The 72,089-nt window shown below is 42.9% G+C and overlaps 1 protein-coding gene and 1 long non-coding RNA gene across 2 annotated transcripts; one reads left to right on the top strand and one right to left on the bottom strand.

The window, feature by feature from the left end:
* Positions 1–39,598: 39,598 nt before the first annotated feature.
* On the top strand, positions 39,599–41,995 carry LOC142760436 (galactose-3-O-sulfotransferase 2-like). The gene is made up of 2 exons (XM_075863626.1): positions 39,599–39,793; positions 41,156–41,995. The coding sequence occupies exons 1-2, from the start codon at positions 39,614–39,616 to the stop codon at positions 41,993–41,995; spliced, it is 1,020 nt and encodes a 339-aa protein (XP_075719741.1). The 5' UTR covers positions 39,599–39,613.
* A 22,400-nt stretch (positions 41,996–64,395) lies between these two features.
* LOC142760734 (uncharacterized) lies at positions 64,396–71,113 on the bottom strand. Its single transcript, XR_012883382.1, has 3 exons — positions 71,033–71,113; positions 70,002–70,154; positions 64,396–65,753 (listed from the first exon to the last, which is right to left on the bottom strand). It is a non-coding gene; the product is annotated as an uncharacterized LOC142760734 (long non-coding RNA).
* Between the last annotated feature and the right edge of the window lie 976 nt (positions 71,114–72,089).

The following is a 72,089-nucleotide window of genomic DNA, read 5'->3' as shown; positions in this document are numbered from 1 at the left end:
CGGCAACAGGTTAAGCGGGTTCTCGCGGGTATGGTGATGCCATATATGTGGACGTAAACCGCTGTTTGGGCACACTGTAGGGTTCAGAAGGGAGGGAGCGCTATTTGGATATTGGAGCGCAGATTTTGCTTAGTAGTAGTTCTGTTTGAGGTTATTCTGGCATTTCAGTTAGTATTGTGGGGCAATACCTCACATTATACGATAGCTGTGCGGAGTACATCAGGGTATATATAATCTGTGCTGAGTACATCAGGGCATAATAAGAGGGTATAATAACGCAGTAAATAAATAATAATCTGCAGATGTGTGGCTGGTGTCGCACTGATAAATGGTGCCCAATCTGATCCGCTTTTGGAACGCTCTGCACATTTTGCGTCGTCATATTCTGAGAGACAGAATATTATTATTTTTTTGCCAACGGAGGTGTGTGGGGGCTTATTTGTTGCGGGACAATCTGGAGTTTTCATTGGTACCATTTTGGGGTACATGCGATTTTATGATCACTTTTTATTCCATTTTTGGATATCAAGGTGACCAAAAACCAGCAATTCTAAACAATGTTTTTTATTCTTTTTTTTTAGTGTTCACCGTGAGCTATAAATGACATTTTTACTTTAATCTGTGGGTCGATATGATTATGGCGACACCAAATATATATTGTTTTGTTTTGCAGCATTTGCACAATAAAATTATTTTTGCTTCACGTCTGCGCTTGCTGCAACAAACCTTCCCGCGAACCGGTGCTGCCGTTGATTGTCATGGCAAAACCAGAGGCCATACAACGGCCTCCGGGTCTGCCATGCAAAACCGGAGGTCATACAATGGCCTCTGGGTCGGCCATGCACGGGAGCCGATCAGGATCAGGAAAACAGGAAAAAATTAAAAAGTTAAAAAAGTACATATATTTGGTATCACCTCGTTCATAACGACTCAAACTATAAAACTATTATATTATTTTTCGCACACAGTGAACACCGCAAAATAAATAAGTAAAAAACTAATGCTAGAAGCACTATTATTTTGGTCACTACCCCTCCCAAAATAATAAAAAGTGATAAAAAAGAACGAGAAAAAGAACCCCAATATTTGTAAAGCAAACTCTTCTGAGCATGGCAATACCCCATATGTGATCATAAACTGCTGTTAGGACACACAGCAGGGCTTAGAAAGGAAGGAGCACTATTTGACTTTTGGAGCTCAAATTTTGCTGGATTGGTTTTTGTGTGCCATGTTGCATTTGCAAAGTCCCTGAGGGGCCAAAACAGTAGAAACCCCCCAAAAGTGACACATTTGGGAAACTACACCCCTCAAGGAATCTATCTAGGGGTATAGTGAGCATTTAGACCCCACAAGTCTTTTGCAGGATTTATTGGAATTAAGCCGTAAAAATGAAAATCTACATTTTTTTTTCAATAAATTGTAGAATTTATTTTTTAACAAATTATAAAGGAGCAAAAGCACCCCATCAATTGTAAGGCATTTTCACCCGAGTTCGGCAATACTCCACATGTGGTCATAACTGCTGTTTAGATTCATGGCAGGGCTCAGAAAGACAGGAAAGCAATTTGGCATGTAGATTTTGCTGGATTGGTTTTTGGGTGCCATCTCACATGGCACCCAAAACCGGGCCCTGAGGTACCAGATTACAGTGGAAGCCCCCAAGAAGTGACCCCATATTGGAAACAACACCCCTCAAGGCATATATAATTTGCCTGGACATATGAAAGGGCTCAGAAGTGAAGAGCCACATGTGCATTTGAGGCCTATTTTGATGATTTTCACAGCATTGGTCCACAATTGCAGGGCTCTGAGGTCAAATAGTAAAATAAACGCTCAAGTAGTGGCCCCCTATTTTGGAAACTACACCACTTAGAGCATTTTAAGGGGTGTAGTGAGCATTTTGACCTCACAGGTGTTTTTGCATAAGAAATTAATGTGCAGCGGATGGTGCAAAGTGAAAATTGCAATTTTTCACTGATATCCCATTTTAGTGCACAAAATGTTGTTCCAAGTTTGTGTCACTCAAGATAAATATCTCATAAGCTATTAACCCCTTAAGGACATGGGCAATTTTGGCCTTGAGGACAGAACAATTTTTTTATGTTTCCCTCTTTGCACCCCGACGCTCATAACTTTTGTATTTTTTGTACGACGTAGTTGTATGAGACTTTGTTTTTTGCGGGACGCACGAGTTGTACTTTATGTAGGTGCCATTTTTTGGTACAAATACATTATCGTTTAATTTATATACATTTTTATTTTGGCGAAAATGCAGAAAAAAAGCAGTTCCGCTGCAGTTTTAATATTTTTTTTTACACCCTACACCGATCATAATAAATAATGTTATACATTTGTTCTAGAGGTTGTTACGGTCATGGCGATACCAAATATGTCTATATTATTTCATGTTTTGGGACTTACATTTTACAATTTTATTTATTATAAAAAAAATGTGTTTCTATGTATTTTTTTAACTTTTTATTTATTTATTTATTTAGTTATCACTAATATTTTTTACATTCATTTAACTTTTTTTTTAAATCCCATAAAGGTTTTTTTTAACTGTAATGTACAGTACTGGTATAGATCAAAATGCTAGTACATTACCCTGTGTATGGATTGTACACAGGCAGTTGTTAGGGCATACCTCAGTATGCCCTAACAACAGGAAATTTGTTCAGATAGCCCTGGGGTCCTTCAATGGACCCTTGGCTGTCTGGCCATTCAAGTTATGGGCTTTGATTGCGTCACAGTTATTTTCTGTGACGCAATCAAAGTGAAGTCCCCCCTAGTTGAACGCCGCGATCAGCTTTCATCGCGGCATTCAAAGGGTTAACAGCGGACAGAAGATGTTTCTCTTCTCTCCGCTGTTAGAGCGGGGCCGTGGCTGTGTATTACAGCCATTGCCCCGGTCTCAAAGGCGCGCAGAGACAGCTGTCACACAGGACGAGAATGCTCGTCCTAATGCGCGATGTACCCGCCGCTCAGGACGAGCATTCTCGTCCTGTGTCGGCAACAGGTTAAGCGGGTTCTCGCGGGTATGGTGATGCCATATATGTGGACGTAAACCGCTGTTTGGGCACACTGTAGGGTTCAGAAGGGAGGGAGCGCTATTTGGATATTGGAGCGCAGATTTTGCTTAGTAGTAGTTCTGTTTGAGGTTATTCTGGCATTTCAGTTAGTATTGTGGGGCAATACCCCACATTATACGATAGCTGTGCGGAGTACATCAGGGTATATATAATCTGTGCTGAGTACATCAGGGCATAATAAGAGGGTATAATAACGCAGTAAATAAATAATAATCTGCAGATGTGTGGCTGGTGTCGCACTGATAAATGGTGCCCAATCTGATCCGCTTTTGGAACGCTCTGCACATTTTGCGTCGTCATATTCTGAGAGACAGAATATTATTATTTTTTTGCCAACGGAGGTGTGTGGGGGCTTATTTGTTGCGGGACAATCTGGAGTTTTCATTGGTACCATTTTGGGGTACATGCGATTTTATGATCACTTTTTATTCCATTTTTGGATATCAAGGTGACCAAAAACCAGCAATTCTAAACAATGTTTTTTATTCTTTTTTTTTAGTGTTCACCGTGAGCTATAAATGACATTTTTACTTTAATCTGTGGGTCGATATGATTATGGCGACACCAAATATATATTGTTTTGTTTTGCAGCATTTGCACAATAAAATTATTTTTGCTTCACGTCTGCGCTTGCTGCAACAAACCTTCCCGCGAACCGGTGCTGCCGTTGATTGTCATGGCAAAACCAGAGGCCATACAACGGCCTCCGGGTCTGCCATGCAAAACCGGAGGTCATACAATGGCCTCTGGGTCGGCCATGCACGGGAGCCGATCAGGATCAGGAAAACAGGAAAAAATTAAAAAGTTAAAAAAGTACATATATTTGGTATCACCTCGTTCATAACGACTCAAACTATAAAACTATTATATTATTTTTCGCACACAGTGAACACCGCAAAATAAATAAGTAAAAAACTAATGCTAGAAGCACTATTATTTTGGTCACTACCCCTCCCAAAATAATAAAAAGTGATAAAAAAGTTGCATGTACCCCAAATATGTACCAATAAAAACTACAATCCGTTCCGCAAAAAACAGGCCGTTACACAGCTTTTTTTACTCAAAAATAAAAAAGTTATTGCTCTCAGCATATGGTGAAACAAAAAATAAATTATTTTATAGAAAATAAATTTTATTATGCAAACTCTGCAAAACATTAAAAAAAACTATTTACATATGGTATCGCGGTAATCGTATCGACCCGCAGAATAAAGTAAAATGTCATTTATAGCGCACAGTGTTAAATGTAAAAAATAAAGGACAAAAAAACATTGTCAGAATTGCTGTTTTTTGGTTACCTTAGCTTTTAACCCCTTCCTGCAATTTCACGTACAGTTACGTCATGGGAGATGGCCTATTCCCGCATCTCCACGTAACTGTACGTCATGGAGATGAAGCTGGCTCAGGAGCTGAGCCAGCGACATCACCGCCGGGTGACAGCTGTATGTTACAGCTGGCACCCTGAGGTATCGGCCAGGACCGGAGCTAGCCTCCGATCCGACCGATTAACCCCTCACATGCTGCGTTCAATAGAGATCGCAGCATGTGAGGAGTTTATAGCCATCGGCACCCCAGCAACGTGATCGCTGGGTTGCCGGTGGCTGCAAAGGTGATCGGAGGGCTAATGCTTACCTCCCAGTACGCCAGCAATGGAATCCTCCTATGCCCCGTCGTCGGTGGGGCCCAGGAGGCTTCCGGTACCATCGGCAAGATGGCGCCGGCTCAGCTTCCGGCTCAGAAGCTGAGCCGGCGTCATCAGCAGTGGGTGTCCGCTGTATGTTACAGCGGACACCCCGATCTATCGCCAGGAACCGGAGCTAGCTCCCATTCCTGGCATTAACCCCTTCGATGCAGCGATCCATTGTGATCGCTGCATCCTAGAGGTTTGTAGCAAATCGGCAGCCTTGCCACGCGATGGCAAGGCTGGCGACTGCTACCATGGCAACAGGAGCCCTAACAATGGACTCCTGTCTGCCATTACGTAAGCTGATTATGCCCCGCCCAGAGGCGGAGCCTGATCGGCTTGCTGTCAGTGAACAACTGACAGTTCTATTACATTTCACTACATAGGTAGTGCAATGTATTAGAACATCAAACAAACAGTTGGACCTTCAAGTCCCCTAGTGGGACTAAAGAAAAGTGTAAAAAAAAGTGCAAAAAAAGTAAAAATAAAAGTTGTAAAAAATACAATAAAAGTTTCAAATAATAACACAAAACACAATCGCCCTTTTTCCCTTATCAAGTCATTTATTATTGAAAAAAATAATAAAGCCATACATATTTGGTATCGCTGCGACCGTAACGACCTGAATTATGTAAATATAATGTTATTTATTCCGCACAGTGAACGCCGTAAAAAAAATAACTAAAAAATACTGATATAATTGCTATTTTTTGGTCACTTTGTCTTCCAAAAATTGAAATAAAAAGTGATCAAAAAGTCGCATGTACCTAAAAATGGTACCTATAAAAACTATAACTCGCCTCGCTAAAAACAAGCCCTCATACAGCTCCGTCGACGAAAAATTTAAAACCGTTATGGCTCTCACAACTTGGCGACAGAAAAAATCCATTCTCTTTACAAAAGTTATTTTATTGTGCAAAAAGTTGTAAAACATAAAAAGTGCTATAAATTAGGTATCACCGGAATCAGACAGACCCGCAGAATAAAGCTAACATGTAATTTATAACGCATGGTGAACGCTGTATAAAAAGAACTAAAAAAATATGCCAGAATTGCTGTTTTTTGGTCACCTTGCCTCCCAAAAAAAACAAGTGATCAAAAAGTCGCATGTACCCCAAAATGGTACCAATAAAAACTACAGCTCGTCACACAAAAAAAACAGCCCTCATACCGCTACGTCTAAGAAAAAATAAAATTAGTCAAGGCACCAATAAGCCAGGAAATAAAAATATGCAGTTGTGCCGGCCCGAGGGGAACATTTCTTCTGTTTCAAGTGGCGAATTATCAAGGCCCCTAAAATTAGGGATCCAGGAAGGGGAGGGCCCAAACATATCTGCTGGAAGTGAGGGCGCCCGTATTATACCAGGACAACACTTTCCCAGCAAAATTCCCCAAACTTCAAAGGCGCGGAGTGTGGATCGAAAGGGGGATAATAAAGGACGCCATATATCAGTGCGACACCGGCCTGTGCAGAAAGGATTGTGTCACAGCGTAACACACATCTATGGATTATTTTATTGATTTTTTTTACCCCACTATACCACCTGACTATGCCCCTTATATACTCCGCCCGCCTTACATGTGCCCCCACATTATAAACGGAAACACCAGTAAGACTCCAAACAAAACTACTACAAGCAAAATCCACGCTCCAAAAGCCAAATGGCGCTACCTCCCTTCTGAACCCTACAGTGTGCCCAAACAGCAGTTTACTTCCACATATATGGCATCGCCATACCCGGGAGAACCCTTTTAACAGTTTTTGGGGTGTGTGTCTCCAGTGGCACAAGCTGGGCGCCACATATTGGCATATCTATTGAAAAACCATTTTCACTCTGCAACATCACGTACACACCAATTTCTGCCAATAACCTGTGGGGTTAATATGCTCACTACACCCCTAGGTGAATACCTTGAGGGGTGTAGTTTCCAAAATGGGGTCACTTCTGGGGGGGATCCACTGTTTTGGTCCCACAGGGACTTTGCAAATGCGACATAGCGCCCAGAAACCAATCCAGCAAAATCTGTACTCCAAAAGCCAAATGGCGCTCCTTCCCTTCTGTGCCCTACTCTGTGCCTAAACAGCAGTTTATGACCACATATGTGGTATTGCCGTACACAGGAGAAGTTGCTTTACAAGTGTTGGGGTGCTCTTTTACATTTATTTTTTGAGAATATGAAACATTTTCAGCTAAAACTACGTCTTATTGAAGAAAAATGATTTTTTTTATTTTCACTGCCCAATTCTAATAAAATCTATGAAACACCTGTGGTGTCAAAATGCTCACTACACCACTAGATGAATACCTCTAGGGGTGTAGTTTCGTGAATCGAGTCACTTTTGGGGAGTTTCCACTGTACTGGTACCTTAGGAGCTTTGCAAAAGTGACATTGTGTCAAGAAACCAATCCAGCAAAATCTGTGCTCCAAAAGCCAAATGCCACTCCTTCTCTTCTGATCCTTGCCGTATGCCCAAACAGCAGTTTATGACCACAAATGGGGTATTGCCGTACTCCAGAGAAGTTGCTTTACAAATGTTGGGGTTCTTTTATTCCTTTATTTGTTGAGAAAATGAAAAATGTTGAGCTAAAGCTACGTCTTATTGGAAAAAAGGATTTTTTTTATCTTCACTGCCCAATTCTAATAAAATCTATGAAAACCCTGTGGGTTCAAAACACTCACTATACCCCTAGATGTATTCTTCAAGGGGTGTAGTTTCCTAAATGGAGTCACTTTTTTGGTGTTTTCACTGTTTTGGTCCCTTAGGGGCTTTGCAAAATGCGACGTGGTCTCCGCAAACCATTCCTGCTAAATTTGATCTCCAAAAGCCAAATGGCGCTCTTTCCCTTCTAAGCCCCGCCGTGTGTCCAAAAAGCCGTTTATGACCACATGCGGGGTATTGTTTTACTCGGGAGAAATTGCTTTACAAAAGTAGTGGTGCATTTTCTCCTTTTAGTCCTTGTGGAAATTAGAAAAAATTAGCTAAACATACATTTTCTTTGAAAGAATGTAGATTTTCATTTTCACGGCCTACTTCCAATAATTTCTGCAAAAAACCTGCAGGGTCAAAATGCTCACTATACCCCTAGATAATTTCCTCAAGGGGTATAGTTTCCAAAATGGTGTCACTTTTGGGGGATTTCCACTGTTTTGGTGTCGCAAGAGCCTTTCAAACCCGACATGGAGCCTAAAATATTTTCTAATAAAAAGGAGGCCCCAAAATCCTCTAGGTGCTCCTTTGTTTCTGATGCCGGTGCTTCAGTCAATAAGTGCCACAGGGCCACATGTGGGGTATTTCTAAAAAGTGCAGAATCTGGGCAATAGATATTGAGTTGCGTTTCTCTGGTAAAACTTTCTGTGTTACAAAAAAAATAGATGAAAAATAAATTTGAACATTTCACATCTACTTTGCCTTAATTCCTGTGAAACATCTAAAGGGTTGAGAAACTTTCTAAATGCTGTTTTGAATACTTTGAGGGGTGAAGTTTTTAAAATGGGGTGACTTATCGAGGGTTTCTAATATATAAGGCCCTAAAATCCACTTCACAACTGAACTGGCCCCTGTAAAAATAGCCTTTTGAAATTTTCTTGAAAATGTGAGAAATTGCTGCTAAAGTTCTAAGCCTTGTGATGTCATAGAAAAATAAAAGGATGTTCAAAAAACGATGCCAATCTAAAGTAGACATATGGGTGATGTTAATTAGCAACAATTTTGTGTGGTATTACCATCTGTCTTACAAGCTGATACATATAAATTTAGAAAAATGCTAATTTTTGCAATTTTTCGCAAAATTTTGGTGTTTTTCACAATTAAATACTTAATGTATCGAGCAAATTTTGCCAGTAACATAAAGTCCAATGTGCCACGAGAAAACAAACTCAGAATCGCTTGGATAGGTAAAAGCATTCCGGAGTTATTACCACATAAAGTGAAACATGTCAGATTTGAAAAAATTGGCTGTGTCCTGAAGGCCAAAACAGGCTGTGTCTTGAAGGGGTTAAAAAAATAAATAAATAATAAAAAGTGATCAAAAAGTTGTATGTACCAAAAAATGGTACGAATAAAAACTACAGCTCGTCCTGCAAAAAAAGTAGTTTCTACTTTGTAAAAGTAGTAAAATATAAAAAAAGACTGTATAAATTTGATATCACCTTAATCGTATTAAGTCTCAGAAAAAATGTAAGTTGTTGGTTTTAAGTGAAAGCCGTAAAAACGAAATCCAAAAAACAATGGAGGAATCGCAACTTTTCCCAATTTCAGCCTGCAAAGAATTTTAATTTACGTTTCCCAGTACATTAAATGGTACTTTAAATGGTATCAATATAAACTACAACTCCTCCCGCAAAAAATAAGCCCTCGCACCACTCTACTGACAGAAAAAGAAAAAACTTTATGGCTCCTGGAAAGCGGGGAGGGAAAAACAAAAATGAAAAAGCAAAAAATGGATCAGTCCTGAAGGTGTTAATTAATTTCTAATGAAAAAAAAAACATTTATGACCACATATGGGGTATTGCCGTACTTGGGAGAAATTGCTTTACAAACGTTTGGGTGTTTTTTTCCTTTATCCTTTGTGAAAATGAAAACAATCAACATTTTAGTGTAAAAAAATGTTGATATTAATTTTCACGGCCTAATTTTAATAAATTCTGCAAAGAACCTGTGGGGTCTAAATGCTCACTATACCCCTAGAAAGATTCCTTAAGATGTGTACTTTTCCAAATGGGGTCAGTTTTGGGGTTTTTCCACTGTTTTACCTCAGGAGCTTTGCGAATGAGACATGGCACCCGAAAACTATTCCAGCTATATTTGAGCTCCAAAAGCCAAACAAGCGCTCATTCCCTTCTGAGCTCTGCCGTGAGTCCAAACAGCAGTTTATTACCACATGTGGCATATCGCCATAATCAGGAGAAATAGCTTTACAAATTTTAGGGTTCTTTTTCTCCTTTTTTCATTGTAAAAATTAAACATTTCTATGTTTTTTCAGAAAAAAGTAGATTTTCATTTTCACGGTCTAATTCCACGAAATTCAGCAGAAAAAACCTGTAGGATCAAAATGCTAACTATACCCTTACAAAAATTTCTTGAGGGGTGTAGTTTCCAAAATGGGGTCACTTGTGGGGGGTTTCCACTGTTTTGGTCCCTCCAGGGCATTGCAAACGCGACATGGTACTGAAAACCAATCCAGCAAAATCTGCGCTCCAAAATCCAAATGGCGCTCCTTCCTTTCTTTGTTTTTTTTTTTGTAAATTCTTTATTTTACAATTTTTCAATTCAAAGACATGCCAATCAAGGGAACAAAAAGAAGAAAAAGGGGGAGGGCTAAAAACAAAATAATAACATATGCCAAACAGTAGACACGCATGTCCACTACATTGCATCAATACAACTGACAGAATTCGGTATGTCAACATCGAAGAGAGGGGGAGAAACAAGAAAATATATAGAGAGAGAGATCGAGAAGACAAAGAAAAGGAGCGAACAAAAAAAAAAGGGAGAGGGGCGGGAAGGAGAGTGGGAGGGGTTACTGTAGGCACATGGTCCACTTCACACCTCAGGAGGCATGACATCTCTGCCTCAGGTAGTCATGATGGTCCTATATTCTGGGGTGTCTTGATAGACAATCCAATGGTACCATGTTTTAGAGAAAATGTCACTTAGATTAATCAAGTGAGAAGTGAGGTCCTCCATGCGCTTAAGTTCCTCAATCTTGAGAAACCACTGTCGGAGAGAGGGGGGTTCCGTGCTCTTCCTCAAAACATGTCTCCTGTCTGAGAGTCTCGGAATATGATCTTGTCGAAAATGAGTTTCTTGTAAGAAGGCTACAGAAGTTAGCTTCTTACACAGAAGGTGTAGCAGGGAGGACCGTTTCTCAGGAAGATTCAGGTCCCGGACATTCAGCAACACCACCTTGAGCAGATCCATCTACCTAACATGGGGGGGAGGAGGAAAGGGAAGAGAGGAGAGGGGGAGAGAGAAAGAGAAAAAAAGGGGGGTATAGAAGTTAGGAGGCGAAAGAAAAAGGAAAAGGAGAGAAGGACCTAAATCAGTCCTATATATATAACGGAAAAACCGTAACTACAGAGACTGTCCAGCAGCTATCCGGCAGCTGGACAGCGTCCGACACCAATTGTGGAGAACGTAGAAGGAATGAACAAAGAGAGTCGCTCCAAAGAGAGACCAATCCACAGCTGAAGGAAGAAGAATATACCGTATAATAGAGACATAACAAATTAAGGTCACAACAAGCATGACATACTGTGCATACGAAACGGGAGGTGTTTGTACAGGAGGGGACCCACGGATAGAATAGGAAGCAAGAAAAATGAAAAGGAAGGTAACAGAAACCTTGGGGTCGGGGGAAACAAAAAGACACACGGGGAAGAACAGGAAAACAATATTAGCCCCATGGACCATTCTGGATTATCTATTGTAGCGGCAATAGTAACTGCGAGGAGAAACCGCACAGGGGGAGGGGAGAGGGAGGAAAAATGGAGGGGGAAGGGAGAGGAGAGGGGGGAAAGAAGAAGGGAGGAGGGGGGAGAAAGGGAAGGAGGTGGAGAGAAGGAGGAGGGGAGAAGAAAAGGGGAGGAGGATGGGAGAGAGGAGGAGGGGGGAGAAGGAGGGGGGAAGGGAAGGAGGGGAGAGGAAGGAGTAGGGGGAGGGATGAGGGGGAGAGGAAGTTGCAGTGAGAAGATGGGGGGGGGGGAAGTATAGGAAATAAAGGGAAAAGAAGGAATCTCCAAGTAGACAGGACAATATAGACAATGCGCTTCAACTAAGATACTCAATGCACATTACATTTAAGCCCGAGGTAGCTGAAGGATGTGCCTAAAGTGATCAAGCAAAGGAGATATAAAACCAACACCTATGCTAGGCATAATAAACTGCTCGAGAAATCACAGAACAGGCATGGCATGAAAATTCGGGTACATTTTAACCTAAAAAAAAAAAACACAAGACCAACATCCCAAGAAGTAGACAGTGCCATTGAGAAAATACAACAAAACTGTCCATGGGTAGAGGACATAGTACTCACAAAGTTCCTTCGAATCTTGGGGGGAGAAACGTAAGGGTTCAGGCTGTAGAAGGGCTAAGGGGGTCCCCATCCGAAGGGTCTCCAGCCATAGCCCGTTCCGCAGGATGGATCAGCTCAACTTGTCGAGGAATGGTCGGTGGTCTGTCCACAGTAGGACGTTGAGGGGCACACAGAAAAAGACCAGGGACTGTCCAGTCCGGGATTGGAACGGGGTTCGTCCCCAAAAAGGCAAAAGCATCGTGTAGGTCTTCTGGAGATCTCACAGCAAATTCTTGGCCTTCCTTGCGTAAAATGATATGGAACGGAAGGCCCCAGCGATACGAGGCACCTGCTTCGCGGATCTTATCCAGTAGAGGTTTCACCATGCGCCACATGTTAAGGGTACGTTGTGACACATCTGGTAGCAGACTTATAGATGTCCCTTCGTGTGTAATGGGACCTGAATCCTAAGCTTTTCGGAGGAGAGCTTCTTTTTGCTGATAAAAATTGACGCGGCAGAGAACATCTAGCGGGCCATTTCTATTCCGATCCAGCTGCCTGGGGCTGTACACCCTATGCACTCTGTCGAGTTCCAGGACGTCATCATCAGATAAGCCCAACATCTTGCCAAATAATATAGTTGCACAAGTCAGCACTACCCACCAATTCCGGCAGTCCTCTGATTTTAATGTTGTTGCTGCGGCCCCGATTTTCCAAATCATCAATGCGTAAAGTGAGATCGGTCAGCAAAGTAGAATGAGACTGTAACGTAGTCGAGAGAGTAGAAAGAGAGCCATCCACATCTAGGGAATGCTGTTGTACCTGCACCACCATCGTAGAGATCTGCTGAATGGTGTGCTGAATGGCAGAGATGTCTCTGGCGTGCCATTTTTCAAGGTGGGAAAATTGAGCCTCCAGCTCCACTAGGGTAGGGAGGGCTTGTAACATGTCCCTGAGCTCCGCAAGCATGGGACCAGACGCCGCAGAGTCTTCAACACCACCGGCCTTGGGAGAGGAACAAAGCCGGTACAGGCTGACTAAGGGTGCAAGGGCTGGGCGGCCCTCATACTGAGGTATGTCTGCTCGTTGTCGGCATGGGCGCCATTACGGGATGAGGAGAGAAAGAAGGGGAATTCCCTGTTGTGTGACGGGAGAAGCGTGCCAGTAATGCCCTTTGGCATGCTTTCAGGGTGCGTGAGATAGTGAAAAGTCTTTGTAGGTAAGCTGTCATCTCAGAGCTCCAAAAGAAAGCAGCCTCACTCCGCCATGTCCAAGTCACGCCCGCTCCTTCCTTTCTGAGCCCTGCCGTGGGTCCAAACAGCAATTACCACATATGGGGTATCGTCATAATCGGGAGAAATAGCTTTACAAGTTTTTGGGTGCCTTTTATTCTTTATTCCTTGTAAAAATGAAAAATTTCTAGATTTTCATTTTCACAGACTAATTCCAATAAATATAGCAAAAGACCTGTGGGGTCAAGATGCTAACTATACCCCTAGATAAATTCCTTAAGGTGTGTTGTTTCCAAAACCATTTCACTTTTGGGGAGTTTCCACTGTTTTGGCACCACAAAACCTCTTCAAACCTGACATGGTGCCTAAAATATATTCTGAAAAAAGAAGGCCCCAAAATCCTGTAGGTGCTCCTTTGATTCTGAGGCCTGTGTTTCAGCCCATTAGCAAACTATGGCCACATGTGGGGTATTTCTAAAAACTGCAGAATCTAGGCAATAAATATTGAGTTGCGTTTCTCTGGTAAAACCTTCTGTGTTACAGAAAAAATTGTATTACAAATGAATTTTGGCAAAAAAAAAACCATTTGTAAATTTCCCCTCTACCTTGCTTTAATTCCTGTGAAACGCCTCAAAGTTTAAGAAACTTTTTGAATGCTGTTTTAAACACTTTGAGGGGGTGCAGTGTGTGGGGTGATTTATGGGGTATATCTAGTACATAAGCCCTCAAAGCCACTTCAGAACTGAAATAGTCCTTGAAAAATAATCTTTTTCTTGAAAGTGTGGAAATTGCTGCTAAAGTTCTAAGCCTTCTAAACATCCTATAAAAATAAAAGAATGTTCAAAAAATGATGCAAACATAAAGAAGACATATGGAATATGTGAAATAGTAATTATTTTGTGTGGGTTTAATATCTATTTTACAAGCAGATACATTTAAAATGAGAAAAATCATAATTTTTGCAAACTTTCTTAAAATTTTGGTGTTTTTCATAAATAAGCAATGAATTTATTGACCAAATTTTTTCACTAACATAAAGTACAAGATGTCATGAGAAAACATTCTCAGAATCGCTTGGATAGGTAAAAGCATTCCAAAATTCTTACCACATAAAATGACACGTCAGATTTAAAAAAATGGGGCAAGTCCTGAAGGCCAAAATCAGATTGGTCCTGAAAGGGTTAAAATAATGTATTTTTTGTGTCACCATATCCTGAGAGCCATAACGTTTTAATTTTTGCGTTAACAAGGCTGTGCAAGGGTTTGTTTTTTGTGGGACGGGATTTAGTTTTTACTGCTACTATTTTGGGTTACATGCAACTTTTTTTTATCACTTTTTAGGTTTTTGGGGGGGGGGTGGTAACCAAAAAATTGTGATTCTGGCATTGTTTTTTTATATTTATTTTTGTGGTGTTCACTGCGGGATAAATAACAATATAGTTTTATAGTTTGGGTCATTACGGACACGGTGATACCAAATATGTGTACTTTCTGTAACATTTTCATTTATTTCCTATAATAAATTACTTATTATAGGAAAAAGGCTATAACTTTTATTTTTAGACTTTAGTAATAATTTGTATAACTTTTTTTGAACTTTTTTTGTCCTACTAGGGAACTTGAAGGCCTGCACCTCTCATCTTTACCCTAATACATTGCACTACCCACGTAGTTCAATGCATTAGAGCTGTCAGTTATTTACTGACAGCAGACTTATTAGGCTCCTCCTCTGTGCGGAGCCTAATGGGCTTTCATACATGGCAGACCTGTAGGACACCATAGCAATGATCGGTACCCACGCGATCACATCGTGGCCATGCCGATTGGCTAGAAACCACTAAAATGCAGCGATCAATTTTTATCACGGCATCTAAGGGGTTAACGACAGGGATCGCAGTTAGCTCTGCTCCCTGGCGTTACAACAGGGTGTCAGCTGTAAAATACAGTTGACACCCGCGGCTGATGGTGCAGGCTCAGCTTCTGGGCCCGCCGTCATCTTCCGTTTGCGGACTGAAGCTTTTGAAGCCCTGCCTCTGGGCGGAGCCTATCAGTCCTCCATTCTTGGCAAACAGGAGGCCATTGCTGGCCTCCTTTTGCCAACAGCCGATCGGCTAACAAATTGGCAATGCTGTGATTGGTCAGTCACTAATGACCAATCACAGCGATCACGGGCAGCGCCGCACCAGCATTGGTCCCCCACCGCATCATAGCGACTATTAGCTGTCTGTGACAGCTTATATCACTGTTCTGTCACCATGTCTTTTGACATGGTGACAGAATAAATCCATGACGTAACCGTACCCCATGGTGCCTTACGGCAGTGCAAGCCATGACTGTAATGACAGGGGGGTATGGAAACAGACAGTGAGCCCTAATCTACCCACCACTCAGTCCCTGCCTACTTGCAACGACCCGCCCTAGGCGACAGGGTACAACTGGGCGACGGTCCCTACGCTCAGTAGGTGCACGACAGACAAACAGACAAGGGGACACAAGCAAAGGGAAATGGGGCAGTTGCCCACGGCAACACCGTGAGCAACAAGAGAGGTGAACGAGCCGAGTCAAACCAGGAGTGTACGAGGTACCAAACGCAGAGCAGGAGAGTAGTCAGTAAGCCGGGGTCAGTATGAAGCAAGGTCCAATAGCTAGGAGCTGCAGCAAGGCCAGGAAACCACACGAGAAGAATCACAAGCAAAGGAGGAACAGGAAAGGCAGGTATAAATAGACAGAGGGCGGGAGCTAGCTCCGTCTGGCCAGGCTGCGATAGGCTCTCCCACTCCTAAGCCTGCCATCCTCAGTGGTGGAAGATGGAGTCAGTCTCAGAGACATAGAACCAGGTGCAGATTTATTACCCATGGGCGTATACACAGAAGTTGTGCCTGGCAGATCCTTTACAGTACCTCCCCCCCTTTTATGAGGGGCCACCGGACCCTTTCTAAGTAGACCTGGTTTATTGGGGAAACGAAGGTGGAACTTCCTGATCAATACCCCAGCGTGAACATCCCGGGCGGGTACCCAAGTCCTCTCCTCAGGCCCGTATCCTCTCCAATGGACCAGGTACTGGAGGGAGCCTTGGACCATCTTGCTGTCCACAATCTTGGCCACCTCGAATTCCACCCCCTCAGGGGTGAGAACGGGAACAGGAGGTTTCCTCGAGGGAGCCAAGGACGGGGAGCAGCGTTTAAGGAGGGAGGCATGAAACACGTCGTGTATACGAAAAGATGGGGACAACTCCAGTCGGAAGGAGACAGGATTGAGGACTTCAATGACCTTATACGGCCCTATAAACCGAGGAGCAAACTTCTTGGACGGGACCTTAAGGCGCAAGTTCTTAGACGATAACCACACCAGATCCCCGACCATAAACAAGGGGTTAGCAGAACGTCTTCTATCAGCCTGGGTTTTTTGTATGCTCTGGGACGCCTCTAGGTTCTTCTGAACCTGGGCCCAGACTGTGCACAGTTCCCGATGAACGACTTCTACCTCGGGATTGTTGGAACTACCAGGTGAAACGGAGGAGAACCGTGGATTAAACCCAAAATTACAGAAAAAGGGGGAGACCAGGGCCCTGACGAGTTACTGACCCGGTTATTAAGGGAAAATTCGGCGAGGGGAATGAATGAGACCCAATCATATTGACAGTCAGAGATAAAACACCTTAAATACTGTTCTAGAGACTGATTAGTCCTCTCGGCTTGGCCATTAGTTTCAGGATGGAAGGCAGAGGAGAAGGACAGATCAATCTCCAACTTTTTACAGAAGGCTCTCCAAAACAATGAAACAAATTGTACCCCTCTGTCCGAAACAATATTGACAGGGACCCCATGGAGACGCAGGATGTGTTTGACAAACAAAGTAGCTAACGTCTTAGCATTGGGTAGTTTCTTGAGGGGCACAAAGTGGCACATCTTACTGAAGCGGTCTACTACAACCCACACCACCGACTTGCCTTGAGATGGAGGCAAATCGGTGATAAAATCCATGGAGATATGGGTCCAAGGTCTCCGGGGAATGGGCAAAGAACGTAGTAATCCCGCTGGTCGTGACCTGGGAGTCTTGGACCTGGCACAATCCTCACAAGCGGCGACGTAGGCCTTAACGTCTTTAGGCAACCCAGGCCACCAATAGTTTCTGGCAATGAGGTGTTTGGTACCCAGGATGCCTGGATGACCAGATAGTGCGGAGTCATGATTTTCCCTAAGTACCCTTAGCCGAAATTGCAGGGGAACAAACAGCTTGTTCTCAGGAAGATTCCCTGGAGCTGAACCTTGATCAGCCGCAATTTCAGAGACTAAATCAGAATCAATAGAAGAAACGACTATACCAGGAGGCAAAATACAAGCAGGATCTTCCTCCGAAGGAGGGCTGGCCATGAAGCTACGCGACAGTGCATCGGCCTTAATATTTTTAGACCCAGCCCCTTGTTTATACCTATAGGTAACCAAAAAGTTGAATCTGGTAAAAAATAGCGCCCATCGAGCTTGTCTCGGGCTTAGCCTCCGTGCAGATTCTAGGAAAACCAGATTCTTGTGGTCGGTAAGGACCGTTACCTGGTGCCTAGCCCCCTCCAGGAAGTGGCGCCACTCTTCAAATGCCCATTTAATGGCTAAGAGTTCGCAGTTGCCAATATCATAGTTACTCTCAGTGGACGAAAACTTCCTGGAGAAGTAGGCACAGGGACGGAGATGGGTGAGGGACCTGGTACCCTGGGACAAGACAGCCCCCACTCCCACCTCGGATGCGTCAACCTCCACGATAAATGGCTCCATTTGGTTGGGCTGGACCAGCACCGGGGCCAAGATAAAGTACTTCTTAAGGACCTCAAAAGCCTGGACAGCCTCAGTAGGCCAGTGGAGGAGATCAGCACGTTTGCGAGTGAGGTCCGTAAGAGGCTTAGCGATGACCGAGAAGTTAGCAATAAATCTCCTGTAATAATTAGCGAACCCCAAGAAACACTGTAATGCCTTCAGGGAGGCAGGTTGGACCCATTCCGCCACAGCCTGGACCTTGGCGGGGTCCATGCGGAATTCATGAGGAGTGAGGATTTGACCCAAAAATGGTATCTCTTGCACCCCAAACACACATTTTTCGGTCTTAGCAAACAGTTTGTTTTCCCGAAGGACCTGGAGCACCTTCCTGACATGCTCAATGTGGGAGGACAAGTCCTTGGAAAACACAAGTATGTCATCAAGGTACACTACAAGAAATACCCCCAGGTAATCTCTTAAAATCTCATTTATGAAATTCTGGAAGACCGCGGGGGCATTACACAACCCAAAGGGCATGACGAGGTATTCGAAATCACCTTCGGCGTGTTAAACGCAGTCTTCCACTCATCCCCCTCTTTGATGCGGATAAGGTTATACGCCGCCCGTAGATCAAACTTAGAGAACCATTGGGCCCCCTGAACCTGATTAAAGAGATCAGGAATCAGAGGAAGGGGATACTGGTTCCTTACAGTGACCTTATTCAAGTTACGGTAGTCAATGCATGGACTAAGACCACCATCCTTCTTCCCTACGAAGAAGAAGCCAGCACCTACCGGAGAAGTAGAGGGACGAATGTAACCCTTGGCCAGGCATTCCTGGATATACTCTCTCATGGCTTCACGTTCGGGACAAGAGAGATTAAATATCCTACCCTTAGGGAGCTTAGCTCCTGGTACCAAATCGATAGCGCAATCGTATTCTCTATGAGGAGGTAACACTTCAGAGGCCTCCTTAGAGAAAACATCAGCGAAGTCCTGAACAAACTCAGGTAGCGTGTTCACCTCCTCAGGGGGAGAAATAGAATTAACAGAAAAACATGACGTCAAGCATTCATTACCCCATTTGGTAAGCTCCCCAGTATTCCAGTCAAACGTGGGATTATGCAACTGCAACCAGGGAAGGCCTAAATCCAAATTGGACGATAATCCCTGCATCAACAGTACAGAGCACTGCTCCAAATGCATGGAGCCAACAAGGAGTTCAAAAACAGGGGTATGCTGAGTAAAATAACCATTAGCAAGAGGAGTGGAGTCGATACCCACTAACGGGACAGGTTTAAGCAAATCAATCAAAGGCATAGCTAGAGACATAGCAAATTCCACAGACATGATATTAGCAGAAGACCCTGAATCCACGAAGGCACTGCCGGTAGCAGACCTACCACCAAAAGAGACCTGAAAGGGAAGCAAGATTTTATTACGTTTCATATTTATGGGAAATACCTGTGCGCCCAAGTGACCTCCCCGATGATCACTTAGGCGCGGAAGTTTTCCGGCTGCTTATTCTTACGCCTAGGACAGGTGTTCACTTGATGTTTGTCATCCGCACAATAGAAGCAGAGACCATTCTTCCTGCGGAACTCTCTACGTTGTCGGGGGGACACGGAGGCCCCGAGTTGCATAGGTACCTCCGAGTCTTCCGTGGAAGAGCGAAGCAACGGGACCTCGGGAGGCATCATGGGGGAGTCAGAGGGGAAAACACAAAAACTTTCAAGTTGTCGTTCCCTGAGACGTCGGTCAAGTCGTACCGCTAAAGACATAACCTGGTCTAAGGAGTCAGAACAGGGATAGCTAACTAGCAGGTCTTTCAGGGCGTTCGACAGACCCAACCTAAACTGGCACCTTAAAGGAACAGTGTCACCCAAATTTTTTTTTTAATATGTTAAAGATGTTAGTGCTTTATTAAAAAGGTTTGGATTAATTTGTGTGTTTGTGTGTTACTTTTTTTTATTTTTACACTTTTTCTTCCCTATGGGGGCTGCCATTTTTTTTTCCATTTCTGTATGTGTTGATTAACGACACATACAGACATGGAATACGAAAGCTCCAGTCCCATAGGGACTGCGAACGGGGCCAGTTCCATCCACTTTCGTGTACGCCGCTGTGTGGGAACGGCGCATGCGCCGCTCCCACACAGTTCAATTTGAAATGCGCGCCGTCCGGCGCCATTTTCCTGTGGACCGGAAGTCGCGGCCGGACAGTAAGATTACTACTTCCGGTCGCGGCTTCCGGACTTGTGCACATAGAGCAGCGGCAGCAGACGGAGCGGATGGACCGGAGGGAGCGGCGGCGACTAGAGCAGGTAAGTTATTTCTATATATGTTCGTGTTTCAGTGTGTTTACTACTGTATGTTAACCTTCTACACTGTGTGTTAGCTCAAAAAATGGCGACACACAGTGTAGGAGGTTAGACCGCTCAAACCCCTCGTTTATCCCGGCACTAGCCAGGATAAAGGAGGGGGGGATTCTGAGAGCTCACTAGAGCGAGGGATTTTTACCCAATTTTGCAGCATAATGCTGCAATTTTGGGAATGGCTCCATCTAGTGACCAGTGCTGGGAAATATTATAAATTGAATCCAATTTATAATATTTCCTGACTCGTGAAAAAAAAATAAAAAATTAGAACAATGTTTAATCACCTATACACTAACTGTTTAATTAAAAAAAACAAAACATGTTTTGCTGGCAACACATTCCCTTTAAGGCAGGGTCATTCCACCGAGAAGCTACGCACCACTTCCTAAAGTCAGAACAATACTCCTCCACAGGTCTCTTACCCTGACGTAAGGTCACCAGCTGACTCTCGGCAAAGGCAGTCCTGTCAGTCTCGTCATGAATGAGTCCGAGAGCAGAAAAGAAAAGATCAACGGAGGAAAGTTCAGGGGCGTCAGGAGCCAGGGAGAAGGCCCATTCTTGGGGCCCATCCTGGAGCCGGGACATAATTATACCCACCCGCTGGCTCTCAGAACCTGAGGAGTGGGGCTTTAAGCGAAAGTAGAGCTTACAACTCTCCCGAAAGGAGAGAAAAGTCCTCCGGTCCCCTGAGAACCGGTCAGGCAACTTGAGGTGCGGTTCAAGAGGTGAGGTGAGGGGCACTACCATGGTAGCGTCAGGCTGGTTGACCCTCTGAGCCAGGGCCTGGACCTGTAGGGAGGGACCCTGCATTTGCTGAGCCAGGGTCTCAAGGGGGTCCATAGCAGTGTGAGGGACCAGGGTAGCCTAGGTATATTGGCTTGTGATTATGTAATGACAGGGGGGTAGGGAAACAGACAGTGAACCCTAATCTACCCATCACTCAGGCTCTGCCTACTTGCAACGACCCGCCCTAGGCGACGGGGTACAACTGGGCTACGGTCCCTACGCTCAGTAGGTGCACGACAGACAAACAGACAAGGGGACACAAGCAAAGGGAAATGGGGCAGTTGCCCACGGCAACACCGTGAGCAACAAGAGAGGTGAACGAGCCGAGTCAAACCAGGAGTGTACGAGGTACCAAACGCAGAGCAGGAGAGTAGTCAGTAAGCCGGGGTCAGTATGAAGTAAGGTCAAATAGCTAGGAGCTGCAGCAAGGCCAGGAAACCACACGAGAAGAATCACAAGCAAAGGAGGAACAGGAAAGGCAGGCATAAATAGACAGGGGGCGGGAGCTAGCTCCGTCTGGCCAGGCTGCGATAGGCTCTCCCACTCCTAAGCCTGCCATCCTGAGTGGTGGAAGATGGAGTCAGTCTCAGAGACATAGAACCAGGTGCAGACTGATTACCCATGGGCGTATACACAGAAGTTGTGCCTGGCAGATCCTTTACAATGACGTACAGTTGCGTCATTGTGGATTAAGGGGTTAATGAATATGCACTGTGCGCACCATAGACCATGCAGCTGCTGTGAGACCCTGGGAGAGAGGAGGGTCCAGTGTTAGTTTGTCCCATTACCTTTGCTGGCAATCGAGAGAGTGGGGAATAAGCTCAATATTTACTGAAAGGGCGTGGAAGAGGAAACATACCTGGCACCTGGCTTTTCTGTCCTGAGTGTCAAAACCTGGCACTATAATGGGGGACCATTTTGGTCTTTGCTGTGGACCCCCTCTCTTCTATATACACCACTGACCATGTGTGAACATATTAACAGTTATCTTGTCTTTTATTTACCTTCTCTTTACATATGCCCTATCAAGACATGGGTAATAGAGGGGAGTCCCAGGGTTCCGAAGCCCTGTTTGTTAGCCATAGGACAGTGCTGCTACAAAAGAGAGGGAGGGATCCATGCATGACAAGAACGTCCCATTAAAATGGTATCTCATCACAACAACTTTCCATATTGGGTAATATCCTATTAGGGTATATGGACCTCATAGAGTTAATCCCCTGATCAATGTTCCAGAGGCAGATAGAAATAAACATGATTCGAATTTTCAGATGTGGCATAATTGCTGTGGATTTGCGATACAGATTTCGCACCCCTAATCCATGGAACTTTACAGTACAATACATGAAGGTTTTCAAAACCCCATCCACATGTAGTCGAAAAAATTCTGTGTGAAAATCAGTGCACACTTCTGATTTTAAAGTCTGCACCATGTATATTCTGTTGCAGTGGATTTTCACCACAGATTTCACCCTTTGCAATGCGAAAAATTAAAACCACGACTAATCCACTGCAAAATCCGCATGTAACAAATGTCTGGACTTAGCCTAAAAGGATATTGAACTCCACCACATGCTGAGAAATAAAGACACAAGAGAATTGTAATATTTAAAAATATTTATTTGATATATTTTATTTGTATATTATATTAATGTGAATGACAACCCTATACCTAAACCTGTTGATCCAGAAGAAGGCAAAAACCCTGGACAAATGTGGCCAATTAGTGTCACAGGGAAAAATTCCTTCTTGACCCCAGAAAATGGCGATCAGTTAAAAACCCTGGATCAAAGCCGGTAATCCTAGTACTAGGTGTGTGTTAGGCCATGTTCAGACGTGGCAGAATTTTTCCGCTGCAAATGTTGGTGCAGATTCGGGGCAATTACGCAACGAATCTGCACCAACATTTGCTTATTTGACAGGCAATTCAGACGTTGCAGATATCACAGCAGACTTGCCACAGATTTGAGTTTTTGCATTGCAAAGGCTGAAATTCCGCAGTGAAATTCCGCTGCTTCTCCGCAACATAATGAGCATGCAGTGGAGGGAAAATTCTGCTCCGCAGCCTATATTCCGCACTGTTATTTTCCGCAACGTCTAAAGTTTACTAAAAATGTATAGAAACAAATGTAAAAAACGGCTGCTGCAGAATTCCACTGCGGACTGTCCGCAGCGGAATTCAACAGCAATTCCGCCACGTCTGAATGTGCCCTTACTGATCGTCTGTTCTGTACCATCCTATGCTAGTTACTCGGGCAGTGAGTAGCTGGGAATGATCTGTCCTGTGTACCTGTGCTCTGAATACCTCATTTACAGTGGTTTTGGGGAGGTATTAGCGTTTATATTATTGTGAAGCATGAGGCCTAGTTCACATAGAGTTGAGTTGACAGGCAGAAAAAAATCTGCCTCAAACTTTTCTTTTGAATTTTAAAATGCACGTTTTTTTATTTTATTTTGCAACTACAATAACCGTGGTGGTATTTGGTCAAAAACCTCTCCAAACTAACAGCGTCTTTTTTCCCCCCTCCCATTGATTTCAATGGAAGTTTATCAGCAAAATCAGCTCTAATATGAGGCCTGATGTTTCTTTTCCCGCAAGCAAACAAAAACCGCTAAACCACGGTTTCCCAGTCAAAATCAGCACCAAAAAACGCTGTGTGAACTGGGCCTTATTATTTGTATTATAGAGAGGTGTCAAAGCTTAATATTCTTGAGAGGTATGAGTTTGAATATGATAGTGATAAATTTGTGTTTATATTATAGTTAGGTATTAGGGCACGGCCAGACGTGGCAGAGTTTTTACGCTGCAAATGTTGGTGCAGATTTGGGGCATTTACGCAACGAATCTGCACCAACATTTGCATATTTGACAGGTAATTCAGACGTTGCAGAAAACACAGCGGACTTGCCACAGATTTCAGTTTTTGCATTGCAATGGCTGAAATAAGCAGTGAAATTCCGCTTCTTCTCCGCAACAGTCAGTGCATGCTGCGGAGGGAAAATTCTGCACCGCAGCCTATGGTCCGCAGCGGAGTTTTCCGCAACGTCTGAAATAACTTGCCTCAAAATGTATTGAAATAACTGTAAAAAACGGACGCTGGAGAAATTCACTGCGGACTGTCCAAAGCGGAATTCCACAGCAATTCCGCCACGTCTGGCCGTGCCCTTAAGAGGAGGCAGAATTTTTTTTATATAAGATCTGGAACAGATGAATAGTGGAACTATCCCCCAAACAGAAAAAGACCTTAGGGCTGGTTCAAAATGTGTTAGTAGCTGTTTGAGGAGCCATGTTTTTTCATTTTGTTTTTTGTTTGTTTGTTCCTCTTTTTTCTTTTTCTTTCAATGTCTCTCTCTCCCCTCCCCACGTGATATTTTCCAGGGTTTTAGGGGGAGATTGTTGATTTTCCAGCATTGACTTTGGGATAGTGTCTGTACTACATAATATTTTTTTTAATATAATGTTAATGTAACATTTTCTTAGTTTTTTTTAAATATAATTCGACAGCAATAAAAAATTATATTATACCCAAAAAAATATTATAGTGAGGTAATAGTGATTATATTATAGTGAGGTATTAGTGATTATATTATAGTGAGGTATTAGTGATTATATTATAGTGAGGTATTAGTGATTATATTATATTGAGGTATTAGTGATTATATTATAGTGAGGTATTAGTGATTATATTATAGTGAGGTATTAGTGATTATATTATAGTGAGGTATTAGTGATTATATTATATTGAGGTAACAGTGTTTATATTATAGTGAGTTATTAGAGTTTATAATATTGAGAGGAATTAGTGTTTATTTCCTGAACGTCCCCTCTGCAGCACATATGGGATTACATTTCCCTGCTGCCAGTTACTGTGTTTCTTTTTTATTTGCCTTATTTCTCGCTCTGATCGGAGGAAGCGTCGCCCAGCTTGCGTTTGGTTTTTCTGGCGCATGTGCTGGTTGCGCTCCGCCTCATTGGCGTCCTGACTCTTCAGGCACCATTTTTGGTGGGCAGTGTTGCTGTTCAGAGTCCGGTGTTCTCCAGTTTCTGCTTCAGGATTCCTCCTCTATCCGGCGGGCAGGTCGCACTGCTGCAGGGTAATTGCTCTGGCAACTCTACATATTATACTCGCTTTGGTTTTCATTATGTGGCATACTTCAGCCATATTTTATATAGGTCGCTGTCAGACCAGGGACAGCCCCATGGGAGGCTGGGCCTCTGCTTTATATGGAAACTAGCCTCTCATTGTACGCTCTTGCTCGTATGTTGGATGCTGAGCATGTAGCTGCTGTTATTTCTTACAGGGTATACTGGTATGATGCCGTCTGCATCTTACTAGTCAGGCACTGCAATCCCCATTGTTGTTTTCTGGCCTCAGATGTCTCAGCTCTTCTAAAAGAAAACATTTCTGCTGTCATAAATGTGATGTGACCCTGCCTGAAAGCTATGACTGCAGGCTTTGCATGCACTGTCTCAGATGGGAGTCAGGTCATTCCTCGTCCGCACCCTAGGAAGTCATGGACTGTGTTAAAGATTTCGTTTAATCACCCATGGAAGAGTAAGAACTCTAAATTTGAAGTAGAATTGCTCTCTACGGTTGTTTATTGCCTCCTCTCTGCTAGCTTGAGAAAAGATGTTTTGGCCCAAACGTCTGCCTCCGTCCAGTGGTCTAAGTCTAGTAGGCATAGCAGAAGGAGGAGCAGCTCAGTGATGACCACGGTGCATGGCATGACCTTGGGATGGTGGATGAAGTCTTCTCTTCTTCAAATAAGAAAGACGACTCTAAAGCCTCTCTTTTCCTGGTGGATAAAATCCATAATCTTATCAAAGCGGGCAAGTTAGAGGATAAATATCCTTCTCTGTCCTATGATGACCGGGAATCCTGAGGCAGGCCTAAAACATTGAAGGTGGAACATGGCTCTAAACAGAGCATGGTCTCAGAATGGAAGACTCCTGAAAAACACAGTTTATTTACAGGCGGTTTAAACTCCTATATCTACTACAAGAAGATCAGCTGGAGTAGTAGAGCTCCCTGCCTAAAGAGGATGTAGCCAGGCTAAAGTGGTTATTCCCCCGCTTTTGAGTTGGCTGTCGCAGGAGCTCGAGGGAGTATCTGCCATGGGGTCAGCAGAGGGTGGTGTTAACGCACCTTGTCACCAATGGATTTGACTTGGGGCTAAACCGGGGAGCAAAGTCTAAGGGAATCCCAGGTCTTCAGCCTTTAACTCCTATACAGGGATCTGGACTTCGCTGCAGAGGATCCCCAGGTTGTTACCCCCAGAGTAGTCTCCCTTGGTGACGGCCAACGTAACAGGTGTAGAGACAGATAACGGGGTCAGGTATAGGGGAAGGTTAGACTGCAAGGTACAAAACGAGTCACGTAGCTAATGGTCAGTGCATGCGACAATAGTTCATCATGGGTAACAAGGCAAAAGGTATGGGCAGGCAGCAGGCACGGATGGTCAAGGTACAGGCTGAGTTCAACTTCCATCAGTGGCGAGCTCAAATCTTGGCTAAGTAGGTGCTAGATATAATACAATACGTCTACGCTATAGACTTCGCCATCTGGTCCAGAGACAAGTTTGCTTTAACTTTAGTCCCTTTGCAAACAGAGCTTGGCACAGGAGTGTATTTTCCAATCCAATCCAAGGTATGTTTCAGAGCGAGACCATCCATTCTGTAGTGTTCCTTGTAGAATGTGCATTGTCACAGTGGACCTAAAAGATGCCTAACTGCATGTTCCTGTGGCAGAGGCAAACAAAATTTCTGAGAAACGCCCCAAATTGCCCCCAATGATTTCAATGTAAAGCAGAGCCGATTTTCCCCGTGCGGCTCTTGGCCGCTCGCAGAAGAGAAAAGCTGCATGCTCTTTAATTGAGCGGTTTCCACCTCTGACCTCTCATGTTTTTCCGTGGCTTTTTACCCCGGTTTCTACGATCTACGGAAAAAAAAGCTTAAAGGCTTTGTCCAGTACCGGACAACTGATGACCTATCCACCAGTTAGGTCATCAGTATATGATATGTGGGGGTCCGACACCTGGACCCCGCACCAATCAGCTTTTCCGGCTTGCCTGCGGGCTCTGGATGTCATTGCAAAGCATGCAATGTAAGGGCCAGAAGCAGTTGGCTCCGTACATTGCATAGCGGACGTGCTGCAGAACTGCAGCTCGGCCGCTATTCCATGCTTGGAGCCATCTGCCTCCGGCAGCCGTGTGAGTGTCGGACCCCCATAGATCATATACTAATGACCTATTCGGCGGATAGGTCATCAGTTGTCCGATAGAGGACAACCGTTTTAAAATTTTGAGGCAGATATTTTTCTGCCAGACAAAAAAGGTTGTGTGAACATAGCCTTAATGTTCTTATTTTGTGCAATATTAATGATTATATTTCTATTTTTGCAGATGACACCAAGCTATGTAATATAGTTCAGTCTATGGAAGATGTTCATGAATTGCAGGCAGATTTAAACAAACTAAGTGTTTGGGCGTCCACTTGGCAGATGAAGTTTAATGTAGCTAAATGTAAAGTTATGCATCTGGGTACCAACAACCTGCATGCATCATATGTCCTAGGGGGAGCTACACTAGCGGATTCACTTGTTGAGAAGGATCTGGGTGTACTTGTAAATCATAAACTCAATAACAGCATGCAATGTCAATCAGCTGCTTCAAAGGCCAGCAGGATATTGTCGTGTATTAAAAGAGGCATGGACTCGCAGGACAGGGATGTAATATTACCACTTTACAAAGCATTAGTGAGGCCTCATCTAGAATATGCAGTTCAGTTCTGGGCTCCAGTTCATAGAAAGGATGCCCTGGAGTTGGAAAAAATACAAAGAAGAGCAACGAAGCTAATTAGGGGCATGGAGAATTTAAGTTATGAGGAAAGATTGAAAGAATTAAACCTATTTAGCCTTGAAAAAAGACGACTAAGGGGGGACATGATTAACTTATATAAATATATTAATGGCACATACAAAAAATATGGTGAAATCCTGTTCCTTGTAAAACCCCCTCAAAAAACAAGGGGGCACTCCCTCCGTCTCGAGAAAAAAAGGTTCAAGCTGCAGAGGCGACAAGCCTTCTTTACTGTGAGAACTGTGAATCTATGGAATAGTCTACCGCAGGAACTGGTCACAGCAGGGACAGTAGATGGCTTTAAAAAAGGGTTAGATAATTTCCTAGAACAAAAAAATATTAGCTCCTATGTGTAGAAATTTTTCCTTCCCTTTTCCCTTCCCTTGGTTGAACTTGATGGACATGTGTCTTTTTTCAGCCGTACTAACTATGTAACTATGTAACTATGTAACTATATTAACCTTGGCTAGTAGTGTTCATGAAATTATGAAATATTTTAATATAATTATTGTATTCTGAGGTATTACAGTGTATATTAATGCAAGTTCTTAGTGTTCACAATATTATGAGATAATTTATTATTGTGAGGGTTTTATTGTCTTTATTTCATGAGGTATTTGTGTTTTTAAGTGTTATTAGTTGTATCAGGCTGCTGGCAAAGCTCCTGGCATATTTGTCAAGCATATCAATAGGCATATCCATAAGAGTGTCCATTTTGCCTCGATCGCACTGGTATATGTCGGTATACCTTTTTTCTGTTGTATGGAATAGGACAATCTGCTGTTCTGTTCCATGGAGAGGTATTCTGTAAAAAAAAGTTGTACCCCACGATCTTAATTTTTTTTAACATGGGAGCCTATGGGCTAGGAAAGCCACTGTATGCCTTCAGAATTGTATGCATTGGCATCTGGCAGAGGTAGAGAATATTTCGGGAAATCCTCCCGACTTATACCTCCTCCGACGCATTAGCGCTTATATCATTAAGTATTTGTTTTGTATTATTGTGTAGCTTGTATTAAAAGGGTTTTCCCATGAGAGACATTTATGACATATCCGCAGGATTTTAATGGTCTGAATTCACCTCATTCAGCTGCAACACAGAGCGACTGAACGGTGTTTAGGGGGCCCTGTTCTGGAGATAGGTGCGGGTCCCAGAGGCATCTATCTGACATTTATGACATATACAGTGGATATGTCATAAATGTCTCTCATGGGAAAACCCCTTTAATGCATGGTGTAATATTATGGAAGAATATGAGTATTATTTTCATATCATTGTTAATATTGTTGTGTGGTATTGCCAAATATACTATTGTTTGGTATTACTGTATATATTATTGTATGGTATTACTGTGTATATTATTATATAGTATTACTGTTTATATTATTGTGTGGTATTACTATGTACTATTTGGTATTACTGTATATACTATTTTATGGTATTAATGTACATATTATTGTTTAGTATTACTGTATATATTGTATGGCCTTACTGTATATATTATTGTATGGCATTACTATATACTATTGTTGAGTATTAATGTATATAGCGTATGGTATTACTGTATATATTATTGTGTGGTATTACTGTATATACTATTTTATGGTATTACAGTATATATTATTGTTTAGTATTAATGTATATATTATCGTATGCTATTACTGTATATATTATTGTGTGGTATTACTGTATATATTATTGTATGGTATTACTGTATATATTATTGTTTAGTATTACTGTATATATTATTGTATGGTATTACTGTATATATTATTGTTTGGTATTAATGTATATATTATTGTGTGGTATTACTGTATATATTATTGTGTGGTATTACTATATACTATTGTTTGGTATTACTGTATATACTATTTTATGGTATTACAGTATATATTATTGTTTAGTATTAATGTATATATTATCGTATGCTATTACTGTATATATTATTGTGTGGTATTACTGTATATATTATTGTATGGTATTACTGTATATATTATTGTTTAGTATTACTGTATATATTATTGTATGGTATTACTGTATATATTATTGTTTGGTATTAATGTATATATTATTGTGTGGTATTACTGTATATATTATTGTTTGGTATTAATGTATATATTATCGTATGCTATTACTGTATATATTATTGTTTAGTATTACTGTATATATTATCGTATGCTATTACTTTATATATTATTGTTTGGTATTAATGTATATATTGTATGGTATTACTGTATATATTATTGTATGTTGTTACCATACTATTGTGCCGCGTTATTGTGAATATTATTACAGGTTAATACTTGGTATTAATGTACATGAAATTGTATTATTATTTGTGTTCTATCATGTTTAATATTATCTTACAATATTTATGTTACATTTATTGTGCAGTTGTAATATTTTTTCCATGTGTGGTGTTAATTCTACCTAATGTTGACAATGAAACTGTGAGCTCCTGCTCATTGCACACGGCGGCTGCGTTCCATGGACAGAGCTGTTGTGCTTTATGTATTCTGGTTTGGCTTCTTCTCCAAATATGAAAATGTGATGATCCAAGGCTTTCCTGTCATCTCCTGAGGTGACCTGTAAACAACACAGCCCAGCTTTACACTGCATGATAAGACTCCCCCAGACATATTGTGATGTCACAGCCACATTAGAATTGTCTGACACATAATGGCTGTGTTACCCATAGCAACCAATCAGATTCCATGTCTTATTTCTCCAGTGCAATGTCGAACCTGAAAGCTGAACTCTGATTGGTTGATGTGGTTAACTCGTCCCCCTTTGTGTCTATACTATGCCCGGTATGTTATAATAATAATAATAATAATAATAATAATAATAATAATATTATTAATAAGTATGATAATGAAATATACATATTCACTGCTGTGGAGAACGTAAAGCCAGAGAAAAGTGGTGGGTCTGTCATCTCAGCCAATCAGCTTTTATTTTTCAGTGGCCTTTTGTCATTTTAAATCAGCAACTTGATTGGTTCCTGTAGGTCACATGTCCACTTTTCCATTGCACTACTTCTGGTAAATCTCCCTAATAACAAGTGAGGATGAAAAAAGTGTGTGTTGCCCATAGCAACCTATAATATAAAATGCTGGATTATGATTGGTTGCTATGGGCAACACCACTGTTTGTCTGCACTAGTTTTCATACACACTGTACTTTATCTATGTCCTGATCATACAGAGACTATAATATTAGAAAGTGTATTATATACCACGTAACCACATACAGCAATTTATTCAATGAGTGAGTAGAGGGGGGGGGGGGGGGACTATAGTCAGAAACTCTCCCTACTGTACTATACATATATCTTCTATACTACTGTGTCATGCTACATGTAATGGATTTGAGGCAATTGATAATAAATTCTATTGCTATCTAATTATTTATTCTGTAGATGTCGTATGTTGTATGTCATAACTTCAGGAAAGTGATGGACTTACGTGTATTCTGTATTCTGCCCTCTCTTCTCATCTTCATCTCCTGATGTGAGCTCCAGTTACACAGAGCAGCATTAGTATTCTGGAATCCTGTGATGTCACAATGTTGATGTCATCTTATGATGTAACAAAGTGTACTGCGCTACAGGTCACCACCTTGTTGGCAGGTACCAGCAATAATAAGGTTACATGTGATATAGAATAATGGAGTCAATGGCGCACATTTACTAACATTGGCATATTTTATGGCAGTCAAAATGGAGGGGGTGGTGGGTGGGCGTTGGGCCTAAATTATTTTAAGGCGCATGTCTCTTAATAAATTTGGCACTTTTTGTACTCTGACGGGCATACAATCTTTTGAAAATAATCTATAAACAACTCATCGTCTGAGAATTAAAAAAAATATATTTTCTGAGAATTAAAAAAAAAATCTTTATTAGTCAGTGGTTGGATGCTCACCGATCATTAAAGGGGTTGTCCAGTTTAGAAAACCCATTTTCAGACACCCTATTAGGGCATGGTCACACGTGACGGAATTGCTGTGGAATTCCGCTGCGGGCAGTCCGCAGTGGAATTCTCCAGCGGCCGTTTTTTACATTTGTTTCAATACATTTTTAGGCAAGTTAGTTCGGACATTGCGGAAAACTCTGCTGCGGACCATAGGCTGTGGTGCAGAATTTTCCCTCCGCAACATGCACTGACTGTTGCGGAGAAGAAGCGGAATTTCACTGCGGATTTCAGCCTTTGCAATGCAAAAACTGAAATCTGTGGCAAGTCCGCTGTGTTTTCTGCAATGTCTGAATTACATGTCAAATATGCAAATGTTGGTGCAGATTCGTTGCGTAATTGCCCCAAATCTGCACCAACATCTGCAGCGGAAAAACTCCGGCACATGTGAACATGCCCTTATTGAGTTCTGAGTTAACAGTTGGTGGTCCTCTGTTCAGGATCCTCATCTATTGGCCATAGTGAAAAGTGGTTACAAAGATTATCTCTCACTTTGGTGAACCTGTCCTGTCCTGTCCTGCATTATACAGACAACCCATTGATATGAATAGACACTGTGTAATGCTTAATTTCCCATGTGATGGCGCTACAGGGAAATTGAACACTTAGTTGCAAATGCCCCCACAGCTTACAGTTGATCGCTGGACGGGAGATGAGCAGCTGGACACTTTGTGATCAGCTTATGTCAAGGAACCCTTCTAACAAGTTGGGATTGTCCAAAGTAGAGAACCCCTTTGAGTGATGGCATATCCTAGCAATATGCCATCACTTACAAGATACAAGATGGGAATATCACTTTAAAATGGTAAGAAGTTCCTTGTTGAATGCAATCTAGGGAAAAAGTAGAACTCCCAGCAGATCCCAAGGTCTACAGCTGTCAAAGCATGCTGGAAGTTATAGTTTCCCATTGAGGGAAAGGGGGTGGCAGTAACTTGTTAATGCATTTGCTTTGAAGGCTATGTACACCTTTGAAGTGAAATTTGTTTTTTTAAATAAATCATTGTTTTATCTGATTGTAAACAACTTTTAAATAGATTTTTCTCATGTACTTAGATATAATTATTATTAGCTGGATCCTGCGTGTCAGAGACACGGAGGACCAGCTTTCAGCCGAGCCGTCAGTACAGCTGACCTGATGGAATTAGCTTAGACAGAACAAAACAGCTTCTACTTATACAGGATACATAGAAGCCTTATATTAAAATATATATTTTAAATAAAAATCTACTTAAAAGTTGTTTAAAATCAGACAAAACTTTAATTTCAGATTTTCAGACCCCTGCTGCCTGACCCGTGCCTTAGGTCTTACTATTTATTCGTTTGTCATTTTTTATTTCATTTTCAAAAAAGAAACAAATAGGATACAATTAGAGATAACGCATGGAGAGCAAACTTTACAACTCCCAGTTAGGGCATGGCCAGACGTGGCGTATTTCTGCAGATATTGTCCGCATCAATGCCGCACATAATCTGCGTTGCTGTAAAGGATCTGCCAGGCACAGCTTCGGGGTTAATGCCCATAGGTAATCAGTCTTCACCTGAGTCTATGTCTCTGAGACTGACTCCAGCTTCCACCACTCAGGCTGGCAGGCTTAGGAGTGGGAGAGCCTATCGCAGCCTGGCCAGACTCAGCTAGCTCCCGCCCTCTGTCTATTTATGCCTGCCTTTCCTGTTCCTCCTTTGTTTGTGATTCTTCTCGTGTGGTTTCCTGGCCCAGCTACAGCTTCTGACTATTTGATCCTGCTCCATATTGACCCCGGCTTACTGACTACTCTCCTGCTCTGCGTTTGGTACCTCGTACACTCCTGGTTTGACTCGGCTCGTTCACCTCTCTTGTTGCTCACGGTGTTGCCGTGGGCAACTGCCCCATTTCCCTTAGCTTTGTGTACCCTTGTCTGTTTGTCTCGTGCACTTACTGAGCGTAGGGACCGCCGCCCATTTGTACCCCTTCGCCTAGGGCGGGTCGTTGCAATTAGGCAGGGACAGAGTGGCGGGTAGATTAGGGCTCACTTGTCCGTTTCCCTACCCCTATCATTACATACTCAGAAATTGCGGCTGATCAAGGTTCAGCTCCCGGGAACCTTCCTCAGGACAAGCTGTTTGTTCCCCTGCAATTCCGGCTGAGGGTACTTAGGGAAAATCATGACTCCGTACTATCTGGTCATCCAGGCGTCCTGGGTACCAAACACCTCATTGCTAGAAACTATTGGTGGCCTGGGTTGCCAAAAGACGTTAAGGCCTACGTCGCCGCTTGTGAGGTTTGTGCTAGGTCCAAGACTCCCAGGTCCCGACCAGCGGGCTTACTACGTTCTTTGCTCATTCCCCAGAGACCTTGGACCCATATCTCCATGGATTTTATCACCGATTTGCCTCCATCTCAAGGCAAGTCTGTGGTGTGGGTTGTAGTAGAACGCTTCAGTAAGATGTGCCACTTTGTGCCCCTCAAGAAACTACCCAATGCCAAGACGTTAGCTACCTTGTTTGTCAAACACATCCTGCGTCTCCATGGGGTCCCTGTCAATATTGTTTCGGACAGAGGGGTACAATTTGTTTCATTGTTTTGGAGAGCCTTCTGTAAAAAGTTGGAGATTGATCTGTCCTTCTCCTCTGCCTTCCATCCTGAAACTAATGGCCAAACCGAGAGGACTAATCAATCTCTAGAACAATATTTAAGGTGTTTTATCTCTGACTGTCAATATGATTGGGTCTCATTCATTCCCCTCGCCGAATTTTCCCTTAATAACCGGGTCAGTAACTCGTCAGGGGTCTCCCCCTTTTTTTGTAATTTTGGGTTTAATCCACGGTTCTCCTCCGTTTCACCTGGTAGTTCCAACAATCTCGAGGTAGAGGTCGTTCATGGGGAACTGTGCACAGTCTGGGCCCAGGTTCAGAAGAACCTAGAGCGTCCCAGAGCATACAAAAAACTCAGGCTGATAGAAGACGTTCTGCTAACCCCTTGTTTATGGTCGGGGATCTGGTGTGGTTATCGTCTAGGAACTTGCGCCTTAAGGTCCCGTCCAAGAAATTTGCTCCCCGGTTTATTGGGCCGTATAAGATCATTGAAGTCCTCAATCCTGTCTCCTCCCGACTGGAGTTGCCCCCATCTTTTCGAATACACGACGTGTTTCATGCCTCCCTCCTTAAACGCTGCTCCCCGTCCTTGGCTCCCTCGAGGAAACCTCCTGTTCCCGTTCTCACCTCTGAGGGGGTGGAATTCGAGGTGGCCAAGATTGTGGACAGCAAGATGTTCCAAGGCTCCCTCCAGTACCTGGTCCATTGGAGAGGATACGGGCCTGAGGAGAGGACTTGGGTACCCGCCCGGGATGTTCACTCTGGGGTATTGGTCAGGAAGTTCCACCTTCGTTTCCCCAATAAACCAGGTCCAGTGGCCCCTCATAAAAGGGGGGTACTGTAAAGGATCTGCCAGGCACAGCTTCGGGGTTAACGCCCATAGGTAATCAGTCTTCACCTGAGTCTATGTCTCTGAGACTGACTCCAGCTTCCACCACTCAGGCTGGCAGGCTTAGGAGTGGGAGAGCCTATCGCAGCCTGGCCAGACTCAGCTAGCTCCCGCCCTCTGTCTATTTATGCCTGCCTTTCCTGTTCCTCCTTTGCTTGTGATTCTTCTCGTGTGGTTTCCTGGCCCAGCTACAGCTTCTGACTATTTGATCCTGCTTCATATTGACCCCGGCTTACTGACTACTCTCCTGCTCTGCGTTTGGTACCTCGTACACTCCTGGTTTGACTCGGCTCGTTCACCTTTCTTGTTGCTCACGGTGTTGCCGTGGGCAACTGCCCCATTTCCCTTAGCTTTGTGTACCCTTGTCTGTTTGTCTCGTGCACTTACTGAGCGTAGGGACCGCCGCCCAGTTGTACCCCGTCGCCTAGGGCGGGTCATTGCAAGTAGGCAGGGACAGAGTGGCGGGTAGATTAGGGCTCACTTGTCCGTTTCCCTACCACTATCATTACAGTTGCAGATTCTGTTGCGGCTTAGCATAAAATGTGCAGTAAATTGATGCGGATTTGCCGTTGCGTATTCAGGTGAAGAGTACTTCCTGCTGTCTTTTAAAACATTTCATCTAAGGCCCCATGCACACGAACTTAAAAACGCCCGTAATCACGGGCCGTAATAACGGCACGGGCAGCCCATAGAAGTGTATGAGGCTCCCGTAAATACGGGTGTCTACATGTGTGCACCCGTAATTACGGTAGCGTTGCTAGGTGACGTCAGGGGATAGTCACTGTCCAGGGTGCTGAAAGAGTTAAACGATCGGCAGTAACTCTTTCAGCACCCTGGACAGTGACTACCGATCACAATATAGATCAACGTGTAAAAAAAATAGAAGTTCATACTTACCCAGAACTCCCTGCTTCTTCCTCCAGTTCGGCCTCCCGGGATGATGTTTCAGCCCATGTGACCGCTGCAGCCAATCACAGGCCAATCACAGGCTGCAGCGGTCACATGGACTGCCGCGTCATCCAGGGAGGTCGGGCTGGATGTTGAAAGAGGGACGCGTCACCAAGACAACGGCCGGGTAAGTATGAATTTCTTTTACTTTTACTACGAAAAGGGCTGCCCCTTCTTTTTATCCTGCACTGATAGAGAGAAGGGGCTGCCGATTAGTGAAGTGCAATTTTGCAGCGAAAACGTGCCGTAAATACGGATGGAATACTGCTGACACCGGACCCGTATTTACGGGCATGGGTCCGTAAATACTGGTGCAATACGGGTCGAATACGTGTGACCAAGGACCCGTATTTACGCCAGTATTTACGGGAGGAAAAAAATACGTTCGTGTGCATGAGGCCTCAGTCTGGCTATAGACCTCGAAACACATAGGTCCAGCCAGAATGAAGAAATATCCTGTTTGTAAAACCAATATGCAATGCAACACACATAACATCTGCGGATTTAATTGCGGAATTTTGAAACTCCATTGAAGTCAATGGAGAAATTCCGTTATAAGTCCGCAACAATTCCGCTACACGTCCACAACAGCCAGTGAATGCTGCGGACACCAAATTCCGCACCGCAGCCTATGGTCCGCAGCTGAGTTTTCCGCCACGTGTGCACGAACCTAACTACAAAGTTGTGGAAACCAATGAAGAAAATGTCCGCTGCGGATTTCCGCAGCAGACTGGCCGCAGCGGAATTCCAGAGCAATTCCGCCACGTCTGGCCATGCCCTTACAGTTACAAATTATTTCAAAATCTTAAGGCCAGGATCACACACACAGTTTTGGTGCAGTTTTTGTCTCAGTTTTTTAAGCCAAACACAGAAGTGGATGCAAAAGCAAAAAAATACATCAGTCTTTTCTTTATACCTTTCCTTCCTTTTGGATCCTCTTCTGGCTTTGGCTAAAAAAAACGGAGAAAAAAACTGCCACAAAAACGTCTTCATCAAAACTGTGTGTGTGTGATCCTGGCCTAAAGGGGTTTTGTGACTTATTCAAAAAAGTGGTCAAGGAAGAAGTGATGCAATCTAGAAGCATTACTCACCTCACAGATCCACCGGCGTTCCAGCACCACCGCTCCGGTCCTCCGTGCCACTGTTTATTAACATTGCTGCAGCTATGATGTGCCGTAAACCCACTGAAACCTGTGATTGGCAAGCACGTCATCTCTGTAGTTATGTCAATAAACAGCGGCGGAGAGATCCGAAGTGGTGGCGCTTAGAACACCAGGGTATATTTCGCGGGGAGGCAGTGACTCACATCATACATATTTATGATGCTAGGAGCCCAGCTCCCTGAACTGTTTTCGGTCCGGGAAATGCGACCAACATGCCGATATATTCAGACCGAACACGGTCGTGTGCATGAGGCTTTAGCGTTCTTATGGTATGGAGCAGTCCATTTATGGCGGCCCTCAAATAACGTGAGGCTCTCCTTCACCACATACCGGGGGACAATTGGAATTTGCAAAGTGGCGTGCACCATATCACCTAACAAGGCACATAGCTGATGGAGAATATGTAGTAGGCTAGCAAATAACGCCCGGTTGTACATACCCTAGCACAATTCATGTCCACTTTAAAGGGAGTCTGTGACCAGAAATTGGCCTATCAAATCAGCAGCACAGTAATATAGTGTAGCCTCACCTGACTATAAGGCTGTTTTCATTTTTCAGACGCGTGGCTCTGTTGCAGCGATTATAACTTTATTCTTCATATGCAAATTAGCTTTTTTCAGCAACGAGGGCTTCACCATTGTGCCAAACAGTTCTACCTTCTGTCCCCAGTCCGTCCCACCCTTCTTTCTTTCTTTGATTGACAGGGCCAGGCAGTGTAGAAGCCGTGACCACGCCTGGCCGTGTATTCTCCTAAGCACGCCCGCACCTCGGCTTCTGAATCGTGCATATGAATTTTCATAGGTCGAATTGACTCTACTGCGCATGTGCAGACTACGTCACACTACACCCATAAATCCATCACTATCCATTTATACTATATGGAGCAACTCTGGGGGCTGTTATTGGATCATTATGCTGTATGGGGGCAGCTATGGGGCATTATACTATATGGGGGCAGCTATGGGCCATTATAGTGTATGGGGGAATTTGTGTGGGTATTATACTGTATGAAGGCATCTGTGTGGGCATTATAGTGTATGGGGCAGCTATGGGGGCATTATACTGTATGGGGGCATCTGTGTTGGCATTATATAGTACTATATGGGGCATCTATGTGGGCATTATACTTTATGGGGCAGCTATGGGGGCATTATACTGTATGGGGGCAGCTAGGGGCATGATACTGTATGGGGCAGCTATGGGACATTATACTGTATGAGGTAATTTGTGTGGGCATTATACTTTGTGGGCCATCAATGTTGGCTTTATATTGTATGGGGGCATCTATGGGGGCATTATACGGTGTGGGGGCAGCTATAGGGGCATTATACTGTGTGTGGGGTTCTATGGGGGCATTATACTGTGAGGTGGCACAATTGGAGCATGATACTGTGTGTGTGCTGAACCAGGAGTCTAAGGGTGGGGATTGGGCAGGGTTAGAGGAATGGATTAAAAGGAACAAAATGTGTCCCTCTTTGCGATACTTGAAAGTTACGAGGCATGCCTAAACAAGTAGGGATGTTATCATTAACCCTTTTACTGCCTTAGATCACCAGAGATGTTATCATTTACCTCTTCTCTCGCCCTAAACCACCAGGAATGTTACCATTAAACCCTTCAGTGCCCTAGACCTCCATGGATGTTACCAGTAACTGTTTTACTACCCCAGTTTACTTTATTGATTCTCTGGACCAGAGGGGTCAGATGGCGACGAGGCTGTGGCGAAACACGAGATGGAGCACTTGGGCATAAAGTTACTTTTCCTCAAGATTAGTTGCTACTTTTTGAACTATGTAGCTATTTCTCCTGCTATTCGTTACTTACAGATCAAGCGGATTATTGAAAAACGTAGAAATGGGAGTTTAGCTAACAGTTCAATGTGCATGTATTATGTATTTGACATTATATTATGATTATGTGCCATGCTTTTCACGAAGATCAATAAATTAGTTTGTTTTTATTAAGCATCTATATAAGTTTATGTTTCAAAACTGTGGTTTTGCTGTAGGATATACATATCTAGTGTGTTCCTGACCCCTCATGAAACCTATGCCTTTTATTTACAGGTACCCTAAGAATCCTGATGCATATACAGGCATTGACTCGGCTGATAGGAAGAATGTCAGTGGTATACAGAAGCTTGTGGAGGGGTCATGTGAACAAATGAAAACGGGTCAAAAGAGCTCCTCTAAAGTGGAAATAATAGAGGCCAAATCTTGCCAGCCTCACACACATATATTCTTCCTAAAAATCCATAAGACGGCGAGTAGTACCATCATGAATATTCTGTTCCGGTTCGGAGAATCGCGCAACTTAACGTTTGCGCTACCATCTTCTAATTATACACAGTTCTTTTATCCCAATTATTTCAAGGCTTACTTTGTGGAAGACTTTTTAATGAAAATATGGCCAAATTATGATATAATGTGTCATCACATGCGCTTCAAGCTCACAGAGGTGCGCTCACTCTGAATTTATGGTTATCCTGACATATGAACTAAGCTACAAATATGTGTTTCTTAGAACTAGGAATTTAATTATATTAATATATGGTTTCATGCATTTTCCTTGTACATCTACAATGTACCCTTATGAACTAAGATGGAAGTCATTGTGATCTGGAAATTAGAAGCCAGGGCAAAATAGGCCATGCTAAGGTAGAGAGGCAGAATGAGCTTACTGTGGCTTGCACTGTAATAGACACCTCACCTGTTGTGACCATTTGTTGATTTAACATATACAATAACTCTATACAGAAATGTATTCCTTCAGGTTGGCTTTATTCTAACTTACAAATTTAATGTAGCTATTATAGATGTTTGATTAGACTTAGGTTATTTTTTTTGCCATGCATTTCTCATCATGCCTCTGGCTTTGTAGAGGCAGTGGGGGTGGAGTCTCATCATACTGCACTTGCTCTGCTCTGTGTCCTATCTAAGTGCAGCAAGTGATAGATTAGTAATATAGAACTGTTCCCACACTGCAGTCCGTGTATCCTATGTGATGCAGCTTCAGCCTATCTCCTCTGCCTTCTACTTGTGATAGATTAGTGACATACTGTAGAACTGCTGTCCCCTAACTCTCTCTGCAGTCAGTGTGTTCTACGTGATGCAGCTTCAGTCTTCCCTGCCTCCTGATTGTGATAGATTTATCTCTGTCTGCTCTTACAAGCTGGAGACAGGGGAGAGTAGTGTAAAGCTGCAACTCAAAGAAATATACTGGAAATTCTACACAAAGCAGAAACATATAGTATAACAGTTAGTGTAAGTCAGGGGAGTTGTTGTTTTTTAACTGTGCAGCTAATCATTTTATGGACTTACCTATTATATCATTGCACTCCTGGTCCCTTAAATAGGGCATAAATAATGTCTTCAGCAGCACCATTTTCATGGGGGACATACAGAGGAACAAGAGGGTGGGGCTGGGTGGGAAGGGGAGATATCTCAGAGCTACCAGGAGGGATTTGATAGATTCTTATGTAATTCTGTAATTCACAAGAAGTCAGCCTCACGGGAGAAACTGATGACCTTTTTACATATAAGAGCATGGTCTATATTAGTGGTCAGACTAAGATCAGATGACACAGCTGTTCATAATGAAAGGGTTCAAAATGTATAGATGCAACTGAGCTGGGAAGAAACAGATGATATTTCTACAATATTGCTAGCGAGTTAGCATATGTGCAAAACAATAATTTTCCAGAGTACCTTCTTTAACAATTTTTGGTTTTGACCAACAGAAATTTAAGCCATATGTCTTAAAGGGGTTCTCCCAGTTCTCACTTCAGACTCACTAATGTGTTTTTATAATTCTTTACAGGTAGAAAAAGTAATGCCCAATGACACATTTTATTTTACCATAATGAGGAATCCTGTGTCTCTGATGGAATCATCATTTTCTTATTACAAGAACTTAGACGTCTTTGTCAATGCTTACAGCTTAGAAGATTACTTGAATAATTCTTACAAATATTATAAACAAACAAATATAAACCACAGTTATGGCAAAAACCTCATGGCCTTTGATCTTGGCCTTGAACAAAATGAGCGTGAAAGTCCCAAACATTTCAAGCTGGCCCGGAAAGCTATAGATACCATGTTCAACTTGGTCCTGATCACAGAGTACTTTGATGAGTCATTAATCCTTTTGAAAGATGCCCTTTGCTGGGGTTTTGATGATGTCTTGTCTTTTCCACTAAACTTCAGAAATGACACCAGCCGGAATGTCCTTACTGAGGAGACTCAAGAGAAAATCAGAACTTGGAATCAGCTTGACTGGCAGCTATATATTTATTTTAACAATTCCTTATGGGAAAAGGTAGACAAATTTGGGAGAGACAGAATGCAAAATGAGGTGCAGGAACTCCAGAGGAGGAGGTCTACTCTATCTGAAATCTGTCTACAAGGTCAAATTGACCCAACAAAAATTAAAGACAAATTCCTGAGACCATTTCAGGCTGGAATATCTAGAATTCTCGGTTATGACCTGAAGCCAGGTCTTCAAAAGTCTGAGAGGCTGCGCTGTCACCGGCTTGTCACCCCAGAACTTCAGTATTCATCACTACTGTCTAACAAGCAAAATCAGCAAAAAAACAATATAACAATTATCAGCCCGAAGATTCATATAAATGGACAAAAATCAGGACAAAGGGCTCCTTGATCTAAGTTGGAACAAAATGTTGCAAACATAAACCGGGAACATACTACTGCCATATACAGCATCTGCTAAGATTTGTTTTGATTTCTGTGTGTAGAAGCAGTAGATAGCTTAACATTTCTCCTCTTTTTTCTTATTTGATGCATTCCCAGTTCTTGCCTCATGCACAGGACCATGTACTATGTAATGCGCTGACAATATGGAGGTGTACTGCAGGCAAGAGTGTTCTAAATTTAGGCTGGATTCACATTATGTTTTAACCTTTCCGTCGAAGGCATACGTCGGGTGGAGTCCTGATGTATACCTTCGACGGAAAGTAGCGACTTATCCCACTGTATAGGCATACAGTGTGATACGTTGCCTGAACTCCCCGGGCACAGCGCTGCTTGAAGCGCTGTGCCCGGGGAAGCCCCTGATATCACTCTTCAATCAGCGTCATACACTTCTCTCCATTAATGTACTCAGAGATCGTGATCTTGCGAGATCGCAATGTGCTCTCATTCGCACATTAACTTTACTGAAGTGTCTTGAGAGTGAATAGACATTGCTTCCAGCCAGGACGCGATGTCTATTCACAATCCCGACACTTCGTTAACGTTTTTGTGGGACTTAATGACAGCAATCGTGATCTCGTGACACACAAACGTTACCAAAGTGTCGGGATTGTGAATAAGAGTTAGTACAGCAAAAAGGTGAGGGGATGGCGGCGCTCCTCCGAGACTATTTGAGGTGGTGAAGTGTAGATAGCAGGCTGCCACCCACTGCAGTTCCTTGGTGCTAAATCCTTAGTACCTGAGACAAGATGAGAGTCAGAAGGTGAAGAGAAAAAATGCAGTGTAATAACGGATATCGGCGCCAGGCTGAAGAGGATCAGGAACGGAGTCAAGTGCATAGGATCTAGGAGATCTTTTATTGAGAAGACGACGCGTTTCTGGACTGGACTGCTCCCTTCGTCAGGTCAGTATACAATAGTTGCACGTGTAGTGTGCACATATATATGCACTAAAAAGACCGGGAACACACCGGTGCACAACACTTTAATTAACATACAAATTAGCAAAAGCCGTTACAGGATGACAGATCCTTCGTGGCTTCAAAGTTTAAAAAATCATGGTTTATACAGATAATATATGTTATTCACACATATTCACATGTGTTCTTATAGATTTATTCATGATTGTGTATATTCTGTTCTAGCATCATGTTTGTCACATAGATTCTCATGTACCTTTTTCTCAAAGCCGTTTTTTAGCTGTTATACTTTAATGCTTTAAAGTGTTGCCATAGTATCATGATGTTTGTATTCATTCACATATGTGAGCAAAAAGTATTCTAACAAATAAAGACATTTTGTTTATTTGTACGTGATCTGCAGGATGCAACCTGCTGTTTAGTTGCGGTGCATCTGTGTCTCTTTCCATAGTGATCCTCTTTTCACCAAGTTATCCCTTGATAGGGGAACATTTTGTGATAGAGATTAAGATTTTCATTATTATATGTCAAAAGCCGTTTTTTTGTATTACTTGAAGCACTGATTTTTGGACAAATCAGATAAAATGTATAAAACATATATATATAAAAAAAAAAAACAGAAAATCACATTGTCAAAATTATATATATATATTTACATTGTGCACAGAGAAATAAGTATTTGATCCCTTTGGCAAACAAGACTTAATATTTGGTGGCAAAACCCTTGTTGGCAAGCACAGCAGTCAGACGTTTTTTGATCTTCAGCTCCCTCCATAAGTTTTCGATGGGATTAAGGTCTGGAGACTGGCTAGGCCACTCCATGACCTTAATGTGCTTCTTTTTGAGCCACTCCTTTGTTGCCTTGGCTGTATGTTTTGGGTCATTGTCGTGCTGGAAGACCCAGCCACGAGTCATTTTTAATTTCCTAGTGGAGAGAAGGAGGTTGTCACTCAGGATTTGACGGTACATGGCTCCATCCATTCTCCCATTGATGCGGTGAAGTAGTCCTGTGCCCTTAGCAGTGAAACACCCCCAAAACATAATGTTTCCACCTCCATGCTTGACAGTGGGGACGGTGTTCTTTGGGTCATAGGCAGCATTTCTCTTCCTCCAAACACGGCGAGTTGAGTTAATGCCAAAGAGCTCAATTTTAGTCTCATCTGACCACAGCACCTTCTCCCAATCGCTCTCAGAATCATCCAGATGTTCATTTGCAAACTTCAGATGGGCCTGTACATGTGCCTTCTTGAGCAGGGGGACCTTGCGGGCACTGCAGGATTTTAATCCATTACGGCGTAATGTGTTACCAATGGTTTTCTTGGTGCCTGTGGTCCCAGCTGCCTTGAGATCATTAACAAGTTCCCCCCGTGTAGTTTTCGGCTGAGCTCTCACCTTCCTCAGGATCAAGGATACCCCACGAGGTGAGATTTTGCAGGGAGCCCCAGATCGATGTCGATTAACAGTCATTTTGTATGTCCTCCATTTTCTTACTATTGCACCAACAGTTGTCTCCTTCTCACCCAGCATCTTACTTATGGTTTTGTAGCCCATTCCAGCCTTGTGCAGGTCTATGATCTTGTCCCTGACATCCTTAGAAAGCTCTTTGGTCTTGCCCATGTTGTAGAGGTTAGAGTCAGACTGATTAATTGAGTCTGTGGACAGGAGTCTTTTATACAGGTGACCATTTAAGACAGCTGTCTTTACTGCAGGCACCAAGTTGATTTGGAGCATGTAACTGGTCTGGAGGAGGCTGAACTCTTAATGGTTGGTAGGGGATCAATTACTTATTTCTCTGTGCACAATGCAAATAAATATATATAATTTTGACTATGTGATTTTCTTTATTTTTTTAAATATAATCTATCTCTCACTGGTAAAATTAACCTAGCCTAAAAATTCTAGACTGTTCATGTCTTTGACAGTGGGCAAACTTACAAAATCAGCAAGGGATCAAATACTTATTTCCTGTATAAGGCCCTTAGAGCTCAGTAACATGGATTTCCCTTTCACTATCACTATGTAACAGTGAATAAGCGTCTGAAACTTGAAAAATAATATTTAGGGATATCAATTGGTAAAGTCTGAAACTAATATAAAACCTGCGGGAGAACAAATGTAGTAAGAAGATTCTTGCGTCCTATCCATGACATATATGGGATATGTAGCTTGCTCAAGAAATCTTTAATTTTATAGTACAATGGGTTATAATTCCGGTTGAAAAGCAGTTTAGGAGCAGACGTAATTTTAAGACCCAAGTATTGCAGTTCAGACTTTTGCCACTTAAAAGGTGAGTGGGGCTAACTGTCAAAAATGTTTTGTGAGGGAGAGTTATATTTAATGCTTCCGATTTCTCGTAATTAATATTAAAATTTGAGATCCAACCAAATTCCTCGAAAAGGTGAATGAGACTTGGTAGAGCTACCATGGGGTTCGTTATAAATACCAGCAAATCATCAGCATACGCAGCTGTTTTGTGTTCGAACCCCCCTACCGTAAGGCCTTTTGATAGTGGAGGTCTGTCTAATTTAAAGTAATAGAGTTTCCATTACTAAAACGAACAATGTGGGGGATAGAGGGCAACCTTGATGTGTGCCATTGTGAATGGGGAAAGGATCTGAAAAGGTGCCGTTCACTTGAATTCTCGCTGTAGGGTTTGTATATAAAGAAACAAATCTTGTCAATGAATGGTTGAGGAAAACCAAATTTGGCAAGAGCAGCTTTCAAAAATACCCAATCAATGCGATCAAAGGCCTTTTCTGTGTCAGTTCCTAGTAATATCAGTGGTATGTTGTTTTGTCTAGCATGATATATGGCTTGTACCGTTCTTATAGTATTACATTTTCCCTCCCTCCCTGGCACAAATCCCACTTGTTCCACTCCCACCAATTTAGAAAGAAAAGAATTAATGCGTGTTGATAATATTTTCGCCCACCATTTCAAATCCGAATTTAATAGGGAAATAGGCCTATAGCTACTGCACCTTTCCAGATCCTTACCCTCTTTAGGGAGGATTGTGATGTTAGCCTCTAAGGCTTGATTAGGGAAGGTAGCTCCAGTCAACATGGCATTACACAAGGATAGAAAATACGGCATTAGAGTATTTTTAAATTTTTTATAATAAATTATGGGGAGCCCATCAGGTCCAGGGCTTTTCCCGTTTGGAATGGACATCAAAGTTTTTTCAATTTCAGACATAGTGAAAGGGACCACTAAAGAGGCCCGCTCCTCTTCTGACAAGGAGGGCGCTTCAATAGAAGCTAGGTATTTTTGTATGGCGTCAGCATGGGGTGTAGCAATGTTCTGCAGAGGATCTTTTTTAATATTATACAGCTCCAAGTAATAATTCCGAAACTCTCGGGCAATTAGATCCATTGCAAAAAGGTTTCACCCTGACCCATCCTTTATAGAAGAGATAAACGTTTTCCCTCTTTGTTTTTTAATGAGATTCGACATTATTTTATTCCCTTTATCCCCGTGAGCGTAGGTTTTATATTTTAGTAGTTGAAGGGATTTAGCCAATCGCACATTAAGGATATTCTTAAGTTCCTGCCTGAGATTTCTTAACTCGACCTGAACAGAGGCCAACTGCGCACTTTTATCAATATTTTACAGAGAGGAAATTTGACACAGCACCCGATTTATATTCTTCGCCTGATCTTTCTTGACTCTAGACCCCAAGGCAATAAGTTCCCCCCTTACGAAGGCCTTATGCGTCTCCCACAAGATAGGTTGAGAAACAAGAGGGTCATCATTAAATACAAAATATTCTCTCAATCTATGCTCTAGGGTATCAAAATCCTTAGAATTTTCAAGTAAAGTATCATTAAGTCTCCAATTCCACCCTCGTACTGGGAGTTCTGTCAACGTGAATTTAATAGAAATCGGGGCATGATCAGAAATGGTCATGTTTCCAATAGAAGAAGAGGTAACCGCAGGTAAGTATCTTTCAGATAGTAGCAAATGGTCTAGACGCTGATACGATTTATGTGGGGGAGAATAAAAGGAATAATCTCGTTCGGACGGGTGATGTAATCGCCACACATCGACTAGTTTCAGTGTAGTTAACAACAGTTTGAGTTGTCTGAGAGCTTTATGGGTAATATGAGATATTTCCGAGGTGGAATCTAAATTTGGATCCACTACCAAATTAAAATCCCCTCCTACTACCACTAACGCTTCAAAGAAGGGCTGGAGAAAATGCAATACCTTCGTTAACCACTGCGCCTGTCTCACATTTGGTGCGTACAGATTCACCAATGTAATTTTCGTGTTCAAGATAGTACCTTTAAGAAATATGTAACGGCCATAGGGGTCAATTTGTGTAGCATCATGAACAAAAGGTATGGTGTCACGTATCGCTATGGAAACCCCTCTCGAGGCAGTAGGGTAAGTGCAATGAAACCACTTGTCATAAGGCTTAGTAGGAAGCAAAGGAATCTTACTCGACTTGAAATGCGTTTTTTGTAAGAAAATCAGGTCAGCACTTTCTCTTCTCAACATATTGAAAACCTGACTACGTTTTTGCGGGATGTTCATGCCTTTGACATTAAATGATAACGTTTTAAACGAGGCCATAGATCAGAGTTACAGTGAGACAGACGCAGTGATGTTCAAGCACGGTCACAGTACAAACATAAAAACATAAACTATATACATACATCCCTGTGTAAGTATCAAACCTGGAGCAAGGAGAACCAAAAGGTGAGTCAGTATGAAACTGTACACATCATCCGATATCCAAGGCTACAAATAGTGTCTCCACTCTAGAGAAAGCACAGGGTAAAGGAGGGGGGGGGGGGGGGGAGACATAACGCCATGAAACAAAGTTCCACCTCCAGAAACTTTATCATCTGATTAAACCCATTAGGCAATATTAGACAATATTATGGACTGTCGTTAAAATCTACGTCACTGTGCTACTGTAAGTCAGCATACATATTTATAGCATCTACATAGTATAGTATATGAGAGCAGTAAGTATAAACACCCTTCATACTCTAATAATACACAATAGCAACGTCTGATACAGCATTAGCGACATGAAGACAGAAGATAAGAGAATATGCAGTATATGAGGACATAGGAAAGAAAACAACTAAATGAAAAATACAAAATACAAAGGGATGTGCAAGTAGAACATAGTATATCCAAAAATCACTCACGCATTCCCTATGGCTCACAAGATACTGAGTGAAAGAAGAAAAAATTGCATCGTCCAGGACGATCAGTTCAATCAGCTAGATTCGGCGCTTGATGTTTCCTATATCGCGGAGATTTCAGCCTGGATGCCATCTGCCATTCCTGCGATAATGTTAAATATGGGAAATCCGAAGCTGTATGCACAGGCAACCACGACGGAGCTTCAAGTGGTGAAATGCCCAACTTTTCCCAAAGTTTAGGGAGGTCATCTGGAGATCGGATGGTAAGTTGTCGCCCGTCTATCATGGTCGCCAAACCAAACGGAAATAACCATCTCACCGGTAATTTTTTAACACGTAGCATGTCAGTCACTGGCTTCAAAATTCTTCGCTTGGCCAAGGTACTGGGAGCTATATCTTGAAAGAAGAGTAATTGTGTCCCTTCATATTGAAATTCCTGTCGTTCCCTCGCCGCTTTCAACAAACTCGATGTATCTACGAAGCTCAGCAAGCCACAAATCACATCTCTCGATGGCTCGTTTAACCCCTTAAGGACGCAGCCTTGTTTTGGCCTTAAGGCTCAGAGCCCATTTTTCAAATCTGACATATTTCACTTTATGTGGTAATAACGTCGGAATGCTTAAACCTATCCAAGCGATTCTGAGACTGTTTTCTCGTGACACATTGGGCTTTATGTTAGAGGTAAAATTTGGACGATATATTCAGTGTTTATTGGTCAAAAATTGCTACATTTTGAGAAAATATATAAAAAATAGCATTTTTCAGAATTTAAATGCATCTGCTTGTAAAACAGACGGTTATACCACCCAAAATAGTTACTAGTTCACATTTCCCATATGTCTTCTTTAGATTGGCATCGTTTTTTGAACGTTCTTTTATTTTTCTTGGACGTTACAAGGCTTAGAACATAAACAGCAATTTCTCATATTTTTAAGAATATACCTGTTCAGTTCCGAAGTGGCTTTGAGGGGCCTATGTATTAGAAACCCCCATAAAACACCACATTTTGAAAACTAGACCCCTCAAAGTATTCAAAACAGCATTTAGAAAGTTAATTTAACCCTTCAGGCATTTCACAGAAATTAAAGCAAAGTAGAGGTGAAATTTGCAAATTTGATTTTTCTTGCTGAATTTCAATTGTATTCAATTTATTTCTGTGACACAGAAGGTTTTACCAGAGAAATACTACTAAATATGTATTGTCCAGATTCTGCAGTTTTTAGAAATGTCCCACATGTGGCTCTAGTGGGCTCGTGGACTAAAACACAAGCCACAAAAGCAAAGAAGGACCAAGTACATTTTGAGGCCTCTTTTTTATTAGAATATATTTTAGGCAGCATGCCAGGTTTGAAGAGGTGTTGAGGTGCCAAAGCAGTAGAAATCCCACAAAAGTGACCCCATTTCGGAAACTGCACCCGTCAAGGAATTCATTTATGGCTGTTGTTACCATTTTGACCGAACAGTTTTTACACAGCACGTATTTGAATTGTGCTGTGAAATTAAAAAAATTTCATTTTTTCCAATAAGATGTCATTTTCGATAAAAATGTCTTATTTTCACAGGGAACAAAATACCCCATTTTGTTGCCCAATTTCTCCTGAGTGCAGCAATATCCCATTTGTGGCAATAAACTTCCGTTTGAGCCCATGGGAGGCCTCAGAGGGGAAGGTGCGCTGTGTGTTCTTTGGAGTACAGATTTTGCTGGATTGGTTTTCGGGTGCCATGTCGCATTTGCAGAGCCCCAGAGGTATCAAAGCAATGAAAACCCACCAGAAGTGACCCCATTTTGGAAACTACACCCCTCAATGAATTAATTTATGGGTAATGTGACCATTTAGACCCCATGGTTTCTTCACAGAACTTATTTGAATTGGGCTGGGAATTCAAACAAAATAAATTTTTTCCAATAATATGTAGTTTTGGCTGAAAATTTCTTATTTTCACAAGAAATAAAATGCCCCATTTTGTTGCCCAATTTGTCCTGAGTGTGGCAATGCCCAATGTGTGGTGATAAACTGACGTTTGGGCCCATGGGAGGGCTCATAAGGAAAGGACCACCATTTGGCCTACTGGGGATTTTCTGGTGCAAAGTCATGTATGCAGAAGCCCCGGAGGTACCAGTACAGTTGAAACCCCCAAGAAGTGACCCCGTTTTAAAAACGACACCCCTGAAGGCATTCATCTAGAGGTGTAGTGAGCATTTTTACCGGAGACATACACCCCATAAACTGTAATGTGGGTTCTCATGGGTATGGCAATACCCTCAATGTGGCTGTTATCAGCTGCCTGGGCACACGGCAGGGCTCAGAAGGGAAAGATGAGGGGGATAAGCTGTGCGGAGGGCATCAGGGTAAGGCCAAAGCCACACGTGGCGGAATTCCTCTTGAATTCCGCAGCGGACACTCCGCAGCGTTAATCCGCAGCGGAGCCGTTTGTCCATTAACTTCCACTTTTATTTAGCAGTGTTCGTTTAGACGATGCGTAAAATTCCGCTGCGGAGCATAGGCTGCGGAGCGGAATTTGGTGTCCGCAGCATGCTAGGGCTGTTGCGGAGTTGTGGCGGACTGGTTGCGGACTCATGGCGGAATTTCTCCATTGACTTCAATGGAGATTCTAAATTCCGCAATGAAGTCCGCAGCTGTCATGCACATGTTATGTGTGCTGCGGATGCGTCTTGCTTTTTTGACATGACATTTCTTCATTCTGGCTGGACCTATGTATTTCTAGGTCTACAGCCAGACTGAGGAAGTCAATGGGGCTCCCGTAATTACGGGAGCGTTGCTAGGAGACGTCAGTAAATAGTCACTGTCCAGGGTGCTGAAAGAGTTAAGCGATCGGCAGTAACTGTTTCTGCACCCTGGACAGTGACTACCGATCCCAAAATACAGCAACCTGTCAAAAAAATAGAAGTTCATATTTACCGAGAACTCCCTGCTTCTGTCTCCAGTCCGGCTTCCCAGGATGACGTTTCAGTCTAAGTGACGGCTGCAGCCAATCACAGGCTGCAGCGGTCACATGGACTGCCGCGTCATCCAGGGAGGTGGGGCTGGATGCCGAAAGAGGGACGCGTCACCAAGACAACGGCCGGTAAGTATGAAATTAGTTTACTTTCACTAGGGAAAGTGCTGGCCCTTCTCTCTATCCTGCACTGATAGAGAGAAGGGAAGCACTTTGACCGCAGTCCGCAGCAGCTAGTCCGCATCAATTTACTGCACATTTTGGGCAGATCCGCCGCAGAATCTGCAACGCAGATTCTGTGCGGCATTGATGCGGACAGTTGCGGACGAAATCCGCCACGTGTGGGCATGCCCTTAGTAAAACTGGGGTTGATTAAAAATCAAGGGATGTATGATACATTTTGAAGCACTCTTTCATACGGAGTGTTAGGGATCTGCCAGGTACTACGTCTAGGTATACTCCTGGGATTAATCAATCCACACCTGAGGCCAGACCTGTTAGACTGACACCGTCTCCCACCAATCAGGGTGGCAGGCTCAGGAGTGGGAGAGCCTATCGCGGCCTGGTCAGTCAGAGTTAGCTCCGCCCCCTGTCCTTTATTACCTGCCGTGTTCTCTTCCTCAGTGCTTGTAATTCATCTGGATTCCTGGCCCCACTGCTGCTTGCTCCAGCCTGCTTCTGCCTTGCTTCTGCCTTGCTGCAGTTCCGCTTAACCTGCTTCGCTTTGCCCCTGGCTTGCTTCCTTCTCCGTGCTCGTTGGTATACTCCACTTCATCCTGGTCCTGACTACTCATTCGCCGCTCCGTTTCCTCGCGGCGTTCCGTGGGCTACTGCCCCTTCCCTTGCGTGTTCCCTGTTTGTTCTCCCGTGCACTTAGACAGCGTAGGGACCGCCGCCCAGTTGTACCCCATCGCCTAGGGCGGGTCGTTGCAAGTAGGCAGGGACAGGGCGGTGGGTAGATTAGGGCTCACTTTCCCTTCACCTCCTTCCTGCCATTACATAATTACAAGCCCATACCTAGTCTACCATTTGTCCTACGCTGACGCTATCATGGACCCCCTTGAGACCCTGACCCAGCAGATGCAGGGCCTCTTCCTACAGGTCCAGGCCCTGGCCCAGAGGGTCAACCAGGGTGACGCTGCCTTAGTAGTACCCCTCACCTCACCTCTAGAACCCGACCTCAAGTTACCTGACCGGTTCTCAGGGGACCGTAAGACGTTTCTCTCCTTCCGGGAGAGTTGCAGACTGTATTTCCGCCTAAAACCCCACTCCTCAGGTTCCGAGAACCAGCGGGTGGGTATCATCATATCCCGACTCCAGGAAGGGCCCCAAGAGTGGGCCTTCTCCTTGGCACCTGACGCCCCTGAACTTTCCTCTGTTCATCGTTTTTTCTCTGCCCTCTGACTCATTTACGACGAGACTGACAGGACTGCTTTAGCCGAGAGTCAGCTGGTGACCTTACGTCAGGGTAGGAGACCGGTTGAGGAATACTGTTCTGATTTTAGAAAGTTGTGCGTAGCTTCTCGGTGGAACGATCCGGCCCTAAGGTGCCAGTTTAGGTTAGGATTATCTGACGCCCTGAAGGATCTGCTGGTTAGCTACCCCTCTTCTGACTCCCTTGACCAGGTTATGGCCCTAGCAGTACGTCTTGACCGACGTCTCAGGGAACGTCAGCTTGAACGTTTCAATGTGCTCCCCTCTGACCTTTCTGCGATTCCCCCCGAGGTCCCGTCTCCTCGCCCCTCCACGGAGGACTCGGAGGTACCTATGCAACTTGGGGCCTCCATGTCCCCTCGACAACGTAGGGAGTTTCGCAGAATGAATGGTCTCTGCTTCTACTGTGGGGATGACAAGCATCTACTGAACACCTGTCCCAGGCGCAAGAATAAAAAGCCGGAAAACTTCCGCGCCTAAGTGATCATCGGGGAGGTCACTTGGGCGCACAGGTATTTCCCGTTAATGTGAAACGCAATAAAATTTTGCTTCCCTTTCAGGTCTCGTTTGCTGGCCGGTCTGCCACGGGCAGTGCTTTCGTGGATTCTGGCTCATCTGCTAATATTATGTCTGTGGAATTTGCTATGTCTCTAAAGATGCCTTTTATTGATTTGCCTTATCCTGTCCCGGTAGTGGGTATCGACTCAACTCCCCTTGCTAATGGTTATTTTACTCAGCATACTCCTGTTTTTGAACTCCTGGTTGGCTCCATGCATTTGGAGCAGTGCTCTGTACTGGTGATGCAGGGATTATCGTCTGATCTGGTATTAGGTCTTCCCTGGTTGCAGTTGCATAATCCCACGTTTGATTGGAATACTGGGGATCTCACCAAATGGGGTAGTGAATGTCTTATGTCATGTCTTTCTGTTAACTCTATTTCTCCCCGGGAGGAGGTAAACACGCTTCCTGAGTTTGTTCAGGACTTCGCCGATGTGTTTTCTAAGGAGGCCTCCGAGGTGTTGCCCCCCCATAGAGATTACGATTGCGCCATCGATTTGGTGCCTGGTGCCAAGCTTCCTAAGGGTAGGATATTTAATCTTTCATGTCCTGAACGTGAAGCTATGAGGGTGTATATCCAAGAATGCCTGGCCAAGGGTTTCATTCGCCCCTCGACTTCTCCTGTAGGTGCTGGCTTCTTCTTCGTGGGGAAGAAGGATGGTGGTCTTAGGCCGTGCATTGATTATCGTAACCTGAATAAGGTCACCGTAAGGAACCAGTACCCACTTCCTTTGATTCCGGATCTTTTTAATCAGGTTCAGGGAGCCCAATGGTTTTCTAAGTTCGATCTACGGGGGGCATATAACCTTATCCGCATCAAAGAGGGGGATGAGTGGAAAACTGCGTTCAACACACCCGAGGGTCATTTCGAATACCTGGTCATGCATGCCCTTTGGGTTGTGTAATGCCTCTGCTGTCTTCCAGAATTTTATTAATGAAATCCTGAGAGATTACCTGGGTAATTTTCTTGTTGTGTACCTTGATGACATACTGGTGTTTTCCAAGGACTGGTCCTCCCACGTGGAGCATGTCAGGAAGGTGCTCCAGGTCCTTCGGGAGAATAATCTGTTTGCTAAGACTGAAAAATGTGTCTTTGGGGTACAGGAGATACAATTTTTAGGGCAAATCCTCACTCCTCATGAATTCCGCATGGACCCTGCCAAGGTTCAGGCTGTGGCGGAATGGGTCCAACCTGCCTCCCTTAAGGCGTTACAGTGTTTTTTAGGGTTCGCCAACTATTACAGGAGATTTATTGCCAACTTCTCGGTCGTCGCTAAGCCTCTTACGGACCTTACTCGCAAGGGTGCTGATGTCCTCCATTGGCCCCCTGAGGCCGTCCAGGCCTTTGAGACCCTCAAGAAGTGCTTTATCTCGGCCCCCGTGCTGATTCAGCCCAACCAAGAGGAGCCATTTATTGTGGAGGTTGACGCATCCGAGGTGGGAGTGGGGGCCGTCTTGTCCCAGGGTACCAGCTCCCTCACCCATCTCCGCCCCTGTGCTTACTTCTCTAGGAAGTTTTCGCCCACGGAGAGTAACTATGATATTGGCAACCGCGATCTTCTAGCCATTAAATGGGCTTTTGAAGAGTGGCGGCACTTCCTGGAGGGGGCCAGACACCAGGTAACGGTCCTTACGGATCACAAGAATCTGGTTTTCCTAGAATCGGCCCGGAGGCTTAATCCTAGACAAGCTCGGTGGGCACTATTCTTTACCAGATTTAATTTCTTGGTTACCTATAGGGCTGGGTCCAAGAATATTAAGGCTGATGCTCTGTCACGTAGTTTCATGACCAATCCTCCTTCCGAGAAGGATCCTGCTTGTATTTTACCCCCTGGTATAATAGTTTCTGCCACGGATTCTGATTTAGCTTCTGATATCGCGGCTGATCAGGGTTCAGCTCCCGGGAACGTCCCTGGGGACAAACTGTTTGTTCCCCTGCAATACCGGCTAAGGGTACTCAGGGAAAACCATGACTCCACTCTATCTGGTCATCCTGGCATCTTGGGCACCAAACACCTCATTACCAGAAACTATTGGTGGCCTGGGTTGCCTAAAGATGTTAGGGCTTACGTCGCCGCTTGTGAGGTTTGCGCTAGGTCCAAAACCCCTAGGTCCCGACCTGCGGGCCTACTACGTTCCTTGCCCATTCCCCAGAGACCTTGGACCCATATCTCAATGGATTTTATCACCGATTTGCCCCCATCTCAGGGCAAGTCGGTGGTGTGGGTGGTAGTAGACGGCTTCAGCAAGATGTGCCACTTTGTGCCCCTTAAGAAGCTACCTAACGCCAAGACGTTAGCTTCTTTGTTTGTGAAACACATCCTGCATCTCCATGGGGCCCCAGTCAATATCGTTTCTGACAGAGGGGTACAATTTGTTTCCTTATTTTGGAGAGCTTTTTGTAAAAAGTTGGAGATTGATCTGTCCTTCTCCTCCGCCTTCCATCCCGATACTAATGGCCAAACGGAAAGGACTAACCAATCCCTGGAACAATATTTAAGGTGTTTCATCTCTGACTGTCAATTCGATTGGGTCTCATTCCTTCCCCTTGCTGAATTTTCCCTGAATAACCGGGTCAGTAACTCGTCAGGGGTCTCCCCGTTTTTCTGTAATTTTGGGTTTAACCCAAGGTTCTCCTCCGTTTCCCCTGGTTGTTCCAATAATCCTGAGGTAGAGGATGTTCATCGGGAACTGTGCACTGTCTGGGCCCAGGTTCAGAAGAACCTAGAGGCGTCCCAGAGCGCACAAAAGATTCAGGCTGATAGTAGACGTTCTGCTAACCCCCGGATTGTCGTCGGGATTTGGTCTGGTTGTCGTCCAGGAACTTGCGCCTTAAGGTCCCGTCCAGGAAGTTTGCTCCCCGATTTATTGGACCTTATAAGATCATTGAAGTCCTCAACCCTGTATCCTTCCGTCTGGAGCTGCCCCCATCCTTTCGCATACATGACGTCTTCCACACCTCCCTCCTTAAACGCTGCTCCCCGTCCTGGTTCCCCTCGAGGAAACCTCCTGTTCCCGTTCTCACCCCTGAGGGGGTGGAATTCGAGGTGGCCAAGATTATGGACAGTAGGATGGTCCAGGGCTCCCTCCAGTACCTGGTCCATTGGAGAGGATACGGGCCGGAGGAGAGGACTTGGGTACCTGCCCGTGATGTTCACGCTGGGGTATTAATCAGGAGGTTCCACCTTCTCTTCCCTACTAAACCGGGTCCTCTTAGTAAGGGTCCGGTGGCCCCTCATAAAAGGGGGAGTACTGTTAGGGATCTGCCAGGTACTACGTCTAGGTATACTCCTGGGATTAATCAATCCACACCTGAGGCCAGACCTGTTAGACTGACACCGTCTCCCACCAATCAGGGTGGCAGGCTCAGGAGTGGGAGAGCCTATCGTGGCCTGGTCAGTCGGAGTTAGCTCCGCCCCCTGTCCTTTATTACCTGCCGTGTTCTCTTCCTCAGTGCTTGTAATTCTTCTGGATTCCTGGCCCCACTGCTGCTTGCTCCAGCCTGCTTCTGCCTTGCTTCTGCCTTGCTGCAGTTCCACTTAACCTGCTTCGCTTTGCCCCTGGCTTGCTTCCTTCTCCGTGCTCGTTGGTATACTCCACTTCATCCTGGTCCTGACTACTCATTCGCCGCTCCGTTTCCTCGCGGCGTTCCGTGGGCTACTGCCCCTTCAATTGCGTGTTCCCTGTTTGTTCTCCCGTGCACTTAGACAGCGTAGGGACCGCCGCCCAGTTGTACCCCGTCACCTAGGGCGGGTCGTTGCAAGTAGGCAGGGACAGGGCGGTGGGTAGATTAGGGCTCACTTTCCCTTCACCTCCTTCCTGCCATTACACGGAGCCTTAGTTTTTCGGGACACATCTCACATTGATATATTGTGTCCTCCCTTATCCCCCTCTTATAGCAGACTTTGTACCTCTTTTGACTTTTTCCTTTCTTGCCAGTTTGGGGAACTTCTCCTGGAAAGTGTTGCCCTGGTACGATGAGTGTGGCCCCGCATCCAGAAGTACTGGGTGCCCCCCTTCTTGGTCCCTAAAAATTAGTTTCTTGATAACCACCTCTTGAAATTCCAGGAAAGTTCCCCTCTGGCCTGCACATCGACGTAGCACATATGCATTCTACAATGCCATCTGTATGATGTGCACGGCCAGCTTCTTATACCACACCGCATGGTGCTGTAGGGCTTCAGGACTTGATCTGACAAGTCCACCCTTCCCATGTACCTATTGTAGTCCAGGATGCAGTCTGGTTTGGGGGTCTCTGTACTGGTACCTCGTACAGGTACATGGGTACTGGTGTGGCATCTCTCTTGTCCTTGTACTTGACACACAATATGTTGCTGCTAGATTGTGCCCTGCTCTCACCCCTTCTTGTTTGCCCAAGCAGAGTCTTAGGGAGGCCTCTCAGATTTCTTCTAGCAGTGCCGCATGCTGCAGGACTTCTGGAAGCGAGGCACTTGAAGAGTGGGACGCTGGTATAAAAATGATCCAGGTAGAGTTGGTAACCCTGGTCCAGCAGTGGTTGCACCAAATCCCACACAATTTTTGCAATAACTCCCAGTAAGGGGGGGGGGGGCATTCTGGGGGCTGAGCACTGGTGTCCTTCCCTTCATATATCCTAAATTTGTAGGTATACCCTGATGCACTCTCGCACAGCTTATACATCTTCACACCATACCTTGCCCTCCTACCCGGCAGGTACTGGCGGAATTGAAGCCTCCCTTTAAAATGTACCCAGGACTCATCAATACAAATACAATTCTCGGGGGTGTATGCTTGGGAAAACCGGGCACTGAAACGGTCTAATAGGGGTCTCCGTTTATACAAACGGTCAAAACTGGGGTCATCTCGGAGTGGGCGCTGCTCATTAGGAGAAGCGAAGTATTGCCTCATTTTTTATATTTTTTTTAGGTTCCAGTTCAGTTCTGAAGTTGCTTTGAGGGGCCTATATATTAGACACCCCCATCAAACACCCCATTTTAGAAATTAGACCCCTTAAAGTATTCACAACTGCATTTAGAAAGTTTATGAACTCTTTAGGTGTTTCACAGGTATTTAGAGCAAAGTAGAGGTGAAATTTACATATTTATTTTTGTCAGAAAATCCTTTTTATACCATTTTTTTCTATAACACAAAAGGTTTTACCAGAGAAACGCAACTCAATATTTATTGCCCAGATTCTGCAGTTTAGAGAAATATCCCGCATATGGCCCTAGTGCGGTAATGGACTGAAGCAGCGGCCTTCAAAGCAAAGGAGCACCTAGTGGATTTTGAGGCCTCTATTTTATTAGGCACCATGTCCGGTTTGAAGAGGTCTTGTGGTGCCAAAACAGCAGAAACCCCCAAAAGTGACCCCATTTTGGAAACTAGAGCCCTTGAGGAATTCATTGTAGTTTTCTTGGAGTGCATGCGGCTTTTTGATCAGTTTTTATTCTATTTTTAGGTGGCGTGGTGACTAAAAAACAGCAATTCTGCTATTGTTTTTTTATTCTATTTTTTTTACAGCGTTCACCGTGCGCTATAAATGACATATTCACTTTATTCTGCGGGGCGATACGATTACGGCGATACCATATGTTTATAATTTTTTTATGTCTTATGGTGTTTGCACAATAAAATACGTTTTGTAAAAAATCATTAACTTTTTGTGTTACCTTATTCTAAGAGCCAGAACTTTTTTATTTTCCCATCAATAAAGCCGTGCGAGGACTTATTTTTTGCGTTTCAATCAGAACCATTTTTAGGTACACGCGACTTTTTGATCTCTTTTTATTCCATTTTTTGGGAGGTGAAGTGACCAAACAATTGTGATTCTGGTACGGTTTATTATTATTTTCTTATACGGCGTTCACCGTGCGGGATAAATAATGAAATAATTTTGTAATTCAGGCCGTTACGGACGCGGCGATACCAATTATGTATAGTTTTATTGTTTATATATCTATTTTTAATAATAAAGGACTGATAGGGGAAAAAGGGGGATTTGTACTTTTATTACTTTTAAAACTTTTATTTTCTTATTTTTACACATCTTTTTTTAACTTTTTTTTTAGTTTATTACTTTGTCCCACTAGGGGACTTGAGGGCAGGAGGCCCTGATCGCTATTCTAATACACTGCACTACATGCGTAGTGCAGTGTATTAGAGTTGTCAGCTACTAACTGACAGCAAGCATAGTGGGTCCTGTAGGCTTTCTGTCTATGGCATAGGCGGACGCCATTGTTTGGTGTCCAGTTGCCATAGTCACCATCGCCGGCCGCTATCGTGTAGCAGGCCGGCGATGGAAGCTTAACCCCTAAAAAGCCGCGATCTCTATTGAACGCGGCTTTTAAGGGGTTAATCAGCGGGGACACAGCGGTCACGGCTCCTGTATGTGTCGGGAGGATGGCCGAAACGGCCGTTACTCCCGTGACGTACTATTAGGTCATGGAGTGCGAACGATACAGCTACCATGACCTAATAGTACGTCCAGTAGCGGGAAGGGGTTAAAGCAGGTTTCGGTCTTAGCGTCCTATGAACTCGCTCCACCACCATTTTGTCAGCCCTCTCTTGACCGACAAGATCAGCAAAAATCTGATTAATCACTTGGGGCAAAGCGTCACCGGGTACTGATTCGGAGAGACCCCGTACTCTAATGTTCCGACGGCGACTACGATTTTCTTGATCTTCAATCATCAGATGTGCGTTATTTATATGATTCTGATGTGAAACAAGCATGGTACAAACAGCCGTACTGTGGCGTAGAATGGAGGTTTGTATTTCCTCCAACGAATCCACTCTTTGCCCAATCTGCTTAATATCTCCTTTTATATCCGCCAGCTCCTTCATTATTGGGGAGATTGCTTGTGTCAGTACCTTTTTAAAGTAGGAACGCGACAGCATGTCTCTGCCCCTTGCAGAATCCGAATAAGCCGTAGAGCTATCCCCCTCAGAGTCGTCGTCTCCAGCGTCTTCATGCAAGTTGTGCCGGCGCCATTTTGTCCCGGCCCGCAGGAGAGGAAAGTTTCTTCCTGAGGAATTTGTCCATTTCGGACTGATTTTTTCCTTGCTTTGTGCAGGACCGGGTGAATCTCTGCCCTTATCCCTTGAAGTTCTCACCATGTCGTCTAGCTATATTGCCTTAGAAGCTGTAGTTTCCAGAGATGAAGTGAGGAGCTCCGAGATTAAGCTGCCATCACGGTGCGCCGTAGCCCCACCCCCCACATGCAACATTTTATCACTTTTTAGGTTTTTGGGGGGGGGGGGGGTGACCAAAAAATAGTGATTCTGGCATTGTTTTTTATTTTTATTTTTGTGGTGTTCACTGCGGGATAAATAACATTATAGTTTTATAGTTTGGGTCATTACGGACACGGGGATACCAAATATGTTACTTTTTGTAACGTTTTCATTTATTTCCTATAATAAATTACTTATTATAGGAAAAAGGCTATAACTTTTATTTTTAGACTTTTGTACAACATTTTTATAACTTTTTTTGAACTTTTTTTGTCCAACTAGGGGACTTAGAGGCCTGCACCTCTCATCTTTACTCTAATAAATTGCACTACCCACGTAGTTCAATGCATTAGAGCTGTCAGTTATTCACTGACAGCAGGCTTAGGCTCCTCCTCTGTGCGGGGCCTAATGAGCTTTCATACATAGCAGACCTGTAGGCCACCATAACAATAAATCGGCACCCACGCGATCACATCGTGGCCATGTCGATTGGCTAGAAACCACTAAGATGCCGCGATCACTTTTGATCACGGCATCTAAGGGGTTAACGACAGGGATCGCAGCTAGCTCTGTTCCCTGCCGTTACAGCAGGGTGTCAGCTGTAAAATACAGTTGACACCCGCGGCTGATGGCGCAGGCTCAGTTTCTGGCCTCTGGGCGGAGCCTAACAGTCCTCCATACTTGGCAAACAGAAGGCCATTGTTAGGCCTCCTTTTGCCAACAGTCGATCCGCTAACAAATTGGCAATGCTGTGATTGGTCAGTCACTAATGACCAATCACAGCGATCACTGGCAGCGCCGCACCAGGATTTGTCCCCCACCTCATCATAGTGACTATTGGCTGTCTGTGACAGCTTATATCACTGTTGACATGGCGACAGAATAAATCCATGACGTAACCGTACCTCATGGTGCCTTACGACAGTGCAAACCATGACGTACAGTTGCGTCATGGTGGGTTAAGGGGTTAATGAATATGCACTGTACACACCATAGACCATGCTGCTGCTGTGAGACCCTGGGAGAGAGGAGGGTCCAGTGTTACTTTGTCCCATTACCTGTGCTGGCAATCGAGAGAGTGGGGATTAAGCTCAATAATTGCTGAAAGGGCGTGGAAGAGGAAACATACCTGGCACCTGGATTTTCCCATTAAAATGGTATCTCATCACAACAACTTTCCATATTGGGTAATATCCTATTAGGGTATATGGACCTCATAGAGTTAATCCCCTGATCAATGTTCCAGAGGCAGATAGAAATAAACATGATTAGAATTTTCAGATGTGGCATAATTGCTGTGGATTTGCGATACAGATTTCGCACCCCTAATCCATGGAACTTTACAGTACAATACATGGAGGTTTTCAAAACCCCATCCACATGTAGTCGAATAAATTCTGTGTGAAAATCAGTGCACACTTCTGATTTTAGAGTCTGCACCATGTATATTCTGTTGCAGTGGATTTTCACCACAGATTTCACCCTTTGCAATGCGAAAAATTAAAACCACGACAAATCCGCTGCAAAATCCGCATGTAACAAATGTCTGGACTTAGCCTAAAAGGATATTGAACTCCACCACATGCTGAGAAATAAAGACACAAGAGAATTGTAATATTTAAAAATATTTATTTGATCTATTTTATTTGTATATTTTATTAATGTGAATGACAACCCTATACCTAAACCTGTTGATCCAGAAGAAGGCAAAAACCCTGGACAAATGTAGCCAATTAGTATCACAGGGGAAAAATTCCTTCTTGACCCCAGAAAATGGCGATCAGTTAAAAACCCTGGATCAAAGCCGCTAATCCTAGTACTAGATGTGTGTTAGGCCATGTTCAGACGTGGCAGAATTTTTCCTCTGCAAATGTTGGCGCAGATTCGGTGCAATTACGCAACAAATTTACTCCAACATTTGCATATTTGACAGGTAATTCAGACGTTGCAGATATCACAGCGGACTTGCCACAGATTTCAGTTTTTGCATTGCAAAGGCTGAAATCCGCAGTGAAATTCCGCTGCTTCTCCGCAACATAATGAGCATGCTGCGGAGGGAAAATTCTGCACCGCAGCCTACATTCCGCACTGTTATTTTCCGCATCGTCTAAACTAAGTTTACTAAAAATGTATAGAAACAAATGTAAGAAACGGCTGCTGCAGAATTCCACTGCGGACTGTCCACAGCGGAATTCAACAGCAATTCCGCCACGTCTGAATGTGCCCTTACTGATCGTCTGTTCTGTACCATCCTATGCTAGTTACTCGGGCAGTGAGTAGCTGGGAATGTTCTGTCCTGTGTACCTGTGCTCTGCATACCTCATTTACAGTGGTTTTGGGGAGGTATTAGCGTTTATATTATTGTGAAGCATGAGGCCTAGTTCACACAGAGTTGAGTTGACAGGCAGAAAATAATCTGCCTCAAACTTTTCTTTTGAATTTTAAAATGCACGGTTTTTTATTTTATTTTGCAACTACAATAACCGTAGTGGTATTTGGTCAAAAACCTCTCCAAACTAGCGGCGTCTTTCTTTTCCCCCTCCCATTGATTTCAATTGAAGTTTAGCAGCAAAATCAGCTCTAATATAGTGCCTGATGTTTTTTTTCCGCAAGCAAACAAAAACCGCTAAACCACGGTTTCCCAGTCAAAATCAGCACCAAAAAATGCTGTGTGAACTGGGCCTAATTATTTGTATTATAGAGAGATGTCAAAGCTTAATATTCTTGAGAGATATGAGTTTGAATATGATATTGATAAATTTGTGTTTATATTAAAGTTAGGTATTAGGGCACGGCCAGACGTGGCAGAGTTTTTCCGCTGCAAATGTTGGTGCAGATTTGGGGCATTTACCCAACAAATCTGCACCAACATTTGCATATTTGACAGGTAATTCAGACGTTGCAGAAAACACAGCGGACTTGCCAGAGATTTCAGTTTTTGCATTAAAATGGCTGAAATAAGCAGTGAAATTCCGCTTCTTCTCCGCAACAGTCAGTGCATGCGGCGGAGGGAAAATTCCGCACCGCAGCCTATGGTTCGCAGCGGAGTTTTCCGCAACGTCTGAAATAACTTGCCTAAAAATGTATTGAAACAACTGTAAAAAACGGCCGCTGGAGAATTTCACTGCGGACTCTCCAAAGCGGAATTCCACAGCAATTCCGCCACGTCTGGCCGTGGCCTTAAGAGGAAGGGGAATTTTTTTTTATAAGATCTGGAACAGATTAATAGTGGAACTATCCCCCAAACAGAAAAAGACCTTAGGGCTGGTTCAAAATGTGTTAGTAGCTGTTTGAGGAGCCATGTTTTTTCATTTTGTTTTTTGTTTGTTTGTTCCTCTTTTTTCTTTTTCTTTCAATGTCTCTCTCTCCCCTCCCCACGTGATATTTTCCAGGGTTTTAGGGGGAGATTGTTGATTTTCCAGCATTGACTTTGGGATAGTGTCTGTACTACATAATATTTTGTTTAATATAAAGTTATTGTAACATTTTATATAATTCGACAGCAATAAAAAATTATATTATACAAAAAAAAATATTATAGTGAGGTAATAGTGATTATATTATAGTGAGGTATTAGTGATTATATTATATTGAGGTATTAGTGATTATATTATAGTGAGGTATTAGTGATTATATTATAGTGAGGTATTAGTGATTATATTATAGTGAGGTATTAGTGATTATATTATAGTGAGGTATTAGTGATTATATTATAGTGAGGTATTAGTGATTATATTATATTGAGGTATTAGTGATTATATTATATTGAGGTATTAGTGATTATATTATAGTGAGGTATTAGTGATTATATTATATTGAGGTATTAGTGATTATATTATAGTGAGGTATTAGTGATTATATTATAGTGAGGTATTAGTGATTATATTATAGTGAGGTACTAGTGTTTATATTATAGTGAGGTATTAGTGATTATATTATAGTGAGGTATTAGTGATTATATTATATTGAGGTATTAGTCATTATATTATATTGAGGTATTAGTGATTATATTATAGTGAGTTATTAGTGATTATATTATATTGAGGTATTAGTGATTATATTATAGTGAGGTATTAGTGTTTATATTATAGTGAGGTATTAGTGATTATATTATAGTGAGGTATTAGTGATTATATTATATTGAGGTATTAGTGATTATATTATAGTGAGGTATTAGTGATTATATTATATTGAGGTATTAGTGTTTATATTATAGTGAGGTATTAGTGATTATATTATAGTGAGGTATTAGTGATTATATTATATTGAGGTATTAGTGATTATATTATAGTGAGGTATTAGTGATTATATTATATTGAGGTATTAGTGATTATATTATAGTGAGGTATTAGTGAATATATTATAGTGAGGTATTAGTGATTATATTATATTGAGGTATTAGTGATTCGATTATATTGAGGTAACAGTGTTTATATTATAGTGAGTTATTAGAGTTTATAATGTTGAGAGGAATTAGTGTTTATTTCCTGAACGTCCCCTCTGCAGCACATATGGGATTACATTTCCCTGCTGCCAGTTACTGTGTTTCTTTTTTATTTGCCTTATTTCTCGCTCTGATCGGAGGAAGCGTCGCCCAGCTTGCGCTCGGTTTTTCTGGCGCATGTGCTGGTTGCGCTCTGCCTCATTGGCGTCCTGACTCTTCAGGCACCATTTTTGGTGGGCAGTGTTGCTGTTCAGAGTCCGGTTCTCCAGTTTCTGCTTCAGGGTTCCTCCTCTATCCAGCGTGCAGGTCGCACCGCTGCAGGGTAATTGCTCTGGCAACTCTACATATTATATTCGCTTTGGTTTTCATTATGTGGCATACTTCAGCCATATTTTATATAGGTCGCTGTCAGACCAGGGACAAGCCCAGGGGAGGCTGGGCCTCTGCTTTATATGGAAACTAGCCTCTCATTGTACGCTCTTGCTCGTATGTTGGATGCTGAGCATGTAGCTGCTGTTATTTCTTACAGGGTATACTGGCATGATGCCGTCTGCATCTTACTAGGCAGGCACTGCAATCCCCATTGTTGTTTTCTGTCCTCAGATGTCTCAGCTCTTCTAAAAGAAAACATTTCTGCTGTCATAAATGTGATGTGACCCTGCCTGAAAGCTATGAGGTCAGGCTTTGCATGCACTGTCTCAGATGGGAGTCAGGTCATTCCTCGTCCGCACCCTAGGAAGTCATGGACTGTGTTAAAGATTTCGTTTAATCACCCATGGAAGAGTAAGAACTTTATATTTGAAGTAGTATTGCTCTCTACGGTTGTTTATTGCCTCCTCTCTGCTAGCTTGAGAAAAGATGTTTTGGCCCAAACGTCTGCCTCCGTCCAGTGGTCTAAGTCTAGTAGGCATAGCAGAAGGAGGAGCAGCTCAGTGATGTCCACGGTGCATGGCATGACCTTGGGATGGTGGATGAAGTCTTCTCTTCTTCAAATAAGAACGACGACTCTAATGCCTCTCTTTTCCTGGTGGATAAAATCCATACTCTTATCAAAGCGGGCAAGTTAGAGGATAAATATCCTTCTCTGTCCTATGATGACTGGGAATCCTGAGACAGGCCTAAAACATTGAAGGTGGAACATGCCTCTAAACAGAGCATGGTCTCAGAATGGAAGACTCCTGAAAAACACAGTTTATTTACAGGCGGTTTAAACTCCTATATCTACTACAACTAGATCAGCTGGAGGAGTAGAGCTCCCTGCCTAAAGTGGATGTAGCCATAGCTAAGCTCTCTAAAAGCACCGTGGTCCCTTTGGAAGATGGCGCCAGTTTGAAGAACGCTCTGAATTGGAAATAGGAACCTGGCTTTTAAGCGCTCTTTTTCTTCTTGGGCAGCTCAGGCTAAAGTGGTTATTGCCCCCTTTTGAGTTGGCTGTCGCAGGAGCTCGAGGGAGTATCTGCCATAGGGTCAGCAGAGGGTGGTGTTAACGCACCTTGTCACCAATGGATTTGACTTGGGGCTATACCGGGGAGCAAAGTCTAAGGTAATCCCTGGTCTTCAGCCTTTAACTCCTATACAGGTATCTGGACTTCGCTGCAGAGGATCCCCAGGTTGTTACCCCCAGAGTAGTCTCCTTTGGTGACGGCCAACGTAACAGGTATAGAGACAGATAACGGGGTCAGGTATAGGGGAAAGTCAGACTGCAAGGTACAAAACGAGTCACGTAGCTAATGGTCAGTGCAGGCGACAATAGTTCATCATGGGTAACAAGGCAAAAGGTATGGGCAGGCAGCAGGCACGGATGGTCAAGGTACAGGCTGAGTTCAACTTCCATCAGTGGCAAGCTCAAATCTTGGCTAAGTAGGTGCTAGATATAATACAACACGTCTACTCTATAGACTTCGCCATCTGGTCCAGAGACAAGTTTGCTTTAACTTTAGTCCCTTTGCAAACAGAGCTTGGCACAGGAGTGTATTTTCCAATCCAATCCAAGGTATGTTTCAGAGCGAGACCATCCATTCTGTAGTGTTCCTTGTAGAATGTGCATTGTCACAGTGGACCTAAAAGATGCCTAACTGCATGTTCCTGTGGCAGAGGCAAACAAAATTTCTGAGAAACGCCACAAATTGCCCCCAATGATTTCAATGTGAAGCAGAGGCGTTTTCCCCGTGCGGCTCTTGGCCGCTCGCAGAAGAGAAAAGCTGCATGCTCTTTAATTGAGCGGTTTCCACCTCTGACCTCTCATGTTTTTCCGTGGCTTTTTACCCCGGTTTCTACGATCTACGGAAAAAAAGCTTAAAGGCGTTGTCCAGTACCGGACAACAGATGACCTATCCACCAGTTAGGTCATCAGTATATGATATGTGGGGGTCCGACACCTGGACCCCGCACCGATCAGCTTTTCCGGCTTGCCTGCGGGCTCTGGATGTCATTGCAAAGCATGCAATGTATGCTCCATACAGCAGTTGGCTCCGTACATTGCATAGCGGACGTGCTGCAGAACTGCAGCTCTGCTTCTATTCACTTAAATAGGAGCAAAGCTGCAGTACTGCAGCTCGGCCGCTATTCCATGCTTGGAGCCATCTGCCTCCGGCAGCCGGAGCGGCTGATGGGTGCGGGATCCGAGTGTTGTACCCCCATAGATCATATACTAATGACCTATTCGGCGGATAGGTCATCAGTTGTCCGATAGAGGACAACCGTTTTAAAATTTTGAGGCAGATATTTTTCTGCCAGACAAAAAAGGCTGTGTGAACATAGCCTTAATGTTCTTATTTTGTGCAATATTAATGATTATATTAACCTCGGCTAGTAGTGTTCATGAAATTATGAAATATTTTTATAGAATTATTGTATTTTGAGGTATTACAGTGTATATTAATGCAAGTTCTTAGTGTTCACAATATTATGAGATAATTTATTATTGTGAGGGTTTTATTGTCTTTATTTCATGAGGTATTTGTGTTTTTAAGTGTTATTAGTTGTATCAGGCTGCTGGCAAAGCTTCTGGCATATTTGTCAAGCATATCAATAGGCATATCCATCAGAGTGTCCATTTTGCCTCGATCGCACTGGTATATGTCGGTATACCTTTTTTTCTGTTGTATGGAATAGGACAATCTGCTGTTCTGTTCCATACAGAGGTATTCAGTAAAAAAAAGTTGTACCCCACGATCTTAATTTTTTAACATGGGAGCCTATGGGCTAGGAATGCCACTGTATGCCTTCACAATTGTATGCATTGGTATCTGGCAGAGGTAGAGAATATGTCGGGAAATACTCCCGACTTATACCTCCGACGGAAACTTTTGCTGCATTAGCGCTTATATCATTAAGTATTTGTTTTGTATTATTGTGTAGCTTGTATTAAAAGGGTTTTCCCATGAGAGACATTTATGACATATCCGCAGGATATTCCAAAAAATTCAATATTTGAAGCAGCACAAATCCCGTTATCAGGAGCGGTGTCACGCTGTAGGATCAGACAAACCCAGTCTGACGTAATGTAATCTTCAGAAAAAGCGTGGTGAACAGCAGCACACGTCTCTTAAGTTTCAATCAATAAGTTATTTTATTGGTCAAACATCCAGTAAAAAAATGGCATAGATGTGATCTTAGTTCCCTTGGTATCCGCTGTGCCTTGTAGTACTCCAATAGAGTGGATAAATGCAAATCCAATGAGATTTTTCGCTTTGACTCACTCTCATACTGCCTTTTCAAGGCTTCAATTGACGGAGTACTTAAAAAGGCAGAATCATAGGTTGCACCTTGTACGATCCTTAAAGCATCTTCATTGCTATAACCAAAGGTGTTTGACATACCTTGTAGTACTGGTACAATATCAACACGGGAATCAGACCCAAAGTATTGGGAGGATCTGGATACATAGTCCAAGTGCTCGCTTCCGTGGTTTAGAAATAATCAAAAAAATGCAATATTTGAAGCAGAACAAATCCCGTAATCAGGACCGTAACTACCGGAGCTTAACTATGGGAGTGTAACTTTGAAGCGTTATCATTCCATAACTACCATTCAGTTCTATGGGACTTACAGAAGCAGCGTAGCTCAGCGAGCTACGCTGTTTACGTAACTCATGACCATATAAGCTTTTTCATGGTCGGAATTCACCTCAATCAGCTGCAACACAGAGCGACTGAACGGTGTTTAGGGGGCCCTGTTCTGGAGATAGGTGCGGGTCCCAGAGGCATCTATCTGACATTTATGACATATACAGTGGATATGTCATAAATGTCTCTCATGGGAAAACCCCTTTAATGCATGGTGTGATATTATGGAAGAATATGAGTATTATTTTCATATCATTGTTAATATTGTTTTGTGGTATTGCCAAATATACTATTGTTTGGTATTAATGTATTTATTATTGTATGGTATTACTGTGTATATTATTGTATGGTATTACTGTATATATTATTTTATGGTATTAATGTATATATTATTGTGTGGTATTACTGTGTATATTATTTTATAGTATTACTGTATATATTATTGTGTGGTATTACTATGTACTATTGTTTGGTATTACTGTATATATTATTGTATGGTATTACTGTGTATATTATTTTATAGTATTACTGTATATACTATTTTATGGTATTAATGTATATATTATTGTGTGGTATTACTGTATATATTATTATTTAATATTACTGTACATATTATTGTTTAGTATTAATGTATATATTGTTTGGTATCACTGTATATATAGTATTGTATGGTCTTACTGTATAAATTATTGTATGGTATTAATATATACTATGGTTTAGTATTAATGTATATATTGTAAGGTATTACTGTATATATTATTGTGTGGTCTTACTATATATTATTGTTTAGTATTAATGTATATATTGTAAGGTATTACTATATATTATTGTTTAGTATTACTGTATATATTATTGTTTGGTATTAATGTATAAAGCGTATGGTATTACTGTATATATTATTGTGTGGTATTACTATATATTATTGTTTAGTATTACTGTATATATTATCGTATGCTATTACTTTATATATTATTGTTTGGTATTAATGTATATATTGTATGGTATTACTGTATATATTATTGTATGTTTTACCATACTATTGTGCCGCGTTATTGTGAATATTATTACAGGTTAATACTTGGTATTATTGTACATGAAATTGTATTATTATTTGTGTTATATCATGTTTAATATTATCTTACAATATTTATGTTACATTTATTGTGCAGTTGTAATATTTTTTCCATGTGTGGTGTTAATTCTACCTAATGTTGATAAACTGTGAGCTCCTGCTCATTGCACACGGGCGGCTGCGTTCCATGGACAGAGCTGTTGTGCTTTATGTATTCTGGTTTGGCTTCTTCTCCAAATATGAAAATGTGATGATCCAAGGCTTTCCTGTCATCTCCTGAGGTGACCTGTAAACAACACAGCCCAGCTTTACACTGCATGATAAGACCCCCCCCCCCGACATATTGTGATGTCACAGCCACATTAGAATTGTCTGACACATAATGGCTGTGTTACCCATAGCAACCAATCAGATTCCATGTCTTATTTCTCCAGTGCAATGTAGAACCTGAAAGCTGAACTCTGATTGGTTGATGTGGTTAACTCGTCCCCCTTTGTGTCTATACTATGCCCGATATGTAATAATAATAATAATAATAATAATAATATTATTAATAAGTATGATAATGAAATGTACATATTCACTGCTGTGGAGAATGTAAAGCCAGAGAAAAGTGGTGGGTCTGTCATCTCAGCCAATCAGCTTTTATTTTTCAGTGGCCTTTTGTCATTTTAAATCAGCAACTTGATTGGTTCCTGTAGGTCACATGTCCACTTTTCCATTGCACTACTTCTGGTAAATCTCCCTAATAACAAGTGAGGATGAAAAAAGTGTGTGTTGCCCATAGCAACCTATAATATAAAATCCTGGATTATGATTGGTTGCTATGGGCAACACCACTGTTTGTCTGCACTAGTTTTCATACACACTGTATAATATACTTTATCTATGTCCTGATCATACAGAGGCTATAATATTAGAATGTGTATTATATACCACGTAACCACATACAGCAATTTATTCAATGAGTGAGTAGAGGGGGGGGGGGGGGACTATAGTCAGAAATTCTCCCTACTGTACTATACATATATATTCTATTCTACTGTGTCATGCTACATGTAATGGATTTGATGCAATTGATAATAAATTCTATTGCTATCTAATTATTTATTCTGTAGATGTCGTATGTTGTATGTCATGACTTCAGGAAAGTGATGGACTTACGTGTATTCTGTATTCTGCCCTCTCTTCTCATCTTCATCTCCTGATGTGAGCTCCGGTTACACAGAGCAGCATTAGTTTTATGGAATCCTGTGATGTCACAATGTTGATGTCATCTTATGATGTAACAAAGTGTACTGCGCTACAGTTCACCACCTTGTTGGCAGGTACCAGCAATAATAAGGTTACATGTGATATAGAATAATGGAGTCAATGGCACACATTTACTAACATTGGCATATTTTATGGCAGTCAAAATGGAGGGGGTGGTGGGTGGGAGTTGGGCTTAAATTATTATAAGGCGCAACTCTCTTAATAAATTTGGCACTTTTTGTACTCTCTGACGGGCATACAATCTTTTGAAAACAATCTATAAACAACTCAATGTCTGAGAAGTAAAAAAAAAATCTCTATTAGTCAGTGGTTGGATGCTCACCGATCATTAAAGGCGTTGTCCAGTTTAGAAAACCCATTTTCAGACACCCTATTAGGGCATGGTCACATGTGGCGGAATTGCAGTGGAATTCTCCAGCGGCCGTTTTTTACATTTGTTTCAATAAATTTTTAGGCAAGTTAGTTCGGACATTGCGGAAAACTCTGCTACGGACCATAGGCTGTGGTGCGGAAATTTCCCTCCGCAGCATGCACTGACTGTTGCGGAGAAGAAGCGGAATTTCACTGTGGATTTCAGCCTTTGCAATGCAAAACTGAAATCTGTGGCAAGTCCGCTGTGTTTTCTGCAACGTCTGAATTACCTGTCAAATATGCAAATGTTGCTGCAGATTCGTTGCGTAATTGCCCCAAATCTGCACCAACATTTGCAGCGGAGAAACTCCGCCACATGTGAACATGCATTTAGGGAGTTCTGAGTTAACAGTTGGTGGTCCTCTGTTCAGGATCCTCATCTATTGGCCATAGTGAAAAGTGCTTACAAAGATTATCTCTCACTTTGGTGAACCTGTCCTGTCCTCCATTATACAGACAACCCATTGATATGAATAGACACTGTGTAATGCTTAATTTCCCATGTGATGGCGCTGCAGGGAAATTGAACACTTAG

This window comes from Rhinoderma darwinii, chromosome 4, assembly GCF_050947455.1.
Source record: "Rhinoderma darwinii isolate aRhiDar2 chromosome 4, aRhiDar2.hap1, whole genome shotgun sequence".
In the NCBI taxonomy this organism is placed as follows: domain Eukaryota; kingdom Metazoa; phylum Chordata; class Amphibia; order Anura; family Rhinodermatidae; genus Rhinoderma; species Rhinoderma darwinii.
The sequence above is the reverse complement of the archived record's forward strand: the minus strand, read 5'-3'. Positions and strand labels throughout refer to the sequence as shown.

Bases quoted from the DNA above. Each gene is read 5' to 3' on its own strand.
- LOC142760436 (XM_075863626.1), top strand. From the start codon at position 39,614: ATGAATATTCTGTTCCGGTTCGGAGAATCGCGCAACTTAACGTTTGCG. The intron at 39,794-41,155 runs GTGCGCTCACTC...AATTCTTTACAG, and splicing joins TGCGCTTCAAGCTCACAGAG to GTAGAAAAAGTAATGCCCAA.